The following is a 72,089-nucleotide window of genomic DNA, read 5'->3' as shown; positions in this document are numbered from 1 at the left end:
TTTTTATTTTTATTTTATTTTTATTTATTATTTTTTTTTTTTGCGGTACGCGGGCCTCTCACTGCCGTGGCCTCTCCCATCAGGGAGCACAGGCTCCGGACGCGCAGGCTCAGCGGCCATGGCTCACGGGCCCAGGCGCTCCGCGGCATGTGGGATCTTCCCGGACCGGGGCACAAACCCGTGTCCCCTGCATCAGCAGGCGGACTCTCAACCACTGTGCCACCAGGGAAGCCCTTTTGCCCATTTTTAAATTGGATTTCTTATTGTTGAGTTTTAAGAGTTGTTTATTTTGGATAATTTTCCTTTATCAAAATGTGTTTTGCAAATATTTTCTCCTAGGCTGTAACTTGTCTTCTTGTTCTGACAGTGTCTTTTGCAGAGGAGAGTCATTATTTTTAGTCTTACTCTTTTTCTCCTTTCATTCTGGGACTCCAATGATATGAATGGTAGCTATTTAGTTTTTGTCCCACAGTCCCAGACTCCACTAACTTTCTTTATTCCATTTTCTCTGTTACTTAAATCACGTAAATCTTATCGAATATGTCCGTAAGTTCACTTATTTTATCCTCTGACATCTCCACTCCACTACTGAACCCATCCAGAGAATTATGTATTAAGTTATTGTATTATTCAGTTCAATAATTTCCATTTAGTTCCTTTTTGATATTTTCTTTGCTGAGATTTTGTGTTTTTTTTTCATTCATTACAAGAGAACTCTTAATTGCTTGTTTAAGTGCTTTTATCACGGCTACTTTAAGATCTTTGTCAGGTAATTCCAACGTTTGATTTGTTTCTTTTTTGACATCTGTTGACTGTCTTTTCTCATCCATAGTATGATATTCCCCTGGCTCTTGATATGGTTTTTATTGCATTCTAGACTTTCAGACATTATAAGACACTGGAATAAATAAGTATATGTGTATATATTGTACTCATATTTATAGCAGACCTTTTCCATGTTGAAACATACACAAGGACCAAGCAGGCATTTGGGATCAGCTTCTTGCTTGGCCTCACCATCTTACCTCACACAAGTAGGGTGTCTACTAGTGCAGCATTACCATCTCCAACCAGGGGTACAAACTCAACTCCCCGCTGGGCTCCCTGCCACTAGGGGAAGAGAGAGGGAGAGGCTGAATACAGACTAGCCTTACTTCTTACCATTTCTTTTTGCCTCATTGATCCTGGGTGAAGGTAGATACTCACCCTCCCCACTGAGACCTACTGATCTGGAGGAGAGGAGTGAGTAGCCGGCTTTGCACCACCTTGTTCGGGGCCTTTGATGCCAGGTTGCAGTAGAGGCTTACTTCACCACTGGATCACACTGACACTACCTGGCTGGAGTGCTGGAGGGATTGCTGCCTGCTTCTGCTGGGTGTGGAATAGACATCAGTGCTCTGCTCAGCCCCACTGCCATCACCCCAGCGAAGGAATGGAAACACCTCCTGCTTCAGCTGGTTGAGGAGGGAAGATCAGCTGCCTACTTGATCCTGTCAGCACTCGGTGGGGTGGGGTGGGGGCATTCAGAGCATCACTGGATTCTGTGAGGCAGGTGTGGGTTGAAAGATCAAGCTCACCTTCCACTTATCTGGAACCATGGGGGCAGGGGCAGTTGTTCTGTTGATGTTTGAGTAGATATTGCCAAAAACGTTTTCTTTTTTAGGCTACCCTTTTCTTGGAAATTTTTTAAAATATCTGTATCCTTAGATGGCTCCAGGTTGGAGGTTTCTGCAACACCCTAACCAGATGTCAGGATGAAGCAATAAAGAAACCCAGGGAATTCACCCCCAAGGAGTCTCTCAAGTCCTGAGTTTCCTAAGCAACCTGTTTGAATAGAAAATTCTAAGTTCTTTATTTTGAAAACTTAAGAAATATTACCCCTTTGAAATTTTGTACCCAGTGGTGTTAATGAAATGCTTGATGTTCATCTGAAACTTATTCCTTTGTAGGTCTTTTCATTCTCCCTGAAAATATTTAGAATTTTCCCTTTGACTTTGATATTCTTAAAATTCACTACACTAGGTGTGAATTTTCCTTTCTCCTGTTTTGTACTCTCTGAATACTTGCAATCACAAGTCTTTCACATGTATTTTTCAATCCTGGGAAATTTTATGTAAATTGTTTCTTCAAAATTCTTTTTTTACTTTTCTCTTTTTCTGAAGCTTCTGTGTGGATTTATGTATTTCTATTTCTGGCCTCACTCTCTCTTAGCAATTGTTGTATGTTTTCTATAACTTTATACGATCATGCTGCTTTTTGGGAGAGTTTCTTAATTTGATCTCTCAACTCATTCATTCACCAGCTACATCTATCTTACTATTAGTGCTCAGGGATACCTTTATTTTCCAGCTACCCTATCTCAGACCATGATCTTTAACCCCCTGATACCCGCTCCATTATTCTCATTTGCTTTCTATGTCTGTCCTGCCTTCAACGTAACTCACCCACATCATGTGCATCCTTTTATTTTATGCCTTATTATTCTATTAGTCCTAATTTCTTTATGTAATATTTTGTTGTTTTAATCCTTTATATGACACATCCAGCTCTTCCAAGATATCTAAACCTCTCCTTGAACAATTGATGCTTATGAAAATTTACATATCTATCTTCTCCTGTCTAGTATCTTTATAGACAAATCTGATGGAAGGGTTGCTATTAGCCAGTTTTTCATACATTTTCCATTCATGGATGTTTAGGCACCACTGATACTGTAAGACAGTGGTTTGTTGTTCTATTCCTCACACGAATTCAATCACCTGTATACATTTTACTTATGGAAATGGTTTGCTTAAAAATGGCTGTAGAAAAAAAAGAATGGCTGTAGGATAGGAAGCATGGGGCATTAAGACTCCTAAATATTTTAATCTATACTTGTAGTTATTTTCAATAATGCTCTTGAAAAGATATTTGTCTTTCAAAGACTTATTTATGCTTGATCCTCACTGTCATCTTTCCAAAAATGAAACCTTTTAAGTTTTATCCACTTCATTATATAAGGTGTAGGATAAATTATATGCATCCAAAACATAACAGACACTCAATAAATATTATTACAATGTTTATGTTAGTTATGGTTATATTATTCTCAGGAATTCAATTATGCTTTACTTAGGTTATTACCCTACAATTAAATATTTTCAATATTTAAATTATCTAAATAATAATATATATGCTAAATTTTTGCTCATAAATAATTAGAACAAAGACAGTACTTCCTTGTTTATTATGGAGGCATGTTTCCCTGGAAGTAAACCTTCATCCTACTCTTGCTAGAACTGTGTTTCGTCTAAGTGTAAATAACCTGTAAAAAAGTCAATACTGTTGATACTTCTATCTAAAGACTGTTTTCATTGTATTGCTTTGCTTTTAAAATCCATGGAAGCAATCGTTATGTGGCTATGAATTACACAAGAACATTTCTCGCTTTGATTCATTATTCTAAAATTTTTTAACTTTTTTATTTTTATGGAAAATAATTCTCAAATCATTTCCCCTTGTTTTTTCCTGAACTTTTCCATTTCTCCTCTTTCACCCTGCCCAAGTTTTCACATCTATATCTGTTTCTCCTTTCCAGTCAAGTGCTCCAACCAGCGGGCAAGGCTGCCAGTAAGCAAAGATTTACTCAGCGTGCGACGACGTGGAAGAATATTTGGCTGCTGCACGCCCAGGCTAGCTTTCTCTGGCAGTGCTACACTGAAGGCTACTGTCAAACAGAATGTCCTATTAACCAAAAGAGCTGGGTAAGAGCCATTAGAACCAGCAGAAATTATCTGTGGGTTGGTCTAATTTTTTTTTTTTTCACTGTGGAGGAACATTCCTTCTTTCCTTTCGGAATTGTTATATTTCTTCAATTGCCAAAAGGAAAAATGTTTAAATGGTTTAAACAAGATGACTCGTATAAAGCAGAAAAGACAATTTAACACATGCAATAAAGTTTATATTTAGTAATACCTGTTAATAAAGAGGACATGAATGATTTCCTAATTTATATTCTTATTTTCAAATGTTTGCAAAGTTTCACATTTACTGTATTACATGTGAGATGCTATAATTTCAACACTTTTCATCTGTGGTATTGTAAGGAAATAGAGTGTGTGCACATAAAAAGAAAAAATGCATACATAAAAAATAAATTATTGGTCTTGTGATCAGACATAAATTGTTCTTAATATGCATATACTATGTGTGTGTATTCTTGTACATAAATCAAAATGTACAAGTATTTATAAACTCTATCCTATGAATAAAAAAATTAATGATTAAAATATGGCAGTATTCAATGAAATCCTGATTTATAATGTAACAAGTCTCTTAAAGGCAGTAAAATCAATACATCAAAGTAGAACTTACATTGTAATGGACTAATATCCTCTTAAATAATCTTAGTTGGGTTCACACCAGATCACATGCATCACTACTTCTTTTTTACACAAAGCAGTTAGAAGGTCAAGCATTTTGGTTAATAACACTATTTCAACAAGGAAAGGTATAGTGATAAATTCTCCTAGAGTAATGTACACAAGACACACATGACACACTTACCTTTGTTGCATCTATCCTACACAAGCCTTCAGGGCAGCTGAACCATACATTTCTCTTTGACATCACAGACAAATAAACCTGTCCAGACTATTATTCTCTTCTGTATTCTCACTGTTTTTATTTTTCTATTGTTTATTCTACATTATCAACTTCAGGTATTCCAGACTCTGGCCTAATTTATCAACCACCTAGTTTCCCACCGTTTTTTGATCTTCCAGATCTTGGGTTCCCCCAATGACCTGACACTATCAAAGCTCTCAACTCTTAACTTCTTGTCAGCAAAACGACTCATTGACTTTTGGTCCTAAGTGTCTGCCCTACTTATGTGACTGCACTAGCCCTGTATTTCAATATAGCATCAACCAAATGAATGAAGGATTATCTCCAAGCACTGAGGATATTTAAAACAGTCTCTAATCTGTACCTGTTAACTCTGAAAAAACCCAAATATACCAAGGGTCATTTGTCTTCCAATCATTTATATAAGTAGCCTCTTCTAATTCTCTGCCCTTCTAATTCTTTTCTCCAAACTTACCTTCTGCTCAATTTTTATCTACACTATTTCATTTAACCATTTCTGGGTGAAATATTTCTAATGATTTTAGACTATATGATAAGCATAAAATAAAATCTGAACTAAGATCCAATATAAATCCTTAAACTACATAATGCTTTTTTTGGTACATGAGTCAAGACCAGAAATCTTCTCAAAGACTCAACATCAGTTTCAAAAATTATGTGGTAGAAACGTCTCCTTATTAAGTTGATAGATATTTCAAATAAAGTAGTAAATGACAGAAATATTTAGTTTCCCCTTTTGGAATGTATGATTGTAACACTTTTCTATGTCTTTGTGATTATCGATGGTTTGGTTTTTTTGATGTAAAAAATTTCACAGGCTCTAGATTGAGAAAAAAGTGATATTTTTGAACCTTCTGTGACAATATAATATTCTGATATAAGTAACAGTTAAAATGTGTATGCCACTCTACTATTTCAATAATTTCACTATTTCAGTAAATGCATGGAAAATTTCAGAATCACCTCCATAGGTTAATAATTATTTTAATAAACAAAATTAATAGCAATCATATTTAAAGCAGAAGTGTCTTATTTTATTTTCAAATCATTTTGGAGTTCACTAAAATTATTTAACATCTCTGCTTTTGCTTTCCCCATTTGTAAAATGGAAAAATAAACATCTATTTCATGGACTTTTTGTCAAACTCAAATTAAATATTATATGTGAAAAAAGCTTGTAAATTTTAAGACACTACTGGAATTTGAGGAATTATTATTTGACATGTTCATCAGACTAACACAAATCAAATTAAGATCATTTTCCTCTACTAAAGGATGTAAAAGAAAAATGTTAATATTAAATGAGTTTTATGGTATTTATTGCTTTCATAAAATGTAGGTTGGAATCATAACTTAAAAGGTACAAGCTGCAAAGTTTTAGAATTTGTGTATATTCCAGTGCAATGCATATTTATAGCAGATAGAATGAGAACCAGGAACTAAGTGAAAATATTCTCTAAATTCAGCGCACAGCTCAATGTTGAAAAGTACTGGTTATGTTATTCTTTTTTGGTGGAGACTACAACTTGCTGCCTATTTATATCAAATATTTCTTTGTGATATGTTTTATACATTTATGTCTACTAAATCCTACTTAGAAGGATTAGAGTTATTTTGTAACAAGACAGAAAGAGAAAAGGATGATCTCTCCCAGAAGCATTCTGCTGGGCAGTGAGGATGTGTACAGTGGGAGCAGGAATGTCACCACATCACGAAGTGCGTATGACATATGACCTCACATTATAGGCTCTGGGGATATCATTGATCCGGTTTAATAAAAAGAAGAAAAATTATGGTAGCAGGAACTGTAATTATAACCAAAAGCATAAGGCATCCAATATTATACCTGTGTCTCAAACTGGACTATTAACTGACAAAAAAAAACTTTTACACTTCCTATGAAAATATAAACATGTGAGACTAGCTGGCAATTTTTAAAAAACACAAGTAGTAAGCCATAAGCCATACCAAACATTAAAATATGTTACAAAGCAAATTAACAAGACATGTTAGTATTGGCTGATAGATAGCTAGATCAATAGATCAGAAGATACAGCCAATAATTATAGCAATATTTATGGAAGTTTAGTTCAAATGAGACAGCATTTTCAAATTTATGTGGGAAAGATGAATTATTCAAACAACAGTGCTAGGAAAAATGGATAGCCATTTGGAAAAATATACTTGGATTTCTCCTTCCTCAGTCCTTATACCAAAATAAATGTTAGATTTATCCAATATTTAAACATAATAAATAAAAACTTTAAAGTGCTTGAAGAAAACATTGAAGTTTTTTTTTTTAATGTATGCTTGAAGTAAGAATGGCTCCTCTAAGCAGAATGACATCTGAAATCATTAAGGAAAAGATTTTAAAAATTTAACAACAGGGGCTTCCCTGGTGGCGCAGTGGTTGAGAATCTGCCTGCTAATGCAGGGGACATGGGTTTGAGCCCTGGTCTGGGAAGATCCCACATGCTGCGGAGCAACTAGGCCCGTGAGCCACAACTACTGAGCCTGCGCGTCTGGAGCCTGTGCTCCGCAACAAGAGAGGCCGCAATAGTGAGAGGCCCGCGCACTGCGATGAAGAGTGGCCCCTGCTTGCCACAACTAGAGAAAGCCCTCGCACAGAAACGAAGACCCAACACAGCCAAAAATAAATTAATTAATTTTTTTAAAAATTTAACAACATACACATACAAGTTTAAAAATGAAAAGAAAAATTACTGGTCAAAATATTTTAAATTAATAAGGAGGTGTTAATTTCTTAATTAGACAGAATAGCATAATGGTTAAGAGTTCACATGCATGTATGCACAAATCCATAAATACAAAGACATGCAGATCTGTGACTATAAATCCATATGAGGCTTGGTTGAATTTATAAAGGGAAACTTTATAAATTTAAAGTAATATACTTTTCATGATATATCTTTAGAATATCTGAATTTTTTTATTGTTGCCATGGGCTTCATTACCTCTTCCAAATAAAATACAGCTTATAAAAACAAACATTTGTAGCTTTTTGGTTCCAGCCAGTGTAGAATAGCCTGTTTTGGACTAGCCTTCCAGCACAGAACAACTATAAAAGCTGAAAAAAATCTATAAAACATGGATTTGGAAAGCATCAAATATAGGCAGGGCTTGAAGGGGTAAAACCCTTGTGAGAAGGGAATTGTATAATGAAATATCAGACAAGGGAGATGATAGAGCAGAAGCAGAAAGTGTAAGTCTTACTGTGTTGAAAAGACTGAGGCCAGATGTTGGTGCTGCCATACTGGCTGGGATTTAATAGGCAAACACCAGTGGAGAAGGAAACCTCAGAGAGAGGGCTTAAAAATTAGTATACACATCTCCCCTAAATCATTGTCTGACCTGCTGTGCGCTCACAGGGTAACACTCAAAAATGTTTTTAAAACTTACTAGAAGTAGCATCTGGGAGGTTAAAATGCTAAAGCAGACATGGCAGTAGCCACATGATTTAGGGAGAAAAGCTGGAGTTCAAACCCAGTCAAAGTTAGGGGTGGCTTTCGTTACTACCCAGTGCTTTAATCTGAGACCCCAGAAAGGCTATGCTCTAATAGTGAGGGCTTTGGGAATGAAGACAAAAATAAAATAACTAGCCCTAACAAAGACGAAAACCGAGCCTTAATAGGACCAAGGTGATCCAATAGTGCTGTGGTTGTTTTGCAAAAGAAAATTTAGCCCGCCTGGAGGAAAATAACATCATTTAGAATTTCTACAATTTTCCTCCAATTCAAACATATGAAGCATGCAAAAAGAAAAGAAACAAATGACCGTAAATCAAAGAAAAATAAAAAAGGAAAGAGAAATCTAGAGGTGATTTAGGTATTTTAGTTACCAATTGGTTATCAGTCTGATTGCCAAAATATAAAGATAAAATTTTAAGAGTAGCCAAAGAAAATCACACTTTGCATTCAAAAGGACAAAAATTAAACTTAAAGCTTAATGGTCATCATTACTATAGAAGGCAGAAGACCATGGAATATCTTTAAAGTGATCAAAAGGAAAAAGACAAGTTACTCAGAAATCTCTCTCTAGCAAAAATGTCCTCCAAAACTGAAGATGGAGTAAAGATGTATCAGATAAATAAAAGCTGAGCAAATACATGAGCAGTTGGCCTACACTACAGTATATTATGTTTTCTCATATTAAATAAAATATGACAATATATGGAAACACAGAACTTCTGAAGTAAACAAACCCTGGAAAAAGTAAATGTAAACAAATACTGACTACTTCAATGAACAACAACATCTTATAAGGCAGATCACAAATGTAGAAGTAAAAATTATGATAACACGAGCACAAAAGGCAGGAGTGGTGGTAAATGAATTAAACTGTTTGAAGGCACTTGCATTTAGAAGTGACAAATGTGCTAATTTAAGATAGACAGTAATATAATAAAAAATGCATATTACAGTCCCTATAAATTACTACTATGAGAAAAATAAATGAATATAGAGCTAAAAAGGTTAATGGAAGAGTAAAAAAAAAATGGAATAATTAAATATACCTGACTCATCCAAAAGAAGACAGGAAAGGAGGAACAAAGGAATAAAAAACAGATGACCAAAATGGAAAATATATATCAAGTGTAGGGGATTTCAGAGCTGACCAAGGAACAATATACAACCACAAGGTGGCAGGAGCACACACAAACTTTACTGGTCAAAGCTCTTGACAGGTTTTCACGGGGTTGGGGAGTCCCTCACAACACGAGGCCAATTAGAGGCTAAAACGTGGGGCAGAAAAACAGGAAACTTACTTGTCTAGGTGATGTCGCTTACCCCAGTGGGGAGCTTGTTGGCCTGGTTATTGAAGCCTTCTCTGCAGTAGATGACTTTATAGGGCATTTGCTTATGACAAAAGTATCTTCATACCTTGTACCCATTCTGAAAAGTATATTTGCATAAAAAGATTAGACTATGTATACAGCTAATAAAAGATGCTGGCTGTGGGAGAGAAATAACTAATAAGAGGCCCAGAATCTAGAGCCATATTTTAGGAGTTCAAATCCTGGCTCCAATATTTACTTTATGGGTGATTTTGAGGAAGTTATTGAACTCTTATCATCTATAAATGAACATGATAATAATGGCCCTCTCCTCACTGGACTGTAGTGTGGACTGTGTGAGTTTCCATATAAACTGTTTAGGACAATGCCTGGCACGTAATAAGCACTCTATGAAAATGGTTACTAGTACTATTTATAAAAGCATTTGATAGGCCTCTTAGTATTTCACACAGCAATACCAGCTGTCTGGTAGTTTTTTAATGTCTTACAGACTTAGTGTATATGTTGTGAATTTTTTTTTTTTTTTTTACTTTTTAAAAAAGAGATTCTGATGCAACAAACAAATATGCTTCTAAATTGATACATTAAATTACCGAATTAGGTTTATTCTTTATTAGTGTGGTACTCACCCTTACTGGTAGAGTGTTTGTAGTATAATCACTGACTGTTGATACTTTCTGAAGTGTACAAGGATGTATTCAAAGCATTTAGGCATCGGGACTCTAACATTGGGTTGGTGTGCTTGTTCCTGGCTTTATCTCAGGGAAATATAGAAAATATGACTGGAAGTCTGAAGAACTTACTTAAAATTATTCACAGCTCTATAAGACTTAGGCCAAGTCAGTGCATATTCAGTTTTTCCACCTGCAAACTGAGATGATGAATGGTAGTTAGATGAACACTAAGACATTTATCTAACACACCATCATTCTATAAAAAATGTAAATTTACACACACATAAATTCATGTACAACATAGAGGTTGTCCAACTATAGTTCTCAAAGAAAGCTAAGATTTTTTTTTTTGTCGATTAAAACTGCATCAAAGTTATAGAACAATTTCCAGCACATCTGCTCTGGATACATTATCATAATTATTTCCTTACATTGCACATCTCAGCAGTGCCAGAGCCATGAGCCAAGTAGGAGCAAAAATCTTATTATTAAGCAGTGACAACAGTTCCCAATTCTTTTCTTCTCTGATGTTTGATAACTGAAGTCAATTAAAGACTTGCAGTGGAATTCTTTAAGTTAAAATAAAAGGGGATTCCCTGGTGGCGCAGTGGTTGGGAGTCCGCCTGCCGATGCGGGGTACGTGGGTTCGTGCCCCAGTCCGGGACGGTCCCGCATGCAGTGGAGCGGCTGGGCCCGTGAGCCATGGCCGCTGGGCCTGCGCGTCCGGAGCCTGTGCTCCGCGGCGGGAGAGGCCGCAGCGGTGAGAGGCCCGCGTACCAAAAAAAAAAAAAAAAAAGGTTATTTGTATTTAACAGCTATAGATGAACACTCACCTCCCAGCTAAGTGCAAATACAGGATTTGTCTTATTTTTATGACTGCAAGGTCGGGCCAAGGTCCAGCCCGCTGCGCAGCCGGGTCTGGGCAGTGGCGGGAGAGGCTAGGCCGCAGGCTGGGAGTTCCGGAGCAGCAAGGCGCTGCCAAGGTCCAGCCCGCCCCAAAACAGAGACGCCTGTTCCCCTGAAGCCGATCTAAGGAACTCCTCAGTCTTACTGTGCAGGGCCCCGTGGGAAAGTCCTCTGCTGCTGAGAGATGCCTCGGAGGCCTGACTCCCACAGCGGCCGCCCTGTGTACCTTTCCGGCACAGGGCCACGGAGCGTCTAGCTCCAAGGACCTTACCTGCTCCACGTCAGGAGTGCAGTGGGGGAAACAGCTGACCCCAGGAAGATGGGCTGCGAGGCTGGACCGGCCCTGTTCACACAGCCCTTCAGCTCCTGGACGCCTGAGAGCAGGAGCTCCGTGAGGATGTGGGAGGGGGGGCGGGGCGAGCGAACTGCCAAACTGCGCATGCGCATCCTGCGACTCGGCATCCGGGCTCTTTCGGATCGGTCCCAGGTCGACGCCTTGTAGGGATGGGCCAGGCCCATCTGGCCGGGGACTCCGGGCAAGATCTCAGGGGAACTCCTTAGTCTTGCCATCCCAGGCAGTACCGGGAAGTCGGCTGGTGAGAGACACGTGGGAGGCCTGACTCTGGGTCTGTGTACCTTCACGGCGCAGAGCCTTGAGTCTGGCTGCAAGGAAGTTCCTCGCTCCTCTTCTAGAGTGCAGTTGGGGGAGCCGCTAGCCCTAGGAAGATGGCCGCTGGGCAAGGTCGGCCCAGGTTCACAAATGTTCATAGGATCCCCTGGAATGTTTGCTTAATACCAGCCTGACTCAAAAAAGAGCAATGAGAGAAGAATAAATGGAACCTTTTCCAGAGCTCACCAGGACCCAGGAAACAAGTTCTGAGCATCCGGAGTGGCTATTCCTTGCGTAACAGTGGGAGCACTTCATAGAGACCCCAAAAACATTAGACCTCAGTATGAGACTAAACAATCTCTACATAGTGATAAAGAGAAAATCTTGAAAGCTGCCAGAGGAAAAAGAACCATTATGTAGAGACGGATACAAATAGAATGATTGCAAAGCTCTCTTCAGAAAATACATAAGCCAGAAGGCAATGACGTGACATCTTTAAGATGCTAAAAGCAAACAACTGTCAACACAGAATCTTATATCCAGTGAAAATAGTTTTTAAAAATTAAAGCAAAATTAGGACTTTTGAAGAACACTTGTAATAAAACACAAAACAAAACAAAAATTAAGCTGCACTCCATCAAATTTAAATTTTCTGCTCTCCAAAAAACATCATTAAAGTAGCAAATACATATTTACATATATACTGCTTAAAATACATATCATTATATGTATATGGATGTATATGACAAAAGCCTTATATCCAGGATATATAAAAAACTTACTATTATAATTCAATAATAAAAAGACAACCAATCATTTAAAAATGGGCAAAGGGTTTGAATAGACACTTCACAGAGTAGATATATAAATGGCACATGAAAAAATGCTCAACATTATTATTCATGAGGTAAATGCAAAGTAAAACCACCATAAATGAGAGAGGATTACACATGTATTGAACAGCTAAAATTAGAAAGATTAAATGTAATCAAGTTTGCCAAACATGTAGCGCAACCAAGAGCTCTCCTACATTACTTGTGGGACTGTAAGATGGTACAACCACTTTGAAAAAAAGGTGAGCAAAAATATTTTAAACACATATTTGCTATATAACTCAGCAATTCTACCTATGTATCTAAAAGAAATGAAAATATGTGTATAGGCAAAGCCTTGTACATGAATATTCGAAGCAGCTTTATTCAATATTACCTAAAACATGGAACATTCATCTGCAATAGATGAATGGATGAGTAAATTGATGGAAATTCATAAAACAGAATACTATTCAATGTTTAAAAAAGAAAAATTACTAATAAATATAACAACATGAGTAAATCGTAAAAACATTAAACATTATGCAGAGCAAAAGAAGCAAGGCACAAAGCAGTACATACTATACAGATAATTATATTTATATGAACCCCTAGAGGTGTTCAATCTAATACTGATAAAAAGCACAACAGTGATAGCCAAATCTGAGGGCATTTGGAGGATTGACTGGAAATAAGCAACACAAAATTGGGGGGAAAAAAAATTGGGGGGGTTTATGGAAATGTTTTATATCTCCTTATAATGGTAGTAAATACAAATGTATAAATTTGTCAACACTAATGTAGTTGAATTGTGTTCTCCAAAATTCACATGTTTAAATCCCAATCCCCAGTACCTCAGAATGTGACCTTATTTGGAAATAGAGTCATTGCTGATGTAATCAGTTAAGATGAGGTCATATTGGATGACTTGTGTACTTAGAGGGAGCCTGGCTGTGCCAACACCTTGATCTGGGACTTCTAGCCTCCAGAACTGTGAGACAATAAATTCCTGTTGTTTAAACCACTCATTTTGTGCTACTTCATTAGAGCAGGACTAGGAAACTAATACAACTCATCGAAGTATATAATAAATGCATACATATTCTTGAATGTAAATTATACCTTAATAAATTTGATTTAAAGTGATTGAATCTAGTTCATTAATATCTGAAATAAAGTCTGTAACCTTATTTAAATAACTTCTGAGAGTTCACATGGAGATAAGTTACTTAATCTTTTAGAATCTACACTCTAATACATAAATTTGGGAAAATAATCTTGCCTCACAAGTTGTGAGAAATCAAATAATATACATGAAATCTAAAGCAGTGTTTCTAACACATTGTTGGTGCTCAATACATGTCATCCTTTCTCCTAGAATAAATGAAAGCAGAAAGCTTCAGGAGGGGCTATTATCTGTTCATTTATTCATGTTTTTCATTGTATTGTTCCTAACCAAGTTGTTCCCATACGGCTTTAAAAAAAAAAAATCTTGGTTTTAGCATAAGTTAAGAGCTCAGTCAGGCTGGGATTTTTAACACTCCTAATGTTATTTTAAATCAATCCATACACTTTTAAATATTTATTCCTGATTTCTATTTCATCTTACATACACATCCCTTTTTAAAAGTGAGCTTATCAGATACAGCCCTGTGTAGGCCCTCTGTTTTCATCTTCATCAGCATAGTCATAAATATAGTCGACAATTAGAGTTTTAATTAGAAGATATTTTTTAGTAGTCGCTGAAAAATTAGTTTTCACAATTTAATGATCTAGTACAAAGATATTTGCTTATCAGCATTGTTTTACACTCATTATTTTGCAGAACATGACAGGGATCGGACAACGAGAATATCTAACTGGTAGGCATAATAGTAGAGTTCTAAAAAGTTTGTCTTTTAAAAATCTCAAAAGTATAATTTAGCCTTTAATTCCAGCAAATTAGTGAAAGAGGTTCAGGTAATTTGACTAAACTATTTCTTCAACTCCTAAATATTATGGTGCCAGGGTTGAAATACCACATCACATAAGTGTTTTAAATCCACCTAAACAATGTAATTCTTTGTGCAATAAATTAGCTTAAACCCTAAATCTTGAAGTTTGGTATGTTTGCAAAAATCATTGCTTTGTTTCTTTGCTTAGCTCACCATGTTCTTCAAGTGAGTTTATATTTAAGAACATAGTAGAAATGCTAGAGAAAAGTCAAGACTTCAAGTTACAATATTGAATAGAAAAATAGACACTATAGCATGTAAATTATCAACAGATTTAGGAAAGAAAAAAATTTTGATTACTCTGCTTTACTTGAAATGTTATTTTTATTAGATGCATAACATTAAAATAATAGTTAACATGTGGTCCGTTAACCTTTGAAAGCTAAAATAATGATGTTAATATTGATACTATTATATAAGCATTGAACTCTGTTTTAAGTCCACAGTTAGAATGTTTATCAATAAACTATTTTAACTAGCTATAATATTTTATTTCTGCTGTGACAACATGCACAATGTTTACTTATGTCATCAAGAATAAAATTAGGAATTGTTGGACTATTCATTCAACAATACTGACCCACTATTTATAGAGGATAAAAATTACTGTGTCTCTGGGGTACAGAGATAGATAAGAGTATTACCATTATCCAGGAGCTTATCCTTAAATTTAAAGAACTAAATATAAGGCAAAATTTAAAAATTAATATGGTTAAGTTAAAAAGGCATATTAGAGAGCATTATTTTATTCTTACCAGGAGAGTTGCAGAAAAATTCCTGGAGGATTTCACATTTAGTTAAATGCTGAAGGATCAGTAGTGTATTATGACAGATGCATAGTTTCCCCATGGTAAATAACAACAAAAATGATTATAAAGATATTAGTAATAAAAACTAACGTATATTGACCATATATTGTGTGTTTAATGTTCTTTTAAGTAGGTTATACATAATATCTCAATTAATTCTTAGAGCAATCCCTATGAGGTATTATTTGTCCCATTTTTCAGGTGAGGTAATTGAAGCATAGAAAGTTATATAACTTACTCCAGGCCACACCCTGTAGAACAGCAGAGATAAGCAATATGGAGCAAGACTATGCAGGGTCTTAAATGCTTTTATAAGATGATTTGGTTTTCTTAAATAACGGACTTATGGAAGAGAGTAATTCCAGTAAAAATTAATGATGCACTGAAAAAGAATGGAGAGGAACAAAATGAAAAGGCTCCACTTGGAGACATGGCAATAGTACAGAAAACTGATGATGAATAGCTAAACGAGAGACAAATATAACAATTCTTATACTGACAGAATTAATGAGGCGTCCCTACTCGGGGTGGGGGGGAGGAGTGAGGAACAGAAGATGAATCTCACTATATGTGTTTACATTTCAATCACAGTATTTAGGAAGGTGTCTGTGTCTTTTGGAAAAAAATATGATCCCACAAAATTTGCTTTAAGTTTTGACATTTTTAATATATAAATGGTTACTTTTTGATTACCTACATTTTGAACCAATTCCCAGCCAATACTTGATAACTGATCATGATGTTAGTTTCTTCACCAATTGCCTCTCCAGCAGCTGTTTATGTGAGCCCCTGTTTTCTTTCCTTTTTTAGTATGATCCAGATCTCTTGCTTTCTCTGATCCCTCCTGTAATTTATCTCTCTTTTATCTGTTCCTAAACACCTACTCATTTCGTTTCTAAAAATATTTGAAGTATTTGTTGCCAATTTTTCATAATCACTCTGTATCTTTCAGATTCCTTCCTTCTAGTTTATAAATAAATCTTTTTCGAAATTTCCCTTAATATAATGTTTCTAAATATATATTGTCTGTCTCGTCTTTCACAAACAAATAACTAAATAATCAGGGTGACTCTGAAACATCTGATATAAGGGGTGTTGTTTAGATTAATGTCAAAACCCAAATTCAAAAGGCTTACAATAATTTTGTTAACTGAAAATGATTTCTAAATCAAAATAAGGATACAAAGGGGACTAAAAAAAATACTTTGAAACATGATTAATTTTAATATGTTTACAAGGAAAGAGTAAATTCACCAGCAGAAAAAAAATTACCAAAATTAACATTTTACAGTTTTTTAGTCTTAAAAGCACAATACGTTTTTCATACAAACAAATATATCACCATTATAGATACCATAATATGGCAACATTTATACACAAGGCCATTTACCATTAAGAAAATCAGTGGCAATGGTGATGCAATATATCAGTTCATGTTTGTTAAACTTTTTGCTATTATACTTCCTGGCCCGCAGGAGTATTTGCCAGGATACAATATAAATGTGTGACCCCAGTTTGAACAATACATAGAAAGCTCTGGTTGCCCATGCTTAATCCTACATTTATTATATGATCACTACAAATGTTTTCGTACCACTACTCTGACGTAATTCCATTTACTGTTAAGACCGTTCCCAAGAAATCAAACATTTTAACAGATTCACTTGGATATTAAGGAATTATTTTATACAAAATAAGTGCAATATCAGGACTTAATATTCTATATGCCTAAACTTAATAAAAGAGAAAAACTATACAGGTATTATGTGGAAAATAATTTGATATTATATGGAGTAGGTAATCATAGCATTGAACTTGGGAAAATGCAGTATGTGTTTTTTTCATTTTTAGAGTTACTATTTTTATTATTGTTTTTAAATGCACCAGATGATTTTCTGAGGAACATTCACATTCAATGTTTAGTTTCATTTTACTAGTGGCATATACAAAGCACCATATAATATAACATATGAAATGTAGAACAATTATGACTATGTAATACTGTAGAAATAACTGCTAAGAAAATATAGCAATATTTAACACAGGATTTCTAAAACCATTACATATTCATTACTTTTCCCTAAACTAATAATGTCCCATGTTTTATTTTATAGACGTAGTCTATCACAATTTATATGCATTTGACACTCATGGGGGGTTGAAAATAGTTGATATCTTCTGTACAGTAATGTTACAGTTTTATACAAACTTCAGAAATATGGCATTTGGAATAGTGTTCCTCCTCCAAGTGTTCCATTTCACACAACAGCAAATACTCTGAATGCCTTTCCTCCTGGAGGATTCTGTAAACTGCAAAAAATACACAGAGTGTATTGATGTCATCTCCATATATAATCCTTCAAACAAATCATGCTTTCTTATGACAGTCAAGAAAGCAGCTCTATGAATCCAGATGGTCAACTTTCTTAGACTACTATAATTTATAGTTATTGGAAAGCTTGAGTGAGGATGACATAATTCTTAAAATCTTGGCTGTACACAAGTTTGCTAAAAAAATGTAAGGTGCATAGTGGTAATAATAGTACTTTATATAGAACGTTATAGATTCCAGGTCATGTTTTCATATATTACCACCTTTAGTTCCAATAAAGTACAGTTAAGTGGCTCTTATGCCATTTTACTGGGGAAATTCTAAGATACAGGTTTACAACTGACCGGCATGGTTAAAAGCTAACTGCAAGTTAAAGAGACGGAGATACTTAAGAGATACTCTGGAATACTAACTTATTATTCCCTAAGTCTGACAAAATTTAAATTATATAGCTAGCATACTTATTACTATTTTAACATCTGTGGTTTCAAAAAAATCTTAGTGAGGAAATTTAATGGTCAAATCTGGAAGGTCCTAAGTATTTCTTCACTGAAATGGAAACATACACACACACAGAGCACTCAATCTCATTTCAGAAGTATTTTAAAACAGGACTTTAAAGCAATGCAAAACCATTCCTTTTACTCTTAATTAAATTATTTATATTTTATTTGACAATATTAATCAAGGTATGTTTTGCTTAAATGCCTCAAGTTAAAACTGGTTGATAATGGCATTAATCATTATTTATTCTAATCAAATGTAAGCTTTTGAAGTCCATATTTTTTCCATAAAGTATTATTCTCTTAATAATACAAAAAAGCTTTTAGAGATACACACAAATGCTAAGAGAGAGACAAAGTGCAATTTCTTTTACATATTTATTCATGTGTAAGGAAAGGGGAGAATCTTAGAAGAAGAGATGAGAATGTCACAAGTGTGCACACACAACATTACACAATAAACACACACACATACACAAGCCAGGTTTTTCATACAAGTAGACGGCTAATTGAAAGCCATTTTTATTTGTAGGAAACAAACTGACAAAGTGCCCTGGAAAGTGTCTTTTTACACAGTGATACACCGGAAAAATACACATATTTGAACTTAACAGAACTAGTTCTGAATCTGAGCTCTGAGACTGACTAGTTATATGACGTTGGGCGTATCATTTAACCTTTCTGAGCCTCAGTTAACATGTCTGTAAATTAGGGTTTAGAGAACCGACTTTGTAAGGCTACTGGTAGAGCTAAGTCAATATACTTAAAGGGCCCTCAAGCATCTGGAAAATTCATAGTAGATGTTCATAAATAATTATTATTCTCAGTTTTCTTAGGATATCATCTACCTTATAGGTTTACAATAAATTTAAGAAATATGACAGGTAAATGAAGCCACATTACTCAGTTTAGCTTATAAAACTGCATATCATACTCTATAACTCCATCTACTTTATATATTGTGTCTTTCACATATATAGACAGAGAGACAGAAGGAGAGAGATGGGGGAAGGGTGTGGGGAGTGAGCTCTGTGTGTTTGTTTACATTTCAGTGAAGAACTTCTTAGGATCTTACAGGTTTGACCATTAAATTTCCTCACTAAATTTTTTTTAGATGTTAAAAATATGACTAAGTATGATGGCAATACAATTTAAATTTTTTCAGACTTAAGAAACGGTAAGTTAGTACTCTAGGGCATTGATATGAGCCAGCTAAGTCAGGTTGTGGAGAAGCCACCTCCTTAACAATGGCCTCCTGATACAGTCTCATCTGAAAATAGATGCTAAATACAAAGCTGTCATTTTATGAGGATGACACCCAGATGCTTATGTGGAAGGCAATCTAGGTATCCTGCACGGCACATCCTTTTGTGTCCTTTACAGAAACTTTACCATATGTGCAAACCCTCCACTGGCAATTTTGAAGAACCTAGTAAATGTTTAAAAGTTAGGGATTTATCTGTATCTATACAAAATACATGGGACTTAATATTACTTCCCCAAGTACCAATGATTTAAAAAAAAATCACTACAGGGTTTTTTTCTGTTAACTTTTATTATTACTCAATAAAGTAAGTCACATGAATTTTCTCAAACCACTGAAATATATAATACTAATGAGCCAAATACCAGATGACCTGAAAGAGTTCATTTACATCATACTAGGCATCGAACTTCCAATCAAAAAGAGAATTTGGTTCCGGGGAAAATCAGACTCATTGTTTTGGTCAAATACTTTGTCAGATAACTGGAGTAGAGAAATATTCAGTGCCTCGCTCACCTAGAAAGAGTTACATGTAAAAACTAACCTAGAAAATCCAAAAGAGGATGAAAGAAATTTCCTTATTATAAGATCAATTAACAAAAGAGTGGTTCTGACTCATAATCCGATTTTCATGTTGATTTTTATAAGCCTGCAGGAGACAGGCATCTCTGGTACTGCAGCTTCTCCCATCCCCGGAAGATCTACTATTACACAGCGTGCAAAGGAAGCACCCTGGCTCAGTCACGAAACCTCAAAGCCATGCTAAGGAGAGTTGGTTGTAAAGCCAGCATAATGGGAAAGATGATATATCTAAATACATATATGTTTATAAACATATATATCAATTTATTTACCTTTCTGAGAAGATTCCATTTTGAAAAGAAGCAGTGTAAGTCTTTCTTTTGTCCACAGGCATCACGTCAACATAACCCCCGTGATTTTGAACCACGCCAGCATGTACAGCTGCTCTGCAGATACTGGACAGCTGAAGAAGAAAGGAAAAAACCACCATCATTAGAAAACGTCTGCTGAACTTGTCCAGCCTACTCTCCTATTGGACACAAGGTCGCTGACATCTGTCTCTGTGTGGATACCCAGTGAGCAGTTACAGGATGATGTTTTGTGCATAAAGGAACGTTTTAAAAGACACAAAGTTAGAAAGAAGCAAGTCGCACCTGAAGGTAGATCTTAAGGGTGGCTGCAAGGATAAGATCTTTCACCAGCTAATCTGTCCAAACAGCAAGCTTTTACTACTGTCCAAGCAATAAAATGCAAATTAGCTCCTTTTATCTCTTCAAGGGCCTACTTATCACTCTTAAATTTCAGGCTTTGCTAGTTCCTACTCAGGTCACTCTGACCAAACGTTCACAGGGGGGATTATCTGGACCTCATTTATATTCAGTTTTGACTTTGAGCAACTCAAACATAGTTCTGTACATCTCTACAGTCCCTTTTCCAAAATACAGGCATATATTAAATGAGGAGGTTTTTCCTATTAGATAATATAACCTATGTAGAGAAAACTTGCCCAAAAGAATAAGCCCAAGAAGAAAAAAAGATGAAGAATAACCATCGCTCCTACCTAGATTTGCAATGTACATCACTCTGGTTTGAATGGTCTGATGTGAGGTACTAAGGAAGTTCTATTTTTGCATTGTACCAGTTATATAATCTGAATTGAACGGAATTTCTATAAAGGAGAAAATTGTTTCAGGTCCAACAAACGCTTTCCATTTTTTTAACACGACTGAGTTCTAGAAGTCAATGCTTTTCTTTTGGCCAATTAAAGTCTTCTGTAGATTTTGACAATTGCTTTCATCCAAATGTTCTACCAAAATTTGTCAATAGCTGAGCATAGCCTGACAAAATCCTACAAAATGAAACGCTTGAACTGTTTCAGTATAAAGCAATCTACCCCATATCCCGATGGGTCTTTTCTGAACCCACTGGTGTATTCTTTTCTTATCTCTATGCACATGTGAGTGACCTAATGTGCTTTTCTAAGTTCACATAAGCATGTGCATCTTACGTGACCTTGCTTTATTACTGTGCTCTGAACTCTGTGGCATCAGTCAGTATTTATTAGATCAGAGAGACCGAATGCCAAGCTGTCTAATACTTTTCATGTTTTTGCTATATCACAAAATACCACACATCCAAAACCCCATATCCTTACTCTGAGGACACATTTTATTCACCATTTAAAGTCCCTCACTGAATTAATATTTGTGTCCGATATGGTTCATAACAGATGGAATTAAAAATAACTGTACACTTTTCAGTATTTATCCTGTTCTGTTAAAAGGTTATCATCAGCACTTTTCCCAAGGCAATAAAAGTGCTTAGATATAACATTCACTAAATCCAAGCACTTAATATGGTTTGAAACTATTGTTTTGCCCATAACTATGCAGTCAGCAGGCATTACGATTTGAGTTCAAAGGTCAGAAGAGATTTTCTTTTCCTACGCACACATTATAAGAACTAATATACCACGAAAAGAAAAAACTATATCTGTGAAAACAGTGGAACATTTTTAATGAATGCAGAAATTAATTTCATCTGTCATCAATGAGAAATAAACGCTCAAAGCAATAGAATGTACAAGTTGTAACTCTATAAATGGAAAGAGAGAAAGAGAGAAAGATGGGGGAGAGAGGGAGATTGATAGATTGTTTCTCATTTTTCCATATCTTGTATTTAAATGGATAATGTATTTTGTAAGGGATGGGAAGATTGCTTAATTAATAGCTGAATCTCTGATTCTGTACTTAGCACATAAAAAATATACATTTCCAACTTGTTCTGCATAGTAATACAAAATTTCTTACCCCATTTCACTGAGATAGAAAGATAAAATGATCTCAGGATATAAGTTCAAATAAAAACCTGAACTCTAACAAAGAGATGGCTTATAGGTACAGAAGTGTATAGGGTATTTTGAAAGATTTTCACCAGACATGAGTAAAATTAAAGGTTTTTTTACTTAAGGGGACAACCTGGGAAGAATGATTTCTTTGGAAATCTCTGATGATTCTAGATTTCCTCATTCATATATATTTATTAATTTTTTTAAAACAAACATTTATGTTTCAAGGTGTTTGCCAAATGTCTGATATCACTGCGTACTCTAAGTTCTGTTAAAGCAGGAACTAGGCCTGTCTTGTTCACAGTTTGGCACATGTAAAATTGTTGATGAAAAAATAATGCATAATTTGCCCAGCTGCTGCCTTCAAGAAACTTAAAAATTAATAAAAGAGGTGGGGAAACAATCATAATGCCTAACAGAATCAGTTAAGGGCTAAATAAAAGGAAAAAACAAAGTAATAGGGTTAAAGAAAAGCAACACCGGGCTTCCCTGGTGGTCCAGTGGTATAAGAATCCACCTGCCAATGCAGGGGACACGGGTTCGAGCCCTGGTCCGGGAAGATCCCACATGCCATGGAGCAACTAAGCCCATGCGCCACAACTACTGAGCCTGAGCTCTAGAGCCCGTGAGCCACAACTACTGACCCCACGTGCCACAACCACTGAAGCCCGCGTGCCTAGAGCCCGCACTCCGCAACAAGAGGAGCCACAACAGTGAGAAGCCCGCGCACCGCAACAAAGAGTAGCCCCCGCTCGCCACAACAAGAGAAAGACCGCGCACAGCAACAAAGACCCAACACAGCCAAAAACTTTAAAAAGTAAATAAATATATATATATATTAAAAAAAAAAGAAAAGCAACACCATACTTGAGTTAGGAGAACCAGCAATACACTTCACAGAGCAAGTGGCAATAACTCAGAAGGTAAAGAATGAGCATGATGTTCACAGAAAAATTAGAAAAAGCATGTTTTCAGAGACAAGAACATAAGCACAAATTGTGAGGACTACCAAATTAAGATACCAACAGGACATTGAAATTGCAGATAAGAATACTGCAAACCTGGAGCTGGGAGAGAGACTTAGATTCGGAGAATAATTTTAACGGTAAAGCTGAACTGAAAAACAAAAAACAAAAAAACCTGAACCCGAAATGAATTCACCAAGTGGTGGTAATACTCACATTTCGGGACTCTTCACAATTGTATTTCCATAGTATTCTACTGAATAAGTACATCAAGAATATATTTCTTTTGGAACTCTTTGGATTAGATATTGGTAGTGGTTTCCAAATGTCTGCCACATAAAATCTAAACTTATCAGCATGTATTTAGACTCTCCAATTACATGTTTCAAGAGCTGGATCCCTCCCTCCATCCCTCACACTAAGTTGGCTGCAGCCCCTTTTAGCTTCAAATCTCACCAGCTCAGATACAAGCAAACCTACAAGTCATGCCCACTTTCAGCTCACTTGCTCTCACCTCATCTCCATGTCTTTGTAAGTGCCATTCACCCCACCTAAAATGTGCGCTAATCCTCTTTACCAACCCACACTTGAAACCTGGATCAGAAAGCACTTATCGGCCCTGAAGCCATCACAGCTAATCTTCCTCGTCCAACCCCAGTCCTGGCATCCATAACAATACACCCTCAACTGGTTTCCTTTTGTATGTATTTTAATGATCACCTGGTTTTGATTCTATGCTACTTGCTAAATGCCCATTTGGCAGTGGAGATATTGTTCATACATTTGACAAACTCTTAATTACCCAGTCTATACTTCAAGTACTGAAGAACCAAAAGGAAGGTTAAAGAAAAGTAAAATGCTTTTTCCTTCCCAAGGATGCATCCAAGCTATTTCATTTAGTATCTGATATAAGAGATATAGATAGGATATGAAGAAAAATTTAGTTAAGATAAATGATTATGCATGCATATTTGCATATAGATATTTAGTTTTTAGTGTGACTGATGATTGACCTTTCCGAGAATATGTATATCAACACAGAATCTGTTCCTTTTTCTGTATATAAATGTACATATATACATTTAAACACGTGTGCATGCATATAGATAGATACTGAGAGCTGCATAAATTAGGGTACTTACATCAGAATAAATTCGAGTTCCAATTACACGAGCATAATGTGGATTTGCCTGCATACAGTTCCGAGGACAATATACTCTAAAAAATAAATATATACTTACAAATATTAAGTAGCTGGTTATTTCAGTCTTTCTTATTAGTAAGATCATAGACATGCATACACAAAAGTAAACTCAGCATTCTAAATCTCACTCATTATTTTTTATTGAAGTATAGCTGATGTACAATATTATATGTTACAGGTATACAATATGGTGATTCAGTTTTTAAAAGGTTATACTCCATTTATAGTTAGTATAAAATATTGGCTATATTCTGTGTTTTACAATCTATCCTTGCAGCTTATTTTATACCTAATAGTTTGTACCTCTTAATCCTCTACCCCTACACTGTACCTCCCCACTGGTAACCACCAGTTTGTTCTCTGTACCTGTGAGCCTGTTTCTTTCTTGTTATATTCACTAGTTTGTTGTATTTTTTTTTTTAGATTTCATATATAAGCGATACCATAAAGTATTTGTGTTACTCTATCTTATTTCACTTAGCATAATGCCCTCCAAGTCCATCCATGTTGTTGCAAATGGCAAAATTGCATTCATTTTTATGATTGAGTAGCATATATATATATGTATATCTACACATGTTTTCCTTCTGAAATAGGTCAGTTGTACAATCCCGGCAGTAAGCACAATTGCTTCTGCTTACTTTACCTACTTCCAGCTTTTGGCACAGATGTGTTTCTTTTCTCTTGCTTTTTCTTTAAAAAAAAAAAAAGCTTAGCCAGGAAGCTTTCTAATTTGGGGATCCAAAGCAGAAAGAAACATCAGGAAGTATCTCTCTCTCAGTATCTGGGAATTTGGTACCCAATATGACTGCAGAATTTAGTAAACATATAACTTGGAAAAACTGAATCATTGTCTGCCACAGACATCTCATAGTTTCTTTTCTCTATGTTCACATCTTTGGTATCTCATCCAATTTCATGGCTTTGATTATCATCTATAAACTATTGATTTCCAAATTTGTATCTCTAGTTGGGACCTCTTCTCTTAATTCTAAATTTGTATGTCCTATTGCTTACTGAATATCTCCACGTAGACCTAATAAATATCTCAAATTTAGCATATTTGAAACCAAATTCCTAATCTTCTCATCCAGTCCGCAAATATCTTCTTTCTGTAGGCTTCCGACAATAAATGTCAACTCTGTTATTCAGGTGCTCAGGCCAAAAAAAACCTTTATTCTATCCTTAACTCCCTTCCTTACCTCAACCTTATATTCAACCCAATTTCTATTCGTTGTACACTGAAATAAAATCAGAGCATCCTTAAGCACCTCAATCACTGTAACTCTGGGCTCTATCTTCCAATATCTAGCTCACTGCAATAGGCTCCACTATGGTCTCCCTGCTTCCGATTTTGTCCCCTCCAATCTATTTTGCCACACACTTACACTGAAGAATACAAGTCTAATCATATCATTCTTCTGCTCCAAATATTCTAGTGGCTTTCCATCTAATTCAGAACAAGTGACAGGATCCTTATAATAGCCAATAAGCCCTGAGTATTCTGTCTTCCCATTTCCTCTCTGACATTATATCCTACCCCTCTTTCACTTTCTCACCCAGCTCCTGTCACACTGGCCTAATAGTTATTCTTCAAACATACAGAATAATCTCATCCTCAGGGCCTTTGAGTTTATCTTTCCCTCTGAATGGAATGTTCTTTCTCCAGATATCCTACTCCCTTCCTGATACTTTAGCTCCTTTTTTCAAAGTTTCCAAAAGTTCTTTTATTTAAACATAGGGTCCAATTATCAGTGTTCAGTCAGTCACATGATATTTTTAAAAATTTACTCCCAGAGTTTAAGAAACTGCCAAGTGGCACTTATTTAAATTGATTGGCTCTTCTGGATTCACATACACACACACAAGTACACACACTAAACGGAAATCAAAGCTAAGACTGGAAAAAACATAATTCATTCTACATAGTAAATCAGAGTCTCAACAAAATGACTATATGAAAATCATTGTTTGATAAAAGTATCAATTAGTGTCCTAAAAGTATTCTTAAAAAAAAAAAACAGGGCTTCCCTGGTGGCGCAGTGGTTGAGAGTCCGCCTGCTGATGCAGGGGACACGGGTTCGTGCCCCGGTCCGGGAAGATCCCACATGCCGCAGAGCGGCTGGGCCCGTGAGCCATGGCCGCTGAGCCTGCGCGTCCGGAGCCTGTGCTCCGCAACGGGAGAGGCCACAACAGTGAGAGGCCCGCGTACCGCCAAAAAAAAAAAAAACTTCATTGCAACTACCTTTACCAATTGAAGCCGATCTTCCTCAATACAGTTTTTAAGAAATGGCTACATTTCTTATTTAAATTTCATGTTCCTAAAATTTGTATAACACAGTACACTTTAGCATCTAAACCAGAACCACTCAAATATAAGTAATAAATGAATGAGTTTTTATAACTTTGAATTAAAGGTTGATTTTTATAAAAAATGTCTTCTGTAGGAGGAAGGGTGTCCCCATTGACTATAAAAATTTATTTTTGCATTTGAGAACTGCTGCGCATTCATTGCCCACCCTATGGCGATAAAACCAGCTGTTCTGCCCTTAGGATCATGCTGTGCACGCTCTACCTCAACCATATTTAGCACTTGGTCTGTGGAAGGCCAAGATCAATAGATTCAAACTGAGTTCATTTCTTCGTAGGTAAGTTCAGGTCAAAGAAAGACTGCAGGAGCTTTTTGCTTGTCTGAGTTCTAGTCTCTGGCTTTAACACCTTGTTATATATTTGTGAGAATGTAGATAGTGATCTAGTAAACATTCCTTCGTCTACAACTTCCGTTATGCTTTGAATAAAAATGCTGACACATTTTAACAGTACCTGCCTTTACACCTAATCATAGGGAAAGGGGCTGTTTGGCCCTGATGTGATCCATTAAAGAGTCATGCAATGAACAGACAAGTGCCTGAAGTGTGTAACTTGTAACTTACTGAGTGGCCAAGCCTCATAAAGCTGTAGGGGAATGAACATGTGATTCTTTCTTTTAAATGCTAAAATAAAGATTTTTGTGGAGACAAAAAAAAAAAAACCACACACACACACACACACACACACATTTTTTGGAGAAACTACACTAGGAGTGCCTAGAGTGCATGCAGTTTGTGGTGTCCATTGCTCCCTGCTGCTAGCAGTTCAAGATGATACATCTTCTGAGTCCTAGAGACACCAGAATCTCAGGCAAAAGCAGTTATCCAGGGTAAAAGGCCCCCTGTTTACAGGTTAAAAACGGAGAAAATCTAGAAAACAGTACCTTGGGCAATGTGAAGCAGGCTTATGAAAAGGACAGAGCTGTTCCACAGTTGTTTCACAAGTGACAGCCTGAACTGAAGAATTCAAACACAGAACAATAAGCAAATCCTTTAGAAAGAATAATGTGCAACAGAGTGGTAAGAAAATAAGACGAAAAAAGTGCTAACCTGTTACTTTAGAGACTGTGAAGGAATTAGCAGACTGATACTTGCTGAAGATAAAAACATAAAAATTTTAATCATCAACATCTTACATGCATCAACATAAATTCTTATATTTTTTAAGTCTATGAATGTTTGATTTTTTCTTAAATGTTCTTATTTAATGTATTGCTTCACAATGGGAAAAACTATAAATTTGTACATTCTTAATGAAACTAGAAAATTTAGAGTGTTAGCATGATCTTTATAAGCAAAAGGGTTCAACTTTGAATTCTATATCTAGACATGTAGCAGTATAAGAATTAATCATCTGTTTTATGCTAAATTCATATTACGTTCAAGTATGAGCCAAATAAATACCATTCTTGATATCAAAGAAAGATCTCTTTTCATTATCAATCTCAAAAACTTATACATAATAGCATAAAATAATACACATTTGTATCTATATATTTTTTCCTATTAAAATTAAAACTCTCAATACACTCATTCCCTGTTACCACGGAAACAAACAATTTAATCTTTCAAAATAGTCAATACAAGGGCTACTAAATAATAAGTACCTTAAAGGAATATGCATCACTCATTTTTTTGTTCCCTCTAGTATCTAGTAAAATGTCTACAATAAATGAATGAATTCCTCCTTACATGTTTTATTAAAAAGCAAGAATATAAGAATAGGTATTTTAATTGGTTTATCTATACCCAGGCTTTCATAAAAAACATCTATTGCAAAAGGTAATGCTTATTTGTGATGGTACTTTAATATGACACACACACATTTCAAGAGAGTTTATATAATAAACAATTAAAAATACAAGTTAAAAGAAAAAGGTAAATAATAGGAAGTAAATGTTCTTTAATGCAACACCCAATGTTTGGCTTACCAAAGCTAAAAACTAATATTTATTATTTATTTAAGATAAGTATCTGCTGAGTGAATAAATTAATCAATAAGTGTTTCTGTAAAGCTTTTACTTAAGAGATTAATCACTAATGGCTAAAAACCACACATCAGGCCTTTGAATAAAATTGTATACAGAGGGCATCATTCCACCAATTTACAAGGATTCTTAAGAAATTCTTTCTTATCATTATGAATTCTATACTGTGGAGTTTCATGCAACTGTTCAGTTACAAAGGAAGGGAGACTATCGTATTTCCTAAGAAAAGGCATTCCATTATGAGGTTCAATAATGTCTATTATTTTACATACGAGAAAGAGAAACTACAAAGATATTTCAAAAGCCTAGATTTTTCTACTTTCTATAGATTATATATGAAAATATGTTGTTTTATAATAATACATTTAGTATATTTAATATGACAAACATTTCAAAAGTTAATCAATGCTTTTATACTGGGTCAAATTACATTTTAACAGACAAAAGAAAGGTGACATAGTGTATTACATATTTAGAGACTTTGCAAAATGCTCTGTTACCTAGTAATCTATCTTATTAACAAAGTTACTGTTGCATGAAATAAATAATTCTCCCAAACAGGGCAGGAAGAATATGCAAATCAATTAGCCTTCTCAGGCACTTTTTATCATAGCTGAAAAATGTATTGCTTCACAATGGGAAAAACTAAATTTGTACATTCTTAATGAAACTAGAAAATTTAGAGTGTTAGCATGATCTTTATAAGCAAAAGGGTTCAACTTTGAATTCAGGTACTTTTCCTTACTTTTGCCCATGGAAACTGTGTAGTTGAAATGAACCTTGAAAATTACCTTCTCTCTTTATAAACTAAATTCTTCTATGCTTTGCTCTGAATGAATGTAACTTATTGTTACAACTTAAAATCTCTGGTCCAAAAGATTATTTAGGTACTTACCCAATTGTTTGAACACCATTTCTATTGGATTTGATGAAATAATGTTTTCTTCCTTGTCTAGTGATATCCACCCAACCACCATCATTGTCTATTATACCATAATGAATTGCAGCTCTACAGATGCTGGATTGCTGGGAGAAAAGGAAGGGATAAAAGGATGTTAAAATGATAAGAATTCTACATAGGATACAACTTGTTACTATGTATGACTTTAAACAATTCTGAGCAAAATAGCTATACATATATAAATTGTTATTTTTCCCATTAAAAAACCAAAATATTATATGAAAGGATCCTATCCTCAAATAATGACATTTATAATACCTACCATTTCATAATGTACACTGCCAATAACTTTAGCTTTACTATCCAAACAGCCAGCAGGGCATTCATATCTAAATAAAAGAAATGGGGAACAAAATTTAGCTTCTCTGAATGTCCATATAAAATGAAAATATTTTTTATATCTTGCCAGTTAATTTTGAGAGTAATAATAAATATTACCTATTGCAGGTTGTGCCTTTGCACTGGTCTCTTAATCTTACTTCGCAAGAAACAATTTGAGCTAAAATTTAGAGAATAATAATAATTTAGATGATGCAACAGCTGCTCTAATTCATCCCATACAGTCTAATGCCAAGTTTTTGCCATTCTAAAAATGTTCAGATTAATAAATTATAGTTGAATATGCCAGCAATGTAAACTTTAAAATGTAAATAATGCGGAGATCTTACACATTTGCTGTGTGCTTATGACTTCGTTTCTGTTACTATCATCTGCTATTGTCCGGATGTGGGTGTCATGGACTTGTGATTGCTGCCGTTCAATTTCATTTGTTTCTTCTTCTTGAGGAGGGTAATAGCTATCTGATCCTTCTGTTAGAGAGAATGGATTTAGGAAATACGAATCCATCTTAAATGTGCACAAATTACCCATGATACACCTTTATATGCCTGTTTAACACTGAAAGCTACTAGAAAAATCAGTACTGTATATTGGCACAAGTTTTGGCTTAAGGTGGTGATCTTACATACTGCATTGGAATAAATAAAACAGACGCATAAACCTTTGAGCCCTTGACTCATTTATGCTAACATTAAATGGAATCAGTTCTAAACTTTGCTTATATTTTAAAGTGGTATCAGTGATTACCTTTCATGATGACATCATGAGGTCTACACAGTGATCTAATGAAGTCGGGCTTAGTGAATTTGAATTTGTTTTCTCAAATGAAATCATATTTTCAGGAGGATAACACTTAAAATTTTCCAAAGGATCACATTTAAAATTCTTCTGAAAGGAAATTCAGCCTAAGAAGGATTGACATGCCCTTGCTATTTACCACAATATCAGTTTCCATGGAAAGGTTTCTACTGCAGAAGGAAATTCAATGTGCAGAAATTTAAATTTAACAATGGAAAATATGCAAACTTTGAATTTAATATTTTTTCCAAGTTGGCTTGTATTAAGGGCTTGACAGGGGCACATTTTGGAAATGTGGTTATTTGCATGTATGTCTAAGAATTCAGAATCTAGAAAAAGGAAGTATGAATTCAGAGGAAAGTCAGCTTTAGTAAGACACTGTGGTCATTGACAATGGAGCAAGCAGGTTGGAGGTTTGGGGGATGGAAAACAGACTCAGGCACAATGAAAAAAGCTTTCAGGAATTAAAAATGGCTCATATTACACAGTGAACTATATGCTTACTTCTTGTTTACTTATTATAGCTAGTGAGCACTCAATCATTAAGGAAAAAAGATATCTCTTTATAAGTACTGAAAAGTGGCTGCATTTACACATATTTTCAAATACACCTGGTCTACATTATTCTTCATTTAGTCATCATTAAGAACAAAGTAGTACAAGAGTGTAAAAATGTTCACTTGGATGCCCAATAAAAAGCATGACTTTCACAAAGCTTTGTCAGGTAAGTTTTATCTTCATGTGTTACAAAAAGGACATCATATTTATATTTATTTTTGAGGACATCCAGTACATTTGAGACAGTATTTTTTACAACAGTTTTATAATACTATTACATATATATATTTTTGTTGTTGTTGTTATTTTGGCATGACAAATTGTATACTCTGCAGTAAGAAGCAGAGAATTAGTATAATTCATTGGGCATGGTTCAGTAAGATTCATGGATAGGTATTTAGGCAAAAACTCTTAAAGTGCTTAAAATAGTGTTGAACTGCTAAATTCTTCAGAAATCATGACATTTATGGAAATAATTCTAGTCAACACTATATCAAGATGGCTTTTAAGAATGAAAATATACTTGTCACTCTGGGATAATTTCAAAGTAGAATTAAGTGGTTATCTGGAATAATCATGAAACTTTCCTTTAAATACATGTTGGTATAATAGACTTATTAATATTATAAATTTTAAAAAAATATTTTAAATGACTTCTAAATATTTGAAATAGAGTTCTAGAAACTTTTCATGTAATAATTAAATGTGCTTTGGGCTTTCAAACACAAATTAATGCAGAAGTTGGATGAAAATATAAATCAAACTGAATATTACAACACAGTATCACATACCTTGGTAGCACAGATTTTCTCTACAGCCTCCTCCAAAACTAGGTGGGCAAGCAGAACAGGGCCGGCCATGTTTGTAGGGGGCGTGGCCCCACCAGTTTCCCCTTCAAAAGATAATCCACTCCATTAAGAGGTGGTCTATTTTTAGTTTTTTGAGAAACCTCCACACTGTTTTTCTACAGTGGCTGCACTAATTTACATTCCCACCAACAGTGGACAAGGGTTCCCTTTTCTCTACATCGTCACTAACACTTTGTTATTTGTGTTCTTTTTAATGATAGCCATTCTGACAGATGGGAAGTGATGTCTCATTGTTACTAAGTTTAAACATACACTGCTACCTCATTCTTTTGAAAATATTCTAAAAAATGCGTTATGTATATTGCTAAAAACTGAAAAACCAAACTTCTGCAAAACACTAGCCTCTGCTATGGAATATTCATCTATATCCCATTTGTTTTAATAAAAACAGATTTTAGACATAGATTTGACCCTAAGTTCAGTTGTACAATATTTTCAATGTAATTATTTGAAGGGTCTTTACATAGGTGAAAATACATTTCTCAGTCTATAGTTTCTCATCTCTAATAAACCAAAATTATTAAACATTTACACAATATAGTAGTGCAATAAATAAAACTGAAGCCCTAAAAATATGACTCCTATCTTTACAAAGATTATATTTTCAATTTTCATATTCCTTTTAAGCACCAATTTTACACATCAGGCAACCATAATTGTTGCCATATGACATAAACTCAGTTAAAACAATGCAGTTTACTCAATAATACACACTGAAAATAAGGGAAAAAATCAAGAATATAAAGTTATTTTTATGTTGCTAAGAAATACTTATGAAAGTAGTGTTTTGTTTACTTACTTTGGGGAATAATTGCACACCAAGTAGACAGCTTTGGGCCATATCTGCCCCCAGATGTTCATGTTATGGCACAAATTAATGGCACAGCCTATTCTGCTACTTGTTGCCCACACCACCTACATTAGAGAAAAGAAAGTCTTAGAAAAAGTAGGCTGAGATGAAGTAAGACAGCAACATATCTGAGAGAAAATGCATAAAAGTGAACTGGAGAACCCACAGTTACTATTCAAAATGAAATGAGGCAATGTCAGAAACAATATTTTTCCTGACACTTGGGGAAATACTTAATTTAACTTAAAAAAAAAAAGAGATACACAGGTATATAACTCTATCCAGATATAAGACATAAACATCTTAGTTATTACTAAATAATTCAAATGTTACATCCTCACAGTCCTAAATGCCGTATTAATTTTCCTGTGAAGAAACTTACCTACCAAATGAACAGAATTTCTCATCTTAAAGCAGAAAGTACTGGAGCAAAAGTTTAGGTGTTCAAATTTCTTATACAATGTGACATTTTCACTGTGCCACTGGCTATCAGGGAGTCCAATACTGATCTTAATCTTGTCCCATGCAAAGGCATACAGAACCATTTGCTTTATAGTCACTAATAATCAGTCATAGAAATTCTAGAAACTCAGATCTGCAGTGAGCTTTATCTAGTCAAATCTGCCATTTGTTGTTTGATTTAGAAGTTTTAGAACATGTCCAGTACCCAATCCAAACACTGAAAATTTAAAAACATGATAAATGCTGCACACATGTGAATATTGAATGCCATGGTAAATAAAACCATATTTTTATTTTTTGAAAATAAAAAAATTGACATCTGAATTTGAAGATGGTAAATTTCTTCCCTTTTGCATTTACTGGGGTCATATTAAAGTATATTATATGTAAAATCATTGAAATAATATTTTTAAGGAAATGTCTGTACTTTTTTTGATAATTATTCTTGTTTATAAAAATTTATAAGCTTGTTCTACATAAATCAATATTAATATATTTTTAATAACCATATAAACGACATAAGGAAGGCAAATGTTCAGTATCCTAAGTTCTCCCACACACACACACAAAAAAACTTTGTTAGTTTACACGAACTCAAATTAAACGAATAAAGTGTAATATACCCAAAACATACCTGTGTATAATGAGTACATACAGGACCAGAACATCTGAATGGACAATACGGGTTGCACTCATGTTCATATGGGTAGCTAAAGTCTTTGACTTCATCATACCATGCTTGTACATGAAATGTTGGGGGTCTATATCTATTTGAAAGAAAATAACCACAAAAATCAAGTAAGGCTGGAGAAAATATAAAACCAAATATTGCCAAAAAGATTGATGAAGTTGGGTAGAGAGGCAGTTTTGGGTAACTTATTAATATTAAATACTTTTGCACTTTACATCACTAATATATCAATTACTTGAAACAAAAATAAGTTTAAAATACTACTGATCATTCTGGCAGGATATTTATTTTTTATTTGTCTTGGTGTGACTGCTTGTTTTCCTTTTAGGCACTAAGCCTTTGAAAACTTACAATGATGAATTAGTAAGTATTTCATTTCAAGCTCTTATGTTTTCAGAAACAAGAAGTTGTATTTTAAGCTACCTTCCCCAATGTGCTCCCAAATTCTGTCCAATTGATGGAAGCATGCTTGCAGGTCCATGTTCCCACAAACAAGTTTCAGCCCAGGATTCTGCAGATCTTTCCAGTTCTACATCCCATGTCTACAATTCAAAACAAAAACAAAATACAGACACGAACAGATAATGTATATATACAGTTTGGATATTTCTTTAGAATATAGTGTTACTCGGTTCTTATGTTTTCTCCCTTCTTCTTAGCAAAGTCAGCATCTTAGTCTGGGTTCTCTCCATCTCTCATATAGATTTTTGCACTAGCCTCCTAATTAATCTCCTTTCATCCACCTCTCATCCCTCCAATCTGCTCTACAAGTGATTAGAATTACCTAAGTGGACACAAATACGCTTAAGTGATTCCTCTAACCGCATCCAACAAATCTCTGTATACTGTTCCCTGTCATAAAACATGTTATTCCTTGCTTTTGCTGGCATCGTTTCCTCTGCCTAAGACTTCCTTCTCCCAATTATTTGTCAAACAGCCTCTAACTCTTACTTCACAATACAGCTTTATGTAATACATTCTTGACACATTTTCAGTTCTCTTAGAAGTAAGCTATTCCCTACTTTGGGCTCTTAAAGCTTTGTTATGCTCCTTTGTTTAGCAGCTATTACACAGCAGTGTTAGTATTCGTCTATATGTCTCTTTCATGGGACTGTGAGTTGCTTGGGGGCAGTTATTTAACTCACGCTGGTACCTTCAGCCTATTATCTGTGTCTGCCATATGGCAAGGTGGTTAATAAACATTTGCTCAATACATGAATGGTTAATGAATCTGTATCCTATAAAATATAAATGCATTTTTGTGTACAAAATTCAATAATATTAATTCATATCTTAAAAATAATTTATAAAGTGATATTTAAAATTATATTACTGAAATAATTTCATACGTCCTGGGTTTAATATTCAATTTGTTAATTTGAAAATCAGGCAGTATAGTGAGTGTGGTGGTAAAAACAAAGAGCTGGATAGAACTGGACTCAATATTGGCACAATTACAGGATTCTGGGCATGTTAAGAGGGTAGAAAAATAGTCCTGGAACTAGAAAATGAGGACACAACCTAAGGTGATAGCAGTGAGACTGGAGAAAAGCAGACAGTCTGAAATAATGTTTAGGAATTTAAATTCGTAGAAGTTGATGGATGACTGAAGGAAGGTGGTGAGGGGGAAAAAAAAAAGGGTGAAGACTGATGAGGTTACCAAACTGTGAGAAAGAAAAACAGAAAGAGAAATAGATTGTTGTAATAGAAGTGTATGTCTATTCACTTCAATGCATATTTCAAGGATGATGTGTGAGGTGTCTGTGATACATGCAGTATGTATGTTAAGTAGAAAGTGGAATTAGATGACTGGGGTTCTGGGGAAAGAAATACACTCTGAAGATATGGATTTTGAAGTTATTCACTCAGAGATGAATTTCTTCAGGAAGATGATACAGAATGAGAAAAGAAATGAAAAGAAAATTCTGGGGTTATCAAAATTGAAGGGGAGAAAAAAACAATGAGTTAGTAAGATGAACTAGGGAAAATGGAATCAGAAAGGTTAAGGGAAAACTGAAAGAGAATTAAATTATAAAAGTGACAGGACAAGAGATTCCAGGAGAAGAGAGTGGGCAATTAAGGTCAAATGTTACAGAGAAGTCAAGGAAGATGAGGTCTGCTAGGTGCTAATGCATTGTTAAGAGCAATTTCAGATCTGTCCTAGGAAGAAAATCACAGCACATAAGGCTAATAAGTGACTGGAAAGAGAAAGTGGAGAAGGCAAGTGGGAGTTACTTTGTTAATACTTTAGAGAGGAAGAAGAAAGATGGGCAGAAGCCAAAAAAGATTTGATGCCAGGCTCTAGAGAGAATTTTACTTTCTTTGATTTTTAAAGGATGGAAGAAACCTAATCATGACTATAGGCCAAATGGACAAGACACTAGAAAGAAGCACCAAAAAAAAAGTATGTGTGGGGAAGGGACGTTTCTTCACTCTTCATATTATCTTTTTATATTAAACATTCCTCCTCATTCACTTGTGGATCTGAAATACATAAAATCATGCTTTCAAAGCCAAAAAGTAAAATGTATACAAAATTAGGGTAAGTATATTTTCGTTATAGTGCATCTTTATTATCTAGCAAAAACACACACACAAAAAAGGGTATTTACATGCCACTAAAAAATTAACAGCAGCAGAAGTATCCGGTTTTCATAAAAACTTGAATTTCACTTTGAATTAATATCAAATGTTCAAGATGACTGATTTTGTGATACAGACATCAGTAAGTATTTATCAGGCAAGCACTTTATTCGCCAAATACAAGCATACTATTAATTAAATTCATTATTTAAGTTAGACCTAATTTTTATAATTACATATTATGTAATACGCAAAGGCATAATTCAACTTGCTGTCATTATATCCCCAGACAAATTAGGTAAGAAACAAAGAATTTGGCTGAAGTCCCAGAAAATGAGTAAGATGCTGATTTCCTTTTGTTTTCAGAAGGTTGGAGAGATGGTCATCTCTCAAAAGCAAACATGTTCCAAAGTAGAGTTCCCTGGAAAGTAAGTTGTCCTTAAGAGACAATCAAATTTTTGTTTTCAATCTTGGAAATCAGGTTCTCATATAATACTTTAGTCCTAAGCATAGTGAAACTATACTTATCCACAGGTTTCTAATCTAGCAACACAGCAATCTCATAGTCAAAGAGCAGCCAGGAACCAGAAGAAAAACGTAAACGTTCCTAGATGGAAAAAAAAAAAAAAGCCTTGAAACAACTGGGATGGTTTTAAAACACTCTTCCCACAAAGGGTGGAGTTGAATTCCCTCCCCTTCACTTCAATTTAAGCTAGTGATTCCCTTGCAACAAACAGAATGGCGCTGTGAGACTTCCCAAGCTAGGTTAGGAAATACAGACTCTATCTGATTCTTTCTCTTTTAAAGACACACATCTTAAAAGACCTGAGTCCACAAATTAGGAGTTCCGCTACCCTAAATAGGTAGCTGAAAAAAATAAGATGGAGAGACCACACAGAGACAGACAGAGATGCAAGAGGAGTTCCCACTGTCTGAGTTTTCCTAGCCCAGTCAAGAGATCTGTGAGTTTGCACGTCCAGGTCACTGCAAACAAGTGAGAGACCCAGAGCAAGAAACCCCACCAAGGGAGTCCTTAAGACCCTTATTCAAGGTCAATTTAGTCTTGTTTTACACACAATTCTACAACTTTAGATGTCAGTTTTTCATACGAAATTGAAGATGGATCGTTTTTAGAGAAGATATACAACCATTTCCAAATTCACAAATATGCTGTATTTCCAAAGTTTGTTTATATATCTGTTGTGCAGAAACTGGAAAAAAAATCTAAGACATATCATTAAAATGCTTTAAGCTATGTTTTCTTATTTGTAAAATGTGTCAGTTGAGATAGACGATAACTCAGGTCCCTCTGAGTTATCAATTGTTGAGTATATATTATGGATAAGTTGTTTTATAGCATAACTTGTCTTCTATTTAATCCATTAAAAATGGGGGGTGGAGCATATAAAATTAACTATTATAATATTAAAATAGGGACATACATTATTTTAATATAAGAACTGAGGCAGAGGGCATGCAACTAAAATTTGCTATCAATATTTAATAAATATTAGTTAGTGACAATTTTAAAAGTAATTACTTGAAAAATCTAATCAAGCATTGGTGTTTAGGGCAAGTTCAATAATACAAATCAAGGACATTCTTTTTAAACAAATCACTGAAAATATAGCTGTCCTGTAAGAAATACTATCATTTAACATGACAACAGCATGGAATGTATATTTTTATGCTACAACATAATGTTTTAAGACTGGCAATAATTCATACCCATCCCATTTAAATGCAGGTTACTCTCTATACATTTCTATTTAAATTCTAGATTGCAAATTAAGTCAAGATGGCCGAACCGGCTTCATTTTTTCTCTCTGAACTATTCACCCAGGACTAATTTAAAGCCAAGCCACACTTAAAATTACCATTTCTTTATAGAATGGGTACTTGAGGTGTGCAGAAATAAAAACCACTCTATTTTCCATCTACATAAGTAAGCTGTTCCTTCCGAGAACATAGTAAAGTCTTCAACTGAAGTTTTATTACTAAAAGAAACATTTAGAATACTATTAACATACTTTGTCTCCAGTGACATTTTTCAACCAGTTCACCATAGTGGCCCTATCGTTTCCTGTGTGTGTGTGTACATAAGAAACCTTAAACCTTGACAAAGGACTTTCAAAAGTAAACCTAGAAACATATAGTCGTTTCAGCACTAAAATACTGTTTGTAAAAATCAAAAATTATGCAGCTAGACGTGTACAGAAAATTCCATTGACTGCTATCGTTTGTGAAATATGGTGGGCATAAACAATTCATATTCCTATCAGAATACTTGTTATCCTATTATAATAACAATGACAGTTGCAAATCACTCAGGATTGTAGTTTTTAATAGGGTTAATATTGCTAGCTTACCAGAAGTTGTATCCCTATACATTAGGCAAAAACAGTCATTAGTAATATGACTCTTTCTTTCTCTTTGATATTGAGAATAGCTTCTCTCTTACAAAGTATTAAGTATTTTCAAATATATTCTTTGATTATTGTAAATGTATAGCTCTTTCCAGATTTACATAATTCTAAAATTCATGTCCTGGAAATCACTGACTCTTTATAGCGTCAAAATTATTATTGTAGTACATTAAACAAGAGTTGAAAGCCAATGTTAATTAGTCACTATGAATTTGTCTGAAGACCATTTTCTTCAAACTGAGGCTTCAAAAATATTAGTATACAAAACTAAAGTGAACAGTAGACTCTTTTTCAAATATGTCAAACATTAATCTGAACTTTTTAATTAATTATTATTATTTTAGATTGCATTAAAGCATATGAAGTAAAGTTTTGTGATATTATCTGCTTGATGCAAATTTGTGTAATTAGACTCTTCATACATAAATCCTCAAAGATCAGAGGTAGGGATGGAGATAATGGAAATCCCTTTATCCACAAAGGTACTGATAAGCACTTCTTGGTGAAGGTATCATGATAGCCTACCAAAGGAAATACGCTAGGTGACATTGAAGCTGTGAAGTAGTTTATTTTATATAGTTAAGTTCAGCAATGAAAAAATATATGAGTAAACAAAGAAATTTTAACAAGAAATTGACCAGCATGATCTGATACCTTTAAATGCACAGAGAAATAATCTCCTGCCTGGGAACTCTCACATAATTTAATAACTGTTCAGTGTCATTCTAAGCAGGGAGAAATAGGATTGCAAGATTTTCTACCATTCTCTAGAAATAATGTTTTAATTCGTTATAACTTTTTGCAGAATTGATACAGCTTTACTGGATTTCCAAGATAAATGCAAAAAAAAAAAAAGGTCTTTGACTATCTTACTATTAGGTATCTTAATTAAATGGCAATTAACACCAGTCCATGACACAATTTGCAATTTAATATGGACTTTTAAAATATGCATTGCTCTCTGGCAAAGTAATAACATCAAAGCACAGTGGTGTTGAAAATGCAGTTACACTGGAAATCCAGATCTAGGCTGAAAGCTCTGGTCTTACCTTCCTACTAAAAACGATAAATAACAATGAAATTATTTTTAAAAAACTATATAAGCATTTGCAATAAAATCTGAAAATGAATCCCACAAAGATTTGTCTTTTTAGACATATACATATGCATACAGAAAACCACCCTCATGTCTCTAAACCTACCTCAGTTCCGAGCAGTCACTGGCTGTCAGAAGTAATGATACCATTCCAGCTTTCCATATATTGAAAATACCTTTGAGTATTGAAAATACTCTTTCCTTAGGGCCATGTCTTCTAGACATATGCAAGCAAGGTCATTAATAATAAGTGTTTCTTTCCTTTTTTTATATAGACAGAGATAAAACTAAGCTTGCACTTGTTCCAATTATTCAAACTAAGGTTAATTAAAATACATGATACACCCTGGAAGAGTCTTCTTTCCCATTTAAATTGTGTACTTTCAAATTTATCTCTTTGATTATGTCAAGTTTGGCTTCTGTTTCCTTGTCTCTGACATTAGTAAGCTGGAGTAAGTCTCTTCAATTCCTTTTAGCTTTAAAATTCTATTATTTTGTACTTATAGTCTCTTCTAGAGTGCCCCATATTGCTTGTAGAGTCCCATGAAAACTTTCAAACATAAAATAATATTTCTGATGACAATAGAGGCTATTTCTTAGCTAAGAAGAAAAAGTTGATTTGTGATTTTCAAGACTGCAAAGCCAAGAAGGTTTCATATCTTCTAATTATGAGTCTAGAGGAGAACTGTTTCCGAATCACCTCTACTGGAGAAAGTTTTAATACTGTCCAAAACAGAGAAATACAACTGAAAACCTTCCATAAAACTTCCCAGTAAAACTTCAACATAATTGAATACGACAAGAAGACATTCTCAGTAAAATGTTCAAAATGGGTCTCTCTTCAGCTTAGTCCTGAAAACCAAATGGTAAAATCTTTGAAATAAGGCACAGACTTCCACACATAATTTTTCTACACAGCTAAAAGGAACACCAGGATTTTTCAACCAGCTCATGAATATAGAAACAGTTGAAGAAAATCAAAGACATATAGAGCTCTCTCTTTCTAAACACAACCTTTAAAAGATAATTCTTAGAGTCCGCCTGCCGATGCAGGGGACATGGGTTCGTACCCCGGTCCGGGAAGGTCCCACATGCCACGGAGCGGCTGGGCCCGTGAGCCATGGCCGCTGAGCCTGCGCGTCCGGAGCCTGTGCTCCGCAACGGGAGAGGCCACAACAGCTAGAGGCCCGCGTACCGAAAAAAAAAAAAAGATAATTCTTGTCCTGTCATATCTTCTGGAAAAACAGGTTTGTAAATATCCATCATATGTCACAACATAAATCCCTCCCAAACCACTGTTGTTTTCCTACTTAAACCAGAAAGTGCAATCCCAAAATCTTATGGAATAAGCTGTCAGTGTTATCCTCTCAATAGCAATAACTTGATCTCCAGGAAAGAATTTGTTTTTCTATGGAAGTAACACATTTGACGGTTCACAAAACTTCAAATTCCAAAAATAATGCCTCATTATAAAATCTTAGCCACCTTCTTTTCTCCCCGATGGTGGAATTATCAGAACTATAACAAAGAAATAGACGTCAATGAAATCAATTAATCAATCATTCAATCTACGCTGAAAGAGTGTATGAGGTTTCTGTGACAAAGTCATCTGGTATAAAAAGCACTACGGAAAACAGTAGTAGTACATTCCTTACAACTCAGATATTACCTCAGGTGTTTAACTTCTGTGCTTCACCTGCTTTGAAAAGACTGTAGTTACAGGGAAAATGCACGAGGCTCAGATTTCAAAGGGAACACCTGTGTTTCAGGACATAGAGGCTTTGCCAGGTACTGAGAAAGTAGCAGTGTTACCTCAGGGCAATGCACATATTAGGGTCTCCTGTAAATTACAGAGATGTGAGGCAGATGCGGCAGAGTTTTACTTAAAATCTACTTCAAAACAAAGCCTTAAAAGTCTTTAAAAAGATAATTTAGGGAATTGCCACTTCCTTTTACTAAAATTAAAATAAGTTTTGGAATGAAAATTTAATGTGTGGATAAACTGACAAGATCATTTTCATTAAACCCATTGTTTCAATATTATACAGATAGACCGAATGCATGGTGTAGGGCGGATTGTCTTTGTGAGGCAGCCTAGACATTAATTCAAAAAAATCCTTACATTTCTACAGAATATCTGCTGATTCATCTCTCATCTCCCTGCCAAGGCTCTCTCAAGTCTGGCAATAACTTACCTACCTCACTTATAACCCACTCCTCAACATGGGTCCTCTACTGCTGGCTCTCTGGAACGTTAAAGTGCTGGTAAATCATCAGGAGATCTGATTTTGACTTGGTAGGTCAGGAGAGAAATCAAAAAGTTATGACATTTCTAACACTGGTGCCAGAACCATACACTGAATACTTCAAGAAGCAAGGTTCTAGTACCTGTCTGTTCATATTTCTCGGCCATTGAATCCGTCAGAAATTTTCCCCTACAGGACTGTTCTTTCTTTCCCCCCGCTCCTTAGTCACTTAAACTTTATCCTTTCACCAAAGTCCTGTTCACAATCACTCTCCTCCTGGAAGTCATTCCAACCACAATACATACTCCGTTTACCTCACCCTTCTCTGAACCTTCTTAAACATATAATTTACCAATTACTGCATGTTCTCCTAGATCTGTTTCTACTACTTTCGGTCTTAATTCTCAAACTAGAACTTTAAATCAAAAACTGTCCCATACTCTATCTGTGTTTTCTTAATGTCACCTAATATACTTGGCATATAATATGTTGCCAATATGTACTCATCGATTATCTCTAGCCTCAGCTGGCCTGTCCTGGGCAATAACTTGGATCAGAGATACAGGAACCTAAATTCCCTGCGTCAAACATACATGTGTGATATAAACTCGGGTGAAAGGGTGTTCATGATGTACCTAGGCTAAACAAAAGGTAATTCTTGAAAAGCTGAACTTGGATTATTCTTGTAAAGGTCATATATATCTATCTTTGTATTGACTTTGTGATAAATTCAACACTATAATGCTTTCATTATTTTTGTTGTCATTTAGGAGAGAAGCAGTTAATCTTCAAGACTATATTTTGAATGTTTAAGGAGACCTCAAAGGAGACTTGAGAAAGTACAGTACCACCTATGTTATTTAAGTCTTCATCTACAAACATTGAGCCAATTTATAAAAATGAGGACCTATGTTTTAGTTTATTTATAGCTCATAAATTTAGATAGATATATGATTAATCTAAAACTCAAGCCTAAAATATGCATGCTAGGAAAGATAAACTTTCATAATAAATCACTCTGCATGCATCAGTTCATATAGTTAAATAGCAAACTGAAAGTAACAAGTTTTGCAAGTAAATAAAATATTAATTGCTTTTATTTATTGTACTTGGGGATGTCTTTTTAATTTTCAAAAAGAAAAAACAGATGGGTTAACAAATGAAAACTTCTTTTTGAAAAAATCAGTAAAAGATAAAGTTTATGGACAAATAGCAACCGAAACCTAAAATTTAACACCATTACTTCAACTTAAACCAAAGGCTAATATAAGAAACATTTAAATGCATATGTTTACATACTTTTAATGAAACTGCTATAGTAAGTTGCTCATTGTTCCTATATTGGGAATTCTGTGTTAAGTTTTCACTAATTCCTGCTTCAAGAACGATAAATTATTATGCTTCCAAACAGTCATTGAGAGCTATGTAAACCATATGGTCTCCTGTTTTCCTTGGCTGCTAGGAAACTCAAAGCTGGTTTAGTAACCATAGCATGGTCAATCAGATGTTTAGGTGTCCCTTAGGAACTTGCCTATACATTTTTCTTCAACAACTAAACAATGACTAAGAAGATGATGTAAAAAAAATACAGTTTACCAAAGTCTTTATTTGAAAATTTGAGAAAGAATATTGTGTTAAATATTCTTCATTTTTTCCCACATAGTCACTCTCACCCACTTGCTGCCATACTCTATGTTCCAAAACGCTCAACTCTACATCCTGAGTTACTTCATGCTCTCTTGGCTCCTGGGTTCTAGTTGAATTTGGCCAGTAGAAGACATGGACAGGAAGTAAGAGGGTGAGAGGTGAATTTAAGAATGTATTACCCCTTCTTCAACCCCACTCATCCCCTGAGTACTCTGCCTCACAGTGATGGCGCCTGTGTCCTTTCATACAGCCCTACTACCAGGCTCTGGTCCTCGCCAGGCTGTGGTACCACGATTCATGCCTGGGTGTCCCCCATCCTTGTGGCTCGCCTAAGCTCTGCCCACAACTCTGCATACAGAGCCTTCATCAATTTTTTCCTGTTAAATCCTTGTTATTGTGGCATTTGTTTTCCTAATGAGAAATAATATCTGAGAATAAAAACATCTCACAGAATGTGTATTAGTAAGCTGCCTAACATATTACCCGATACCTAATATATCTTAATAAATGTTCTCTTATTCCTCTAAGAATCTGCTTCATTTGCTGTGATTCACATAATCTTTTTATGGCACATTGTTAATATTCACGAGACTAAGGAAGAAATTTAAATCCCAAATTTTGAATGATTAAAAAAAGATAATCACTGCCACCTAAATTTCCAGTGAAAAAGTAAATTTCTTAGAATTCAAATTTAACACACTGTTAGTTATAAAACGAAGTTTACAGTAAGTTATGCCTAGCTTTGCTTTGAATCTATTGACAATCAACTCTATAAGTCAGGACCTTTGTTCATATTAAATTTCCAGGATGATATTTCCACTGAAGCCTCCAAGTAAGTACCTGTGTAGTTTAGGTTTAGTTTAGTGTACATACACACACACACACACACACACACACACAGAGGAATAGTTTAAAAAGTGTTAATAAAATCAAAGTTTGGAAATCCTTTGTAATAACTGTATAACTTACAAAAGTCAAACTAATACCAAATTATGTCAAATAAAATGCTTCTTCATAGGTATGCAGAGAAGGAAAATGTATAGGGCTATGTTGCTCAAGTCTGCCATGAGTCGCGCTTGATAGAGCAAGATTATTTTCATCTTTTCAGCTGTTCTCACAGATCATGACTGCCATGCCCTCTTCTTTGAATCAACTGTACACATATTCTCATATCAACATCTTATCAGTTAAGGTTCTCATCATCCAATGCCCTCAACCACGGTCCCTACCACACGTTGACTATAACGTCTTCCAAACACTATTTCAAAACGTACCTCTTCTGAGAAGACTTTCCTGGTTACTGCTTTATTCTGAAATACTTTTAGATTTATATACAGTTTAAAATATATTCATTTGTACTTCTTATCACACTCTGATTTACATTTTGAAAACAGTTCTCCAGCAAAAGCCATGGCATTCTGATCATTGTATCTCCTGGAAGACTCCATCCCTACTTGCTGAAGGGTCTGGCCATCCCCACTTCATGAGACAGAGGTGTCCATAACCCAGTATAACTCTGAAAAGTCACTAAAATCCAATGCTAATTTAGCCACTTGTCATACTTATTAGAATGATTTTACCCTAACCAAAAAGCTAATGTACTTAAAAATAAAACATAAACACTTTGAAATGAATGCTTTTGCAAATTTCTAATAGCATTTTCTTGTCGAAACAAATCAAATCCTCTTTCATTCTGCCCATTTTAGAATCACTGTTGAAAATCCAATCATCTTTTTATTTTTTCATTCATTCATTCCATTGTTTCCCTTTCAACTAGCATAAACTGAGCTTAGAGCATGTGTCAGCCTCTCAGCTGGGGAAATGCAAAAGTTATGAAAGCACAGTTCCTTCCCACAAAGGAAAGTAAGGCTAGAGAAAGAGACGAGGATGTAAATAACAGAGGCAAAGGCAGGTAGGAAACGCTGTGGAAGCCAGGGAACTGGGGTGAAGTGCACCTAACTCCGTACAGGAGGGTTTAGACAAGAGAAGATTCGTCATTAGAGGTGAGTCTTGAAGGAAGAGCAGAAATTCACTAGAGAGAAAACAAGATGCACATAAGTCATTCTAACATCTGCAAAAGCAACAGGGCTTGGCAAGATCCCTACAGCATAAAAAAATCCAAGGTATATGGAATAACGGTACAGATGTTCCTGTGAAATAGCACTGCTTTTTATTTGTTTAGATGTACGCACTATGTTCACGGAATTCAGTTCACAAAGCTCTTCTCTCAGCCCTTTCTTTCTAGACAGGAGTTCTGATGCTCTTTATTCCATCTTCATTCAAAAGCCTCCCTCATGCCCCCCCCCCTTTTTAAATCTCTTTGGTTTCCTGCCTCTGGACAACATCTGATCTCACTGTAGCTTCTTTTGAGCATATCAGTCAATCTTTCAGTATTTCAGAGTTGGATTTGCCATGTCTTCAGCAAACATAAGATATAGTTTTATATTTTATTCCCCTGTTTAGATGGTTACTTTGTACTGTTTGCTTACTTTGTACTGTTTGAGTTGCAACAATAACGCAAAGGGGAGAGTTATAAAGAGTAACTCCCATGCTCATTCTTGGGTCTTATCTAATAGCTCATTATCTGATCTAGCCGACCCTTCCCAGCCCCACACTGCCACCTCCTTTCTTGCTCGCTTTGGAATTCTACTTCCTTCTCACTCATATGGCCTTTAGAGTCTCTCCTGTCACTGACTGCACTTCACTTTCCACCATCCTGCAGAACTGTGCCATCAACTAAATTTGACATTTCATTTTCTACCCCTCCTCCAAGCTGATTTAAACACTGAGTGTTGGGGACTCTTACTGTTCAAGCTTCTTTATCTTTTTGGTTTCTAAGCACTTCATGAAAGGGAATGAAAAGGAGTTTCTATTTTCCTGCACTAATAGCTAGAGTTGCTACCTTATAAAAAGGAGAAGGTGAATGTGAGAGTTGAGATGAAAAAGAAAGTATCTGGATCCTCGCGTCAACTTTTAATGTCTTAATTTAGACCTCGCTTTCTCCAGAGAGCCTAAAGCTTTCTACTCAAAGTTCCATTCCCAGACAGCAGCTGCCTCTTCACCTGGGAGCTGGTTAGGAATGCAGAATACTGGGGCCCACCCAGACCTACTGAATCAAAATCTGTATGTTAACAAGGTTCCAGGGAATTCGTATGCACAGTAAAGTTTGAGTGGCACTAGACTAAAGCACCCCTCATTTCTATTCCCCAAATCATACCTAGCTGCTTTCCCATGAAAAACACTTGCTACTCAATTTCCTGACGTTTGACTTCAAATTTTTCTTTGATTAAAAACAAAATATAAAGCATTTAATATAGACTATTAAGTAGATTGTATCCATATTCATATATTGCCTTTAGGTTAATGAGTTTCTAATAGAGAAAATCTGTTGCCTTTTTCCCAATAAGTTATATCTAAGCAGTTGACTTAATTGTACCTCATTGATTCTGTTAACTAGTTAAAAGAAAAAAAAAAAAAAGTAAGCTTCACTGGATCATAGTTCCAGGTTCCTACATTTGGTGAGTTTAATAACCCACTAATCCAAGTCACATATTTGGGTCATTCCCATAATTTAATTTTTAGAGTTCCCATCCAACTATGTGTATTTAACCTCACTCTGCAATTTGAACCTCAAAAACATTACTTTGTCTATATCTGTATCTGTACTTGATCTGTATTATGTACTATCTGAATACTTAAAAAATCCACCGCCCTCCCCCTACCCGGGCTAACGTGCCTTTAATGTCTTTCACATCTCCAGGAGCTGCCTAGTCAAATGTCTTCAGAGGTCAAGCAAGTGACACCACATGATGTGGCTGGAAAGAGTGGGGTGACCTACGGCAAACCAGAGAAATCATTACTTTAAATCTTCCTGCTTTTTGGAAATAGTTTACTACTACATACTCTAGTAACACATAACCTAGTAAACCTCTTCCCTATCTATTAGATTTTGTAACCTAAAGCATGGTGAACCAAATGAACTTAAAGTACTTCCAAACATCTCATACATTTGACTCCACAGAGATCTTTAGATAGTAACTCCAAAATTACCATTTCATAAGATCCTATCCTCACACCCCTCCATTCCTGCTTTCTCAATCTCAGCTGACGATCTTGCTACATACTTCACTGGGAAAAACAGAAGCACCCACATGAAAATTCTTTTTCCATTAAATACACCAACCGACCTGCTTGTGTACCTACAACCTCAGCCTTTCCTGTCAAAATAAATGAACTGACTTTGGAGTTATATTTTCTCCCTTCCATGTCAAGTGCTTTCTCAACTTGTGCATTTCCATTAACTTACAAGCATGCTCTTTAAAGAACAAAACCAAGAGCATTGCCATATACCCGCGTAGTGCTAGCTAGTTCCATTTCTCAGATCTTCACAGCAACGGTATCTTGAGGAGTTACTTAGTTCCTTCTCAACCTCCTCACCTTTCGTTCTCTTCCTCCCACTTCAGTAAGACTTCGGGTCATACTCCACCCCTGAAATGACTCATCAAAGTCACTGGCAGCCTCCGTGTCCACAAAACCATTGTTGGCTTTTCTTCCTCTTACTTCACTCCTCAGCAGTATGGAAGCTGTTGAACTCTCTTCTCCTGGCTTCTGGGACACCAGGGTAGCCCATCTTTTCCCCCAACCTCACTGACCACTTGTTCTTAGCTTCCTCTGCTAGCTTCTCCTTTCTGCTCAACCTCCATATGTTGCCGGGCCAGGGCTCAATTCAAGGCATTCAACCTCCGTCCATAAAAATCTTCTCAGATGGTTTTGTTCAGTCAGTTAAGATGGTCCCTAATAGCATCCACATGATTTCCACATTTTTATCTCAAGTCCCACCTCTCCACTGACCATTAAACTCAACTGAGGATGACATGGCATCGCAAGATAAGCTTGGCCAAAAAGAAACGCCTGATTTCATGGCCACCTTCTCCTTTCTGTTTCTCCTCCTATCTCAACGAATGCTTCAACTATTCACCAACGTGCTTGAGTAAAAATCGAAGATCCTTATCCTTCACCCTTCACATTAAAGCTATCAGAAAACTATCAGCAATACCATCTAAACATACCCTGAAACTACCCACTTCTCTCCATCTTTACCACCGTCACCCTGGTCTCAGTCACTATCATCTCTCACTCAGAAGATACCAGTGGCTTCCTAACTATCTCTCTGCTTTCAGCTGTGACCCTCCTGTAGCTCACTCTCCATAACATAGAGTAATTTTATGAAACAGGAAATATGACCGGGTCAATCCCTTGCCAAGAATTTTCCAATGACCTTCCGTTTCACTCGAAATAAAATCCAAATTTCTCTTCACCAATGACCCAAAAGGAATTCTCGCCCCTGCTTATATGTCTACTTAATTTTCTAACACTTTCCTCATTTCTAAATAAAATTCAGCCACCCTAGCCTTCTTTGTGGTCCCTGAAGACTCCTACCTCATTCCTGACTTAAAGACCTTTTGCCCGGTATTCCTTCTGCTTAGATCTCTGGAGCTTTGTTCAGCTGACTCCTTCTTGTAATTCAGCTCTCAGCTCAAAAGCCACTGACTCAGAGAGGTCTTCCGCAACTGTTTAACATGTTAGCTCCACCTTTATCATTCTCTATCATCTCACTTTGCTTATTTTCATTAGCTTGTTGAACCTTTTACACACTGATGTATGCTTCAGCACCAAAAAACAGTGCCTGGCACAAAAATGCTCAATCAGTAGTTGTTGAATTAAATGTTTTTCTAATCACAAATTTATCAATGAGAATAACAAATTGTTTTAATCAATTATAAATGCCTTTCTGTAACTTCTTGAAATTATGAAGACAACAAATACTTAGAAAAATAAGGAAAGGGTTATTAAGCATACTTACTGTAATACCTTCACCAGACAAGTCATTACCACTTGAATTTTCACATTTTCTTCCAATGAACTAAATGTTTTATGTTATATATATATAATATATATATAAAAGACATAATAACATATAAAACGAGCATAGATTTACGCTAGTTTCATAAGCTTTAATTCAATTAGTCAAAATCATCAAAAATACGAGAATTTACATTTTAAATCATGTACAGTTACGTGGTTGTATAAATTCCTAAAAGAAGTATGTGAAAGAACAAAGCTGAACAAGAGCAAAGAATGTTCTCGAACTAAACGTCACTCTTAATTGTGATGATTATAAATGACCACGTTTGCTTTTAATGAAGGCATTCAGTAAAGGTAACTACAAAAACAATTAAGCTAAGAAATTGCATTTTCCTACTGACCGTAATTATAAGTTTGGGATGTGTTCCCTAACTAAACTACCTCTTCTAAAACTAAGTTAAAACTTTTGGTTAGAAGAGAGTTAAGGCTGCAGAGCCCACCTGGCCCATAGGATGTCATTCATGTTTGATGAATGAGTGGGTGAACAAGCTTGCTCATTTTTCCCATCCATTCTTCCTTGAACCATCCTAGGACCACTATGATGCCACCCAAACTGTGTTATCAGACCTCCAGTGTGGCCTCCATATCTCAAAATTCAAGGGTCCTCATTTTACTTGATCTTTGTAAGCAACATTTAACAGAGTTGATAATCCTTTCTGCCTTTCTTCGCTTGGCTTTCAGGACATGTTGCTTCCCTGGTTTTCTTCCTGGTCCTCCATTCCCTTTGCTGCGGCTCCTCTCCTTCCCTACGTCTACACTGTAAAGTATGTCGAGGCCTCACTTCTTGAACATTTCTTCTTTCTGTACTCATTCCCTTGATGATCTCGTCTCTTCTACTGCCTTTAAATACCACCTAAATTCTGATGAATCCTAACTGCAAGGCCCAGATTAGACTATACATATCTAATTGCATACATGACAAATTCACTTGGATATTTAAGGGAAATCTTCAATTTAATCTATCCAAAATTGAGCTCCAGCTTTCTCTACCAAAAGCTGGTCTATCCACATCCTTTCCTGTCTTAAAAAATGGTAACTCCAATATTTCCAGTTCCTCGGGCAAAATCTGTACAGCCACACCCCACATCCAAAATCTGTCTGTGTTACCTCCAAGACGGAATAAAATCCCAACAACACACTCCATGATGGTGCAACTAGTACTTAATGAACAGGAACTGGGCCACTGACCTGTTCTGCTAAAGTTCTCACCTTCTCTTGTTTTGAGGGGGGGGTGGGAGAATAGACTGGAGGTGAGGGCAGACCACGTGGGGAAACAGCAAGCACCTTTATCCTGGGAAGCAAGGAGGCGGAGTTTGCTTCCACCTCCTCTGATCTCTTGGAATTGGGTTGGCAAAATGGGTATCAGTAACCTGCTGATTTCTAGAATCTCTGTAACCACTCTGAAGTCAGTACAAGTTGAAAGTTCCCCATCGATATTTAAACCAGAATGGAAACTGCCACCAGTTTTCAAAAACCGCAGCCAGGGCTTGGGTGGGTTTAGACCTTGCACCAGATGCAGTAACTCCCAGCCTATTGGCTGCCTGGCTGGCCAAGTCAATTGCACTAGTCTTGCAACAAGGCTTCCTTGAATTTATCAATATTGATGTCATGACTACAAAGGAGTTTCAGTGTGGAGTCACACCATGCCACTTCTCTTCACCTTCAAGGCTACCATCCCACTCCTAGCCACCATAAGTTGCTGGAATGATTGTTGCAATAGCCTTGAATCCCTGCTCACACCATTGCCCCACCTCCCACCACTTTAAAGTCTGTTCTCAACAAACCAAATCGATTCTGAGTAAGTATAAGTAAGACCATGATATTCCTCTGTTCAAATGGCTCAAATGGCTTGTCACTCAGACTCAGAGTGAGTCTTTAAAATGACTACAGTGATGTGTATCTGTTCTCCTCAGATAAAGCTCTGACCTCATTTTCTGCATTACTTCCACACTCACTCTGTGTCAGCCACGTGGGCCCCCTTGCTGAGTTGGGATATGAGGATCTTTACACCTGCTCCAGGAAAGGAAGAATGTTTGTTATGTTTACTGCTGGGTCCTAGACAGTGCCTGGCATTTGATAAATTCCTAATACCTGCTGAATGAAGGAATAAACAACAATAACAATTTTAAAATTTTGTGACGCTTTTCTGGCTCTGAGTGTTCCACTCTCCTAAATGAAACTGCTTGTCGTCTCTTGCCTTTCTAAGATCCTAGGTTTGCTGCTTACATTTAATGAGGAATCTTAATCTCCCAGAACTCCAGGGTAGTAGAACTGAGCTACAATGTCACTCTCTTCCTATAGGTACTGCCATCTACAGTGGAACTTCCAAACAGGAAACTACATTAAAGTGTCAATGTCTTTAAAAAAACAAACAAACAAAAAAAACCACACAACTATGTATCAAATTAAGGTTTTGAAAACTTTTAAATTCAGTAGAGGAATAAACAAAACATAGCTTTATTGTATCTAAACAACATTAATGAAGTAAACAACATTAGTGAAGTAAAATAAAAACACTTTAAGAAAATTAAATGTTATTTTAAATATAGAATAAACTTTAAAAACTTTAAATAACATTCTTTGAAGCAAGAAAGATATTTCAGGTACCTCTAAGTGCATATGGATTATACTGTACATCACTAAGAGATGCAAATATTTAACTTTTGAAAGCTACCAGGCAAGTGCCAGTATACAGAGAGAAAAATCATTGTTTTAGGAATCAAGAGTTGCAATAAAACCTTCCTGATAGTGAATTCCTGCCACTTTTAGCAAGATAAGAAATGTGTAGACACTGAGCTTTGGTAAATAAGTTATGATGCCATCATTTCATTCTTTGCATTTATTCTGGATATATGTCATTGGTGGCAAATAATGTCAGAAAATGTGAAGTTATGAGAGTTGTTTTGTGAGAGCAACTCACAAGCTAAAAATCACTTTTTCAGGCTTGGATTCATGCTATAGAGTGTCAGAAACAGGGCAGAACTCAGACTAGCATCACCCTGTTCAGCAAACTAGGTTATCCCCTGTCAAGTTTCTGGAATTATCTGCTGCACTGAAGCACAGAACAGAAATATCTGGATTTCCAGTGTTAAGCATGACCATATAAAGAATATATGTGACAACTGGAACTAAGCCATTGTTTGCATCAATATGTACCATGGACAGCAAGTACCACTGGCTATTTGGCTTGGAGCCTCTGGCTGCCCAGCAAAAGGATAAATATCCAGATATATTTTGTTCTACATTTGGAAAAATGCTGTGCAAAGTTTCTGCCCCTAGTCTCACCATATGTGAAGTGAGAGCAAGCAGGCACAGCCATCAACCCTCCCAGCAGAGTATCTGTCAATGGGGGGATGGTGGCGGTGGGATGAACTGGGAGATTGAGATTGACATATATACACTAATATGTATAAAATAGACAACTAATAAGAACCTGCTGTATAAAAAATAAATAAAATTAAAATTAAAAAACAGTTCTCTAAAAGACATGGAAATAGTTATAATAGTGGAAAATGGCTTATATAATTAGCATGATATAATGACACATGTCATTTTTAGGTGACGTGTCCTTATGTTGCTAAAATACATTCTAGACTTAGGTACGCTTTCTATCACAGTGAGCTATTTTGGATTTTAGCCAATCAATAAGTTTTAGAGGCTCTATTAAAAATTTGTTAGAAGGGGTAAATACTCATTAATTTAATTATGTAATTAAATGATTATTTAAATTAATTTATTATTTAAATTCCAGAGCATTTGAGTATTATCTCAGCAGCTCTATATTACAGGACAATTTTTAGTATAGCATGAATATTTTAAAAAAAAATCCTGGGTTATTTATTCCTTCATCTCTGGTATTTCCAGTTTCCATGTCACTATCTCTGGTGTTGGTGATATCCTACCTTCCAGAACTTTTATTGTTTTAATTCCCCTTTCTCACCTGTCTTTCATATTTATCTCATATATAATCTTACCTATTCTTCCATCCCTCCCTTTATTCAACACATATTTACTATCACTCAGCAATGTTCAGTCAACAAATATTTACTGAGTACTTCTTTGCATCAGGCACAGGGTTATAAATATAAGCAGGGTACATCCTTACCCTTCTAGGAATTCAATCTTGGAAAGGGAAATAGACACGTATATATCCAATTGCATCAGAGGAAGCTTTACAGAAAGACAGAGTCTGCGCACTCTTGAATTTGTCAGGAGGAGACAGGATGCACAGGCATTCCGGGCACAGAGGAAACTGAACTAGCAAAGAGGCACAGAGGCATGAGGAACACCACCATCTCTAAGAACAGTGTATATTTTAAGTGTGAACACAGATTCAGAGATACGCAAGGGAGTTGAGGCTATGGGGCATACTGGGCTAGACCTTTTGTAAGTTATTCAAGGTGGGCTTTAGCTTGCGAGCAGCCAGAAGTTCACAGAAGCTTTGGGCAGCTGAGTGACCACCAGAGATTTGTCTGAGGGAAAAGACAGACTGAGTAACAGAGAGGGAGGCGGACTAAAGTAGAAATAAAGTAGGACTAGACGGTACAGTCCATTGCAGGGGAAGCTGCGGTACCCATCACGGGGGCGGTGGAGGAGGGCGAGACCACGAGCATCCGTTAGGATGAAACAGAAGACATGGATTCAAAGGACATTTCTGAGACAGAATCTAGACAATCTGACAAGTAACTGTGTATTTATGTTTGTGCGTGAATTTTACGTGGAAGTGGGTGGGGGAATGAGAGCAAGGCAGCAGCTGAGGATGTGCCCAGTTTTCTTTTTGTTTGTTTGTCTTCTATTTAGAGAGGACTAAGCCGATGTCCATGACATCCAGGAAGAAAAGTAGGACCCTGGGCAAGGATGGAACAAAAGCAGCTCATTTGCTTTTTAGAAATCTTAAACTTGAAGTAACTGGGGAGTCAAATTGCATGGAGAGGACCCAGTGGGCAGTCGGAAATAGGAAGACAATGCTCAAAGAGGACTGTTGGATGGAGTGTCAACTACAGAGCCATCAATATACGGATGGTATTTAAAGTCAAAGGAGTAGATAAAGTCCTGTAGGAAGGGAGAAGGCCGAAAGTAAAACCGTTGGGGCCAAAAGTAAAGTTTTAAGAGATGAACAGCAAACAAGAATATGCTGAAGAAATAACCAGAAAAATAAAAGAACCAAGTGATGGGGTCAAAACCCATGGAAAGCAAAGGCTTGAAGAAAACTAAGAGTGTGCTCAACAGGGTCAAATCTCTTACCTCATTGCAGCCTGTGGGTTTTATATTCCTACATCGATTTTACCGATGAGAAAAGCAATGCCCAAAATGATTGCTGACCGTCAGACTTCGCATACCAGTAAGCAGCAGAGACAACACGAGAACCTAGGTCCAGCGCCAGTGTTTTTTTCCTCAAAAATCCATTGCCTCTTCAGTAACAGCTTCATTTGATGACCTAAAAGCCCCAATTTTTCAATGTATCCTAAGTTAAATGCTGGTAATCTCTCTCCTTAAGTTCACTGGTTTCTATCATTAACAACTCGTTTCTCCCCTTCCTGATTCTGCCACAGGGCTTTGCTTTCATCAACCTATTCTGCTTCTAGTTTCCTACAACCAGCCTGCCACTTACTCCATGTGTGTTGGTTCCTCTTCTTCTAACTGAGAAATGGCCTCCACTCTTGGCCACAATTTGTGGTCTTGATCACCTTCCAGGAACAACATAAACCTCATCTTCCCCACTGATTAACTCTCTCGCTTAGGAATATTCCTAAATTATTCTCCATTATTCTGTGCTCCCCTGGCATTATTCATACATGTGAACAAAGAACTCTGTGTCCTTGCTCACTTGAAAATTTTCAAATATGTCTATTCTTTCTTCTCAATCAGGCTATAAGCTCTTCAAGGGAAGAGGTGGCCTTGCAGAAGCCATTTTTAACCCTATTAAATGAGCATTAGAGTACGGGTAGCGTTGTGATGTCAATAAACGTGGATGTGACTTGGCTGCCGGAGTTCAAGCACAAAGAGTACACTAAAGTAAGCACCAAATGTAAATAAGGTAACTGGCTATGCAAATTTTTAACGTAATATGACACATAGAGTGTAAGTGGCCAAAAGTGGTGGCACTTATCATAGAGCATTGCAGATTTTATAGGAAGTGGCTCTTTAGTTAGTTTTTAATTTTGTTTTATCAAAATAAATACACTTTAAACAACTATTTGAACAAATTTTGTTTTCACGGGTTGATCTACATCTGTACTTCCATTATTAATATGTAAGATATAAACCAACAGTATTTCAAATAAAACAGTATTGTTCATTTAGACTTTCCCATAAATTTGTTTTCTAGCAAATGTGTTCCAGTACTACCACTGGGAAATAAACTCCTCTGCAGCCCAGTTATTGGCCAGGACATAGTTCCAGTACTAACAGTATCTAAGGGCAACACAACATAAACCCTGGCTGGTTTCTGAATCTACATTTCAAGGACAGAATGAAACCAGTGAAAGTAAAAAGAAACTCATATAAACATCCTAGACCAGACATCATACAACAGGCAGTTATTTTCTTTGGAAGTCAGACATGAAAACAAATCACAGAATGTTCTTTCATTATTCCCATATTACTTAAAACACACACAAATATTCTCAGATTTCTTTTTGTGGGTTTAAACTCTCAAGTTCTTCCTTATTTTAAATAAAAAGCAACTGAATACCTATCCACATGGAATAAGCATACAGTGGCCTACTTGGAAAAGCTCCATAATTGGCTCTTTCTGTTTGAAAGCTCACAGATGAAGAAGTCATAGAATTTTGTACTTTGAACAAACACTTTAAAATACACAAAAATCAGAAATGTGAGACATTACAGATGTCATATCGTGCACAGAATTTTGAAAAGAGCGAACAATTTCGTCAGATATTCTATTTAAACAGTATAAGGAGGCATAAAATTGGTTAAATGTCTTAGTAACATTTACTGGGACCTTGTAATTGCAATACGCCTGATAATGAGCTAAACTTTACACAGGTCATCTCATTCCTCACATAATCCTCACAGCAACCCTCTGAGGTGAGTGCATGTGCTAGACATGAAGAAACTGAAGTAGAGGGAAATTTATAAGCTGCCTACAGTCACCTAGCTAGTATCAGTGGCAGAATTTAAACCCTGATGGCCTGATGTTTGGGTCCCGACTCTTAATCTCTGATGAGTTCTCTTGAGTGCTACCTACTTTCTTTAGGGTAAAATATTTTTCTAGAAAAAGTTAAAATAATATAATGAAATATTTTGTAATGGGTAATGTTACCTTAGAATTTCCATGCTTCATGAAAGTTACCTAAATAGAGAATACCTATCAAAACTAATGTAAGTGCAAAAATAAAAGTAAAAACCAGAATGTGTTCAAATTAACTGTACCCCGCAATGTGTCCAAAGGAGAAATGTTGGCACCACTGTTCCTTAAGTTTGCGGTCACCAATGATTATTATCAGCCTTTGCTAGTGCATTCCTAATTCATGCAAGTAGTATAGATTTTTGGATTTTTTTCTGAATATTTAGGGTATGAAGTATGCTATTAATGAGTTATAGTCTTACAAGAGTAATAACTGATAGTCTTTAAAAAGTAATTTTGTTTCCCCAACTTGCTAATTTACTCTCAGAGTGAATGTAAGGTTATTAAGGATAAGTCACATATTTTTATTTAATCCTTCACCCAGGCTTATTTTCACACATCAAAGTTCACAAACAAATCCAGAAGAAGAAAAAAAAAGCCATTGCCAAAGTATTCCTTAACGAAAAGCAACCACAGAAATGTACACTTTACAATATGTCATTTACATACTTCTAAGAAACAATGGCCCATTAGAAATGATATAGTTTGCAAGGCAGAAATAGAGACACAGATGTAGAGAACAAATGTATGGACACCAAAGGGGGTAAATTGGGGGGTGGTGTGGTGGTGGTGTGATGAACTGGGAGATTGGGATTGATATATATACACTAATATATATAAAATGGATAATTAATAACAACCTGCTGTATAAAAAAATAATAAAATAAAATTCAAAAAAATGTAGGGAAAAAAGGTAATATGGGGGCATTAGGCAGTTAATAAAAATACTCTTTTCTAGAAAAAAAAAGAAATGACATATATCTATATCTATCTACCTATCTATCCATATATGTATATCAGCCATCTGGAAAGCATCTTCAAATTATTGATCCTTGATTTTTTTCAGATCCACCATTCATAAGAAGATTCCATCGGTTAGGAATTAGGAAACAATTATTCTACTAAGTCATTTAAAAGCAAATACACCAACCATCAGCACTTTCAGGACAGGAATCTTTCTCCTAAGAGTAGAATTTAAAGTACTTAGTAGGAACATTAGACCTAAAGGTATTTACTTCTACTCTGAAATTCGAAGAGCTCTTAGAACGAAAGGAGCACTAATAAAAGAGTATGCGGAAGAAGATACTCTTGAAGAAAATCTTTTTTTTTTTTTTTGAAATTTTATAGAGGACGAATAGTAAAAGGTTAAATACTAGCATGGTGGAATTTAACCATGGAAGCTAAAAGCATTATTAAACATTTCTATGTACATACCATTTGAAAATTTTTCTTACCATATACTCCATATTAGAGGCTGCTGGATACACCTGACTTCGTAACTTATTATGAAGGTCCAGGATACTCTGCATGTCATTGTCCGTGATGGCCCTTTTCCCTCTTTGCTTTGCCATCCACCACTCACCATCCTCATCCATGTACTTTTCCAAAAGTTTGTCCAATAAAGTGGCATTAGGAACCACCATGGCTGGAATTGCTCTGGCCATGAATAGCACTGTGGTTACTCGGAGCCACTCCCGCGCAGTACACTTCATAATGAATGATCTCAGGATGTCCCCGGGAAAAGCTCCAAGAAAGGTTCTTCCACTCCGTCTGGCTATAAGGACATGCAGTGTAATTAGGGTGAAAATCCCGGCAGATATTAATTTTCTAATAACAAAACTAATCCAACAGTTACAAAGGGATGGAGCCAGTTTGATTTGTTTATATAATGCCAGCAAATGGACATGCACTTTTTGAAATAAATTTTCTCCCATCCATTTTTCCTCCAGAGGACTTTTCACAATTGTTTCCACAAAATAGACAGAAACATTTTCCAAGATAATGTGCATGACGCCAAAAATAAATGGCAAAAGTAACCGAGAGGAGCCAAAGCTTGAAAATAATTTCTGAATTACAAAGCTTTAAATGGCTAGATATATACAGCCTGCAAAGGGTATGATGTCCCTAGAATGTTTTATCAATCAATCCAGAGCTTCACGTGTCTCTCTCTGTTTTAAGGTATTATCTCAAGTGTCCCATCTCTGGTTCAGAATGTCAACGAAATTATGAAATTGAGGGTGAATGTTGTAAAGAGGTACAAACTGTTATTCACACATATATCCATGGGTACTTCTAGAGGGACCCCTGAATTAATGCGAGTGAATAGTTACGGTCGCTGGGGGAAGTCTCTTCTTATACAGCCACAGGTCAAGAAGAAAATCTTTATTTCCTAGAAAGTGTGTGCCTAACCTGTGGCCCGCACCCGATAAAGCCAACAGTACGCGGGCAGCTTCACAGCCTCTCCTCCCACCCGCCGCAGGCGCGCACTGTTCACTTAACCTAAACCAAAGGGCGCGACGGGAGGAGGTGAAACTCACAAACTCAGAAGGAGCTCCCACAAATCTCCATCGTGGCTGCTTTCCGAGCAGCCCACCCACCCTCAGTGACCGACCATTCTCTGCACGTTGATTTTTTTTTTTTTTTTAAGTAGAGTTTAAGAAGCCAAAAGAAGATTGGAGAAGGCGGTGCGGTTTTAGAAATGCCCTTACCTCTCCAGCGTGAAGTTCCCTACGAGAGCTGAGCCGAACAAGACGGCCGGCTTCCCGCAGCCCGCACGCACGACTGCACATAGACAGCCCGGTTCGGGCAGGACCCGGGCACGGCGCGTCCTCGGGCGACGGGGGCGCTGCCTGCAGGGGGACGTGGGCCCCGGCCTCCGCGGCTCCTCCCTGGACCTGGAAGGAGGAGCAGGCAAAAAGTGCTCCAAAGTTAAGAGCCCGAGGCTGAGGCGGAACAGCGGCTGCCCGGTTAGCTCGCCAGGGTGGGCGCCCGAGCTTCTCGGAGCCTTATCAGTCGGCGCGAGGGGCGGGGACCCGGGCCGGGCTGGGCGGCGAAGGCTGGAGACGACCTCGCTCCCCCGCTCGGTGCAGCCGCCCCGCGCAGACCCAGGCGCCGAGCGCTTCCGCCGCTTCCTCGAGCTCCCGGGCATTTATTGCGGTCCTAGCGCGCGCGCACGTGACGTGAGCTCCCCCTCCTCGCCCACCCCACCTCTGCCCGGCCCTGGACGGGGGCCCGCGGCGGGAGCGACGAGAGGCCGCCCTGCTTCTCCCCACGCCCCTCACCCCCCGGCCCAGCGAAGCCGGGACACTTGGCCTTTGTGCGTGTGCTTTGGGCTTCAGGGACCCGGGCGTGGAAGGTCTGGACCCTGTGGGAGGCGTATGCAAGGAGGTCCCCAAGTCCTCCCGCGCCTCACAGCTCCCCTGCTTTCAGAGGTCCTTTTCCTAATTTCTTCCTGACTCGATGCTAAAATGGCTCTAACAACCCTTACAGAAAAGGAGCTGCCCCCTAGAGGGCCTGCGGAGAGGGTGGAGGTGGGGTTAACACGTTGGGTTTTGGAGATTTAGAAGGAGAACTGGGGCGGGAAGAGGGGACTGTGGAGAAGGTAGGCTGGGAAGCAGAAGTCTTTTCCTTTTATTTTCTCCAGGGCATCACTTCCATTATCAAGACCCATTGTCTAGAATTGGGAAGTTGTTCTTTTTGGCTCTGTTAAAACCTTGATGATGATGACCAAATGAGGAAGAGGTTTCATAGAATGGTGGGTGATCTGTGACTCAGGATTACCTGACAGTTGAGAGCTCCACTTCATGCATAAAATGCGTTGCATTCGGGTCCTAAGGTGACCACAGAACTTTTTTTTTTTTCTAATGATTTATGGAGTTGATATGAAGGGTAGCCTCAGTTAATTTATCAGCGCTACCTTGACAGGAATTCAAAATCCAAACCTAGAACTGATAGTGAACTGAGTCAGTTTCGCTGTTGTTCAGGCTATACTTGGAAGTAGGAAAATTACTAATTTTAAATTCACAAAGGCTCACCCTAATTAATGTGGTGCTCTTCTACAGGTATGTTTTTTATTAAGCATTTATTAAATTTACTTACCTTTGCTTCCCTTCTGTATTGAGCCATGAACTCAATTTTTTTTCTCTAAATGCTAGCGTCTATGGCCTATGGTCAAATAAAGTAAAACATTCTGATAGTAATTCCCAAATCATCCCAAGTTGCTATCTGTCTCTTTCCACACCACCCGATTACACTTTATCAGATCAAAAAATTCAAATCTAAGCCCCTGGTGAAGGTGAGACCTTCCTTCCTCTCACAATACAGAAAAGAGACAAAAGGGAAACATGACCTATCAGAAGGGCACAGAAAGTGAAGTTTTGGTGCACGTACCACTTTCATAGAAGGTGTAATTTTGCAATTTTGTAGCAGGTTAAGCACAAAAAAAGACTTACATTTGCACTTTTCAGATAGTTACATATATCTCTCATGCATTGGTTTTCCTTCCTGGAAATTGATGGAAGACCCCAAAGTATGTGGTAAAAGAACTGTCATTTGTCACACCGGATGAAGAACATGTTTATATACTGCAATTTTAATGTGGTATTGAAAAGTATACTGAGTATCAAATAAAAAACAGTTAAAAGTAATAGCATTACTTGAAACATTTTCAAAGACAATTTAAGTTGTGAAGAAGGGAATTGAGATGCTAAGAAATTAAGTTAAATGCACTGACTCTTGAATGTTTCTATTATAAACCTTTCCACAAAATATATAAATCAGACACCTAAAGGCTTACATTAAAGAAAATTAGATTTGGTTTTAAGGTTTTAATTCCAAAACTTTCTCCAGGTAAGGAAAAAAAAAGTTTGTATTCCTTGTCTCAGTGTTTCTGTCGGCTTCCAATTTGGTACTGCAGGTCATATTTTTATATAAAATAATTAAACATTCACAATATTAAGTATTAACACTTCAATAATACATCGTGTCATGTCTGATTTAATATATATGTTGAAAATGTCATCTTCAAGAGTAATCAAACACAATATCCTGGAATACTCAAAGATGATAGTGTTCACTTCTTAATTTGTTGTTGAGAAATCTGTGTGTAGACAGAAGAAATGTCACAGAATTCATGTAAAAGGGGCCCTTTGGTTTGTGGCTAAGGCTGTTACTTATAAAGGCACAGTCGCTTTTAGCATTACTACTTTCTTGTGGCAGACACTGTTGGTTGCCTAACCCAAAACCAACCTCCTACCCCCTTTCTTCCAAGCCCATAGCCTCCAATTTACTGGGGGTGTTTGCCCTCTCACATCCTCTCAAACTGGCATCCTTAGGAGGTGAATGTTGATTGGTCAAAGGCAATCATCACACTCCATCCCTGCTACCAGTAATTGACTTAGCATGGGCTTGCCTTGCAACCTCGGCTACTGAAAAAAAAGGAAGAAATCTGCTTGGGGGTGAAGAGAGGGTTGGCAAGGGTTTTCTTTTGTGATAAAAAGAGATGCAGAAAGAGGAAATGTCCCTTCAGGCACTGATGTATCAGTTTGTGAAATTGAAAGATGCACCTGTTGTTGTACAAAGAGGGACAAGCCTGAAGACAGACTTATCACCTTGGCTGAGCAGAAAGGCAGATAGTGCCTGAGTCTCCCTGACACTGAACAATCATTGAACACCTAGCCTCTGTTTTTCTAGCCATAACAAGCAGTAAATGTATTGTTTAAGCCACACTGACTTGGGAATTCAGTTACTCGCAGCTTAAAGCATTCTAATAGATACATTTCTACAAAGAAGATACTTTCCTCTGGCAATGTCATGTTTTCTCCATGCTGCTGCTGCTATTATGTTCTGCTCACGTGCATACTTAGGAATTATCTTTAAGTATGTTCTTATGTGTTTTTTCTATCCCCATGATTGCAAACTCGGGTATATATTCATCTCTGGGTATTTCACCCACTGTATACTTTCATGACCCCAAACCTCAATCTCAGACTGAGGCACACTGGGCTTCCCTGGTGGCGCAGTGGTTGAGAGTCCGCCTGCCGATGCAGGGGACACGGGTTAGTGCCCCGGTCCAGGAAGATCCCACATGCCGTGGAGCGGCTGGGCCCGTGAGCCATGGCCGCTGAGGCTGCGCGTCCGGAGCCTGTGCTCCACAACGGGAGAGGCCACAACGGTGAGAGGCCCGCATACGCAAAAAAAAAAAAAACAAAAAAAAAAACTGAGGAACACTGACTGTTCTATCACCATATTGTTAGTAAATCCATCTTCCACTGGAGGATGTAAGAATAGAATTTGTGTTATGTTTCGTGAGGTGGAATCAGTGTAGTACAATGTTTTAAAGCATGTAATTTTAAATTAAGATGCCCGAGTTAGTCATGACGTGTCACTAGTCCTTGGACCTTGATTATGCTACTTGGCCTCTACCAGCCGTGGATCCTTTTCCCTTTAAAGAAAATAATAACTGGAGCTATCTCACTTTTTCACTTTGTGTATTAAGATTAGTTAATACATGGAAGCACTTAAAACAGATAAACAGAAAGTACCCAATAAGAGTTAAATATTATTATTATGAGAACTAAAGTAGAGGATTTATAGTTGCTATTTTATAAACTCAATGGGCTTTAATCAAAGTATTGTGCAGTATAAGAGTTTAATTTTTAAGTAGAAGATAGAAATAACTGGCCATACATGTGATAAAAACAATCTATAATGTTTCTTGCAGTGCTTAGTGAATTTTCCTCTCACAGCTGTTCTGTTTACAGTAGAACAGTTTCCATTTTTCTCCAAAGCAGCCATTTGTTTCTGCCTCAAGATAGTCACACATAAGTCCTTCTACTCTAACTACAATCATTATAACCTTATTTTTGAAATGTAACATACATGCATTAAAGTGCAAAAATCTTAAGTGTACAGCTCAATGAAATTTTACAAAGTTAACACACTGTGTGAAAACCACTGGGATCCAGATAGAGAACATAACCATCTTCTAGAAGTTTCCTTTGTGCCTCCTTCTTGGTGCATTCTCCCCAAAGGTAAGTAATATTCTAATTTCTTACCCAAAATTGGTTTTAATCTTTATGTGCATGGAATCATACAGGAGACAATTTCATTGTCTGGCTTCTTTTTTTTTTTTGTGGTACGCGGGCCTCTCACCGTTGTGGTCTCTCCCGTTGCGGAGCACAGGCTCCGGACACGCAGGCTCAGCGGCCATGGCTCACGGGCCCAGCCGCTCCGCGGCATGTGGGATCTTCCCGGACCGGGGCACAAACCCATCGGCAGGCGGACTCTCAACCACTGCGCCACCAGGGAAGCCCCCATTGTCTGGCTTCTTTTGTATCTTGTTTCTTTCATTCAATATGTCCGCAAGATTCATCCATGTTGTTGTACATAGCAGTACTTTGTTCTTTTACTTATTTTTTATGAGCCTTCTACAATTTTTCTACCCATTCTGTTGTTGAATTTTAATAGTCCTGTTTAGGACTTAATGCTGCTAAGGACATTCCTGTACATGCCTTTTTGTACACATATTCACACCTTTTTTATTGGCTGTATAGCTTGGAGTAGAACTTCTGGGTACTAACATATACTTATGTACAATTTAAGTAGGTAAATTGAGTTGTATACATTTTTCTTATTGAATTGTAAGAATCTTTTGTAAGTGTTGCGAACATGTCCTTTTTAAATGTAAAGTATATTATAAATTTCTTATTCATTTCATTTTTTTGCCTTTTCACTCTGTTAATCATGTCTCTTGATGAACAGAATGTCCTAATTTTAATGAAGTTCAATTTTTCAATCTTTTCCTTTATGGTTAGTGATGTGTAAGACCTGTTGGATAAATATTTGCCTATCCCAAAGTCATGAAGAAAAATCTCCTATGTTATCTTCTTGCTTTATTATTTTATGTTTTACTGTAAGGTCTTTGATCCATCTGGAATGGGTTTTTATGTTATGACAAGGGAGTAATTGAGTTTTTATAGAAAGATTTCAGAGATTATATTAAAAGCCTGCATATCGTATAAGCATCACTATAAAAATCTTCGTGAATTTGTTCTGGAAAAGAGGTAATTTTCAGAATTAAGGGATAGAAAAATGTCTTTGTTCTTTAATCTAGAGTTACGATGCTTTAATCAGATTATTTAGAAATGCAAGTGCTGAGATCCATGTTGATGCCATAACCTGAAAATTCCTTAATCTCTCCCCTGATGTAAAGGAAAGTAATTATTTTAAGCTTCTTTTTAGATTTGCAGAGAACCTATTTTGTCATCCATTTGAAGTTTGACTGATCTGCAATCACTAAATGCAATGATTCATTTATAAGTTAACTACTACCACCAATACTACTTCTACACATTTGAAAAAAACATGTTCAATAATTTCTGTGCATGCTTCTGTGATTTTCTTGGTAAAGTTCTCACTGGTTGAAGTTTCTTCCATTCACTCTCTTCTGAATATTCAGACTCTAACCATTCTCCACAAAGAAAATCACTGATCCAGTCAACCATTTTCTCTATTTTATTTTCCTCTAAATCTTATCAATTTCTATTATATAAATTATGGCTAGTCCTATATTTTCTTAGCTCTCCAACAATGCTAAAACCTCCTTGAGAAAAGAGATCATGTTTATGTGACCTCTGTATTACTTACAATATATGTTAAATGAACAACTGAATTTGGATTTTTGGAATATTCTTATTGACCAGAAAAGTACACACATGTCTCTGGATGTACAAGCTTGTAGGCAGGAACACAAGAATACACAATGCAAACAAAGCTCCACATCGTGCTGGAGATGCCTTTCACCTAGAGATTTTTCTTTTTTCTTTTTTTTCTTTTTCTTTTTTTTTTTTTTTTTGCGGTCCGCGAGCCTCTCACTGTTGTGGCCTCTCCCGTTGCGGAGCGCAGGCTCAGCGGCCATGGCTCGCGGGCCCAGCCGCTCCGCGGCACGTGGGGTCTTCCCGGGCCGGGGCACGAACCCGTGTCCCCTGCATCGGCAGGCGGACTCTCAACCACTGCGCCACCAGGGAAGCCCCTGCATGTCTTTTTATGAAGATCTGGCACGTGTGTATTGTTAGCATCTGCAGCATTGCAGATTACAGCATGAGCTGTAGATGCAAAACTGAAAAGAGCTATTCATTGATATAAAAAACTCCATCCCGGTTGAAATATTATATTTTAATTTCTGTAAATCAGAATATCCACAACAGTAGGCAATGCTAGAAACGTTTTAAATTGAAGAAGTGCCTCTGAAGTACATTCAGGGTGGCACGAGGACTCTGGCTGCAGCTTCATCTTTTGATGATCACTTCTCTTTCTAGATCTGCAGAAGTGCTTCACAATGTGCCTGGGTTAGAGGTTGCCTTTCAGGTTTACTGGGAAGGGCTGTTGAAAGGCAGGCATGATAAAAGGAAAAGTATCTACCCTTTCATCTACAGCATTAATGTCAGAGACAGGCTTTTCATCCTAATAAAAGGATAAAAACTTTCTCAACTACCATTAGCTAACCCATGAAGAAATAGTTGGCAAAAACCCTGCAGCCCACTTTTAATGACAATTTTAAGGACCCATATTTAACAAAAGTGGAAAAATGAAAATCCCTGATGTTTCTCTGCAAACACACCATCCACAATTAAATGATTTTTATATAATTATAAAATATAAAAATTATATATATGTAAATGTGTAGATAGTAATTGAATGTTAAGCATTATTTCACTAGATAACGAGAGAGATTAAGAAAATTTAATTTTAGTTAGGTAAGTTGTAGGGAAACACACTGCAAATATGGAAGAAAATGTGCTACTGTTTACTTGCTATACGTTACCTTTAGGTATTCTGCTAGAATAAGCACAAGAATTAACAGAGATTTTCGAAATGCTTTGGAATTAAAAGAAAAGAAAATGAAATAACTACCAAATACTGGTTTTTGTAAATCATAACTTTATAAATAATAAACAGAGCACATGGACAAATAGGAAATATACTTAAATAAACAGCGTTCACACACAGATCTGAAACATTCATAACCTCAATACTGTGTAACTGCACTGTTCACAGAAGGTATTCTGGTCCTGTCTTGCTTCGTGCTGTTCCCTTAACTGGGGTACTAACTCTTGGCATTTCACTGCCTCCTGAATATTCCTGTCCTTGTGCTCTTTGCCCAAATTCTGCCCCAAATTATAACATCATCCTCAACTGCTGCATGTACCTCTCTGCCCCTTCCTTTCAAGTTTTCATCACAAATCCTAACTCTTTCAAGAAATTGTCCTAATTGTCCTTATATAGAAGTGTTCTAGCTATACTCTTAGATTTCTGTAGACCCTAAAACATGGAAAGAAAACGAAGGTTGAGAGTAAGAACGTGTTTTTTAGACTTGAGAAGACGCTATTCTTAAAGTGGAAGGGTTAATTACACTGATGATCCAGATATTTGGATCTTTTAAAATATAAACTCTTTTATATAAAAGGAATACATAGCAAACTGTATTCAGAAGAAGCTTATAATATAGAATTTCATTTCATATATACTTTCTAGAGTTTAGGTATAAAAATGTGACATTTTAGGTATAAAAATGGAAGTGGGTTTTCATTATGTTTTAGACATTCATTGAAAACACACATATTCCAGCTGGTGTTATATTGAATTACAGTTGACCCTAAACAATAAGTACCAGTCCACTTATACACAGCTTTTTTCAATAAATAAGTATTACATACCACACAATCGGGGTTGGTTGAATTGTGGATTGGAAGGGCCGACTGGAAAGTTACACAAGGATTTTTGACTGTGTGAAGTGGGTTTGGGGGGCCTTAAGGCCCAAGTTGTTCAAGGGTCAACTGTATTTGCCTACAAACCTTTCTCTTACCATTGACTTTGACCTTGGCCACGTGACTTGCTTTGCTCAACGGACTCATACTTTTATGAGTAAAAGCTAAGACTTTTGGAGGCATCTTCTTCGAGTTTCTGCCTTCTGTCGTGAGGAGAGCATGGCCAGGTGGCCATGGCTCCTTTAGTTCAGGTAGGACTGAACCAGTCTAAACCCTGGGATCCAGCTGAGACCAGAGCCAACTTGTCAGATCCCTAGACACTCAATAAATATTTCTATAACCCCCAAGATTTTAATGTTGAGTGCTTCACAAAACTATCACAACAAAAGACTGACTGATACATACCTTTATATTTAACATATCAACATTATAACGACCCTGTGAAACACATATTACTGATGTTCAGAAAGATAAAGTGACCTGCGCAGCATTTGATGGTAAATCTTTTCCTCAGAGCTAATGTGCTTACCATGACATCTCTCTCTCTGCCACCACTTCTGCCCCACCCCACTGCTTCTTTCTCTTTCCAGTGCAAGTAAAGAATCTTGAGAAAATGCAAAAATTGGAAGTAGGGAACAGGAGTTAAGAAGTAGCAAACTAATAGAAAACATGTGTGCCAAGCATTCTGTTTTGAAGTTTCTAAATTTTGTTCATGGCTAAATACCCTCATCTGTGACTTTTAACGTTTGAGAACATTTCTGTGAGCCTTGGCAAAATGCTGATTGGTGTATCTTAACAAAATAACAAATACACATAAGTAGTGGTGTCTACATGATCTGACCAGTAGGAGTAAATAAGGATGAAATGTATCATGATATTCCATAATTATCTAGAGTGAGAGGTTGCTCTTCCTTTGAAAAATCGTATCACTTCTCTAAACAATTTCTTGACTTAAAAATTTGCGAGGTGGGCTTCCCTGGTGGTGCAGTGGTTGAGAGTCTGCCTGCCAATGCAGGGTACACGGGTTCGTGCCCCAGTCCAGGAAGATCCCACATGCCGCGGAGCGGCTGGGCCCGTGAGCCATGGCCGCTGAGTCTGCACGTCCAGAGCCTGTGCTCCGCAACGGGAGAGGCCACAACAGTGAGAGGCCCGTGTACTGCAAAAAAAAAAAAAAAATTGCTAGGTAAATTTCTGTTTCAGTCAACTCCAGGATAATCTTATATTTTAAGAAATAATAATGTTATATATATTTAAAATATCATAGTTTTGTCCATGATAGAAAAACAGCCTTGAAAGACTGTTTCAATCCCGAGTGGGATTCTTGAGTTTGGAAGGGACTGATGGTGGAAAAAAGTATATTCACTTGAATGAAGAAATGAACAACAGGAAGTGTATAGGCTCAAATACAAGGTAAGGCATATTTCTGGATACTGGAAAAGGGAAAATGAAGTACAAAGGCTTTCTGCCCTCAACAGTATTATATAAAGGAAGTTATGTCCTGAAAAGCAGGGTCATGCTTGTGCCAGGAAGGAAGAAGTAGGTGTGCATGTTTTGAGATGTGAAGAATGGCTGTTGTCCAGATGGCAGGCAGGGCGGCTGAAGAAGGAATCAGAAGAATTCAAGACACGTTTCTCGTTTTGCCAAAGTAGCAGTCTCTCCAAGTTTATTCAAGATCTAATACTTTAAATGTGAGCTGAAACTGTAACTTTAATTATACATTTGGAATATTTGAAAATTAAGATTGCCTGTAGTTACAAGAAGAACACCTGGAAAGGAATATGTAAGAAAAAAATGTTACTTCTGCAAATCCCATAAGACGGATTCAATTTCTATTTTAAATTAATAGCTTATCTGTTAGTGACAATTCAGCTCACAGACCATCTATTAATAAGATGAAGCACTGCTCCCACGTGTTGAACAAATTGCCTTTGCTTTATCAGACCAGGTTTCCTGTTCCACTTTTGGCTTCTGACAATTTGTTTGAAGTCTGCCCTTGGCTTGCTTTGTTAAACCCAAGGATAGGAACAGAATTAAAGGGATGCAAACACGAAGAAAAAGAATTCAAAGTTATACAATATACCTTTTCTTCCACTGTTTGCCTTTTTACAATTCTATCCACTCTTCCCTTTTTTACTGTCTCTTTTAAAAGACAACTTCTTTTTGTGAAGTTTCGTTTTACTTTTAACATTAATGTGTTTATATTTTAAACATGCATTTAGTTAAGAATCATTTTGGGGGGGGATTTTTTTAGCTATTTAACTTGGTAAAATATACCTTACTATTGTGGCACAACCCTGACGTCACTGTACTACTGTGGCTGTCTAAGGGAGCATATAACATCCTCAGACAGAAGTAGCTCTGTCTTGGCATTTCATGAATACTCAGTAATTATGACTTACTGATTCATAAGTCTACATGACTTTGGTTGCTTTCCATTGGTAATCAACATCATGAAAATACCTACAGAGAGCTTCAACAAACCCCTGACATGTATCTTATTCATTAATTTAGTTTAGTTTTCACTTACCCATGTGTTTTATTACACAGTGGTAAATACCTTCGGGTGATCATAAAAATGAGTAATTCAAATTATTACTGCCCTAATGATATATTAAAAAGCATATTAAAAGAATTTTCTTTACTTGTGTTTATTGAAAAGTAAAAGAAATAACCATTCACTATTGTTTATGCATATACCTTTTCTAAGCCAAATTATTGGCAAAACTTTGTCAATTTTTAAAAATTAAAATTCTCTAACTTAAAAGAGTTTTCTGCCAGGAAAATGCCATAATTTGGTCTGTTCTCAAATGCAAGAATCATGTCTTTCATGACTATGAGAAAAGACTGGAAGCCGAAGGTCAGCCTAGGCTTGAGGTTTAACCACTGGAGATAATATCTCAGAAGACAAAAGGGTTCAAGATTTCATTTCAGTATTATACTCATTTACTTAAATATGGCAAACTTAAAGGCCATCATGCCTGCTAAGGACAACTGACGACATTGGTTCCGTGTTCTGAGATAATATTTCCACCTATTTTGTCAACTTTACTAAGACTATTTTCTTTTTAATTCATAGCTATTTCCAGATTTCTAGTACAATAAATAATCTTTTCTTCTGGATTCAAGTCTGATAGAGTCATAGTTTAACTGATGTATAAGAATGAGTTCAAAAGAATGGAGGGCTCAGCACACCTGGACATTTTCTATACCTTGTCATTTTTTATAGATGAAGTATCCCTTTTCTAAAAGAGGAATACGTTTACAAATAAAATCTAGTCAATCAACATTGTTTTTATTCTGTGTAAAAGTTGAATGGTTAGAACTCTAAACAGTGTACCTTCCACGTGATTGAGCTTCTAAAGGAATTATTACACTAATTGGATGAAATTTAAGTATTGGTCCTCAAAGCTGCATCAGATGAGGTTCTCAGGCATGCCTTGACAGTGATGGCCTTTTGACGATTATCAAAACCAGACAACTCACCTGCCACAGGTGCTCATAGTATAAGGAGAAGGCAGGGAAACATCACTGGGAAATACAGTTTTTAATGAGATTGATGGTTGAACTGTCTGACTATAAAACTGGAGCCAATGGGTTCCACTTCATTACTCTATCTAGGTGGAAGGTTTTCAGATATATTTTAACTGTTTTTTTACTGAGCCTAGTTTATGAGGGTAAAAATTTCATGAATGTATGAGGATTTCAATTCTTTCCATATAGCAAAATCATATTCTTTTTAATTTCTGAACCCAAAGCATGATAAAGTACATCTACACAGACACTAACTCTCCCAAACTAACTCTCTAACAAACCTTGAAGAAGTGAAATGATTCTAGCTGCAAATTCAAAAGATTTTGGAATTTTGGATCTTGGAAAAAGTAGCAAACAATTCTAGTCATGACCCAAAGGAGATAACTTGAGTGAGCTTTTCTCTTCTGGTCAAGACACAAAAAGATGAGGTATTAGAAAAAGCAATGCTTA

General features: G+C 36.4%; 1 protein-coding gene across 2 annotated transcripts; it reads right to left on the bottom strand.

The window, feature by feature from the left end:
• Positions 1-16,448: 16,448 nt before the first annotated feature.
• On the bottom strand, positions 16,449-60,444 carry CRISPLD1 (cysteine rich secretory protein LCCL domain containing 1). Of its 2 annotated transcripts, XM_024765759.1 has the most exons (15): positions 60,051-60,444; positions 58,797-59,116; positions 34,693-34,811; positions 34,213-34,345; positions 33,066-33,181; positions 32,189-32,289; positions 30,371-30,511; positions 30,141-30,201; positions 29,965-30,031; positions 29,637-29,767; positions 27,804-27,847; positions 27,638-27,710; positions 24,323-24,398; positions 20,201-20,331; positions 16,449-17,557 (listed from the first exon to the last, which is right to left on the bottom strand). In XM_024765759.1, the coding sequence occupies exons 2-15, from the start codon at positions 59,052-59,054 to the stop codon at positions 17,506-17,508; spliced, it is 1,503 nt and encodes a 500-aa protein (XP_024621527.1). In that variant the 5' UTR covers positions 59,055-59,116; positions 60,051-60,444; the 3' UTR covers positions 16,449-17,505. The 2 variants fall into 2 exon arrangements, with proteins under 2 accessions (XP_024621527.1, XP_024621529.1); XM_024765761.1 differs by lacking the exons at positions 33,066-33,181; positions 34,693-34,811; positions 58,797-59,116; positions 60,051-60,444 and having other exon boundaries at positions 16,505-17,557; positions 34,213-34,280.
• Positions 60,445-72,089: the final 11,645 nt, after the last annotated feature.

The sequence above is a fragment of the Neophocaena asiaeorientalis genome, unplaced genomic scaffold (genome assembly GCF_003031525.2).
Source record: "Neophocaena asiaeorientalis asiaeorientalis breed wild unplaced genomic scaffold, Neophocaena_asiaeorientalis_V1.1 scaffold417, whole genome shotgun sequence".
Classification (NCBI taxonomy): domain Eukaryota; kingdom Metazoa; phylum Chordata; class Mammalia; order Artiodactyla; family Phocoenidae; genus Neophocaena; species Neophocaena asiaeorientalis.
This window is presented reverse-complemented; position numbering and strand designations above follow the sequence as displayed.

Excerpts from the sequence above, each read along its gene's own strand:
- CRISPLD1 (XM_024765759.1), bottom strand. The coding sequence starts at position 59,054 with ATGAAGTGTACTGCGCGGGAGTGGCTCCGAGTAACCACAGTGCTATTC. Across the intron at positions 34,346-34,692 it reads TTGGGAGCACATTGGGGAAG|ATATAGACCCCCAACATTTC; the intron begins GTAGCTTAAAAT and ends TCTTTCAAATAG. Across the intron at positions 32,290-33,065 it reads GTGTGCAATTATTCCCCAAA|GGGAAACTGGTGGGGCCACG; the intron begins GTAAGTAAACAA and ends TATCTTTTGAAG.